This window comes from Neomonachus schauinslandi, chromosome 8 (genome assembly GCF_002201575.2).
Source record: "Neomonachus schauinslandi chromosome 8, ASM220157v2, whole genome shotgun sequence".
In the NCBI taxonomy this organism is placed as follows: domain Eukaryota; kingdom Metazoa; phylum Chordata; class Mammalia; order Carnivora; family Phocidae; genus Neomonachus; species Neomonachus schauinslandi.
The window spans coordinates 113,433,862-113,504,959 of record NC_058410.1 but is presented as its reverse complement, the minus strand read 5'-3'; the positions used below and the strand labels follow the sequence as shown (position 1 = coordinate 113,504,959).

Here is a 71,098-nt window from a genome sequence, read left to right as displayed (position 1 = left end):
TTGTTTTATCATAATTTTTAGCTACCTCTCTATTCTGTTTTCCACTATTATATAAATGTTTGCAAATGAGCCACATTGCCTCAACTGAAATTACATTTCTTTTTCATGTGAGTTGTCTTTCCTGGATTTAGTAAGTGCCTGTTTTAAAATTTTCATTTTGTATGTACATATTATTAAATTCATCTACAAACTCTTCATCAGTATTTGAAAACCTCCTGTCATATGGTCAAATGCTTCTGGTAATTTATCCATTCCAATTGTTTCCAGGATCCTCCCTCTGTCCTCCAAGTCCAATGGTTGTACTCTAGGGGTGGCGCACAATTCTTCCCAGGATTTCCCTTTACCATAATCCTGGCGTTGCCTTTTGCTTCCTTCTTGTATTGGATCCCATTTTATAGATCCCGTGACTTTTATTTTTCTTGATTATTTTCTCCATCATTTTTGTGGAAAGTGTATTCCAGGTGCTTCCTGAGAAAGGATAAGTGAGAATTTGCACATTTGAAGACGTCTTTATACTATTTCCACACTTGAGTGAAATTTTGGCTAGGCATAGACTTCTATAGGTAACACAATGTTCTCTCAGCATTTGAAAGGGTTATTCTGTTGGCTTCTAGCTTGGTATCATTCTGATCTTAGTCCTTTCTATGAGATCTGTCTCTTTTCTCCAGAAGCTTTTAGAATCCTCCCTTTTTCTAGTGCTGGTGTTCTTGTTTTAGGCTTTTTTGCATTCACTGTACCGGAGCACTGGGGGAGCCTTCATTCTATAAACTCACTACCTTCCTTTCTGAGAAAATTTCTCATTTCTCTTTCTAGAATTACTCTAAAGGAGATATCAGGCTTCCCGAGTTCATCCTCAAATTCTCTTTTCTGATTACTTTTCTTTCTCCTCTCTGAGAGACTTCCTCACCTTCACCTTCCAAATGTCTCTTTATATATTTAAAAATCTTTCATATTCTAATTTCAAGACTTTCCTCTTATTTTCATTTTTGTCTCTCTTTCCCTAATAATATCATGTTCCTGTTTCATGGATGTTACTCTTTGAGGCTAAGATACTCATTTGTTTGTCAAGATTTCTTGGTTCTCTACATTGACTGTTTTCCTTCTTTTCCTTTGTTTTGGGCTCTCAAGAGATTTTTCTCATCTGTCTGTTGGTTCTCGACTGTCTATTCAATTTTAAGAGGTTTAAATAAAAAAGGCTATTTAAAATTGTGTGTGATGGGGTAGGGTGAGACAGTACTTGATATCTGGTGGGCTTCAGTATAAGGCAAAAACGGCAAGCTGGATTTTTTTTTATTAGAGATGTTCCTCCATCACTATTCATTAATGGGTCTTTTCTCTACTTTCAGAGAGGAATCCTGGAATTCTCTAATATCCTTCTGAAACTTTAATATGCATGTGAATCACCTGGGGGAATCCTGTTAAAATGCAGGTTTTGGTTTGTTAGGTCTGGGGTGGGGCCTGAGACTGTGCATTTCTAACCAGCTCCCAGGGGATGCCAATACTACTGGTTCTTGGAGAACAATCTGAGCATCTATCATGGCTCTCATATAAACTTGGCTTCCAGTGTTCTCAAATATGAGCTGGGGAAAGGGCAGGGCCACTAAGGATTTTGATCTCATGAAAACATTTTTTTTTTACAATTCCCCACTGAAAAAATGGGCTGGCTAAAAATATTTTCATGGGATTTTTTTTCTCAGCCCCCTTCTGGACCACAAGTCCCAGCAATTTGTGCCAGCTTCCCCCTTCCTCTTTAGCAGCCCTGAGAAGGGCAATGAGGTGGGGAAGGGGTTGTCTCATCGTCATTATGTAGAGCTTCATTATTTTCAAAATGGTATTTCGTCCCTACCATCTTTGGTAACTGTTAAACTACATCCCCAAGTCCAGATCTCTTTATTTCAGTTTCTTGAGATAGTAAATGTCCAAGGAGTAGTAGGGAGATCTGGCAGCCTCTAACTGCCCTTTTAACAGATTTTTCAGCCAATTCTACCTTCAGGTCTATTCTCCCAGTTACCACCCCCACCCCTTCTTCAGAGATTATTTGCAGTCTCATACTTCTAAGCCTTTATAGTGGTCTAATATGAACCAGGTTTTTACTGGCTCTTTTTGTGGACTTGTTTTAGCTTTTTCTGATTTGTTCATCCATCTACTTCCAGTCTCCAAAATTTTATTGATATTCTCATCTGCTATTCCCCCAATCTCTTTGTTCTTGTGGACTTTTTTTTTTTTTTAAAGATTTTATTTATTTATTTGAGAGAGAGAGAATGAGAGAGAGTACATGAGAGTGGGGAGGGTCAGAGGGAGAAGCAGACTCCCTGCCGAGCAGGGAGCCCGATGCGGGACTCGATCCCGGGACTCCAGGATCATGACCTGAGCTGAAGGCAGTTGCTTAACCAACTGAGCCACCCAGGCGCCCCTTTTTTTATCCTTTTCTATTAATGAAGTTTGGGGGATACATGCATGTGTTTAATCCACACATTCTAACCATCCATCATTAAACTTTTCCAGAAATGTCTCCCTCTCATGATAGAGTACCACAGTGTAGAAGGTAGACTGAGTTTAAATCTGCCTTCATTTCATTGCTTATTTGTATGTTCCTTTTCCTTGTTTTCTTTGTGGTTGGTTATTTTATTATTCCTTTTTTCCTCTTTACTAGCTTGTGAGTTATGTCCTTTTTTTTCATTCTCTTAATGGTTAGTCTAAAAATTACAACAGGGGTATTCTTTTTCAACTCAATTGTGGTACAATTTACATAAAATAAACTACAACTATTCAGTAGTGCGAAGACTTCTGACAAATGTTTCTCCATCACCACAATCAACTTACAGATTGTTTCCATCACTTCCAAAAGTTCCCTCATGCCCCTTTATAGTCAGTCCTCTTTTCCACCTGTGGGCAGCTAGCTACAGTCTTTCTGTCACTATAGATTTTGCGTTTTTAAGGATTTCATGTAATGGAATCATACTTTATGTTACAGCAGGTATTCTTGATTAATCAAAGAGTAATATTAATCTTTGAACTTTTCCCAGACAATTCAAGGACTTTAAAACACTTTAATCCTGGAATTCTCTAATATGCTCTAATCCACTGCTTAACTTTGATTGTATTAGTCCAGGTTATCCAGAGAAATAGTATGTTTGTATGTGTGTGTATACATATATATGCATATATGTGTATATACATATACAGAGATGGGGATATTACAGGAATTGGTTTAAGCAACTATGGAAGTCCAGAAATCTCATAATCTGTCATCTGCAAGCTGGAGAAACAGGAATGCCAGTGGTATAATTCAGTCCAAGTCCAAAGGCCCAGTAACCAGGAGCACCAAGTCCAAGGACAGGAGAAGATGATGTCCCAGCTCAAGCAGAGAGTAAATTTAACCTTCCTCTACCTTTTTGTCCTGTCAGGTCCTCAACAGATTGGATAATGCCCATCCACATTGGTGAAGGTGATCCTGTTAAAATGCATCAAATTATTGATCCATCTTCTGATTTCTTTTTTTTTAAGATTCTACTTATTTGAGAGAGAAAGGGAGAGAGAGAGAGAGAGAAAGCATGAGCAAGGGAAGGGGAGGGGCAGAGGGAGAAACAGACTCCCTGCTGTGCAGGGAGCCCGATGCAGGGCTTGATCCCAGGACCCTGGGATCATGACCTGAGCCGAAGGCAGATGCTTAACCAACTGAGCCACCCAGCCGCCCCTGTCTTCTGATTTCTGATTTGAAGTTTCCTTTCCCTCCTCTTTCTCTATCATCCTATCTATCATTCTGGTTAATGCCCTTTTATTGTCTTAATACCTAATTACTTATACTAAATTCTTCCTGGTTTACCTAATACTGTTCCTAGTTCTAATTTATCCTATATACAATGGGGATAATAATAATAATAATAATAATAAAATAATAATAATTTGAGTTAATAAATTGATAAATGAGAAATAGGTCCATATATACTGGACCTATTTTGTATATGTGCCCACTGTACCATTGGAGAAATGCCTCCTGCCCATGTTCTCTGGTTCTAGTAGTGGACAATGGTCAGACTTCATCAGAGTATCATGTCTTTCTGGTCACAGCTATCAGTTCAGGTTGGCTGAGAGACTGCTAGAGACAGTATCCTGATGACATAATTTGAGTCTCTTGGCTTTGCCTAAAGCCAGATATACTTCTGGACTTTCTGGTTATATGAGTCAGTAGATTTCCTTTATTAAACTAATTTTTGTTTTCTAAGTGCAACAAAGATTTTTGATAATACAGTATGTAAAGCACTAAGCATACTACCTTCCACGTAAGTGTTAGGTATTATTTTTATTATCCTTATACCCTTGTCATATTCCATATCCAATTCAACCTTTTCTTTTCTTAACATCTGCCCATATAGACCAGCTAGAATAATTTCCTTATTATTTCCTGCATATTGTTCCTTTGCCTGGGCTGCCCTGCCACCAACCTAATAACATCATTCTACATTCTTTTCACCAATTCACATCCATCATTATTTAGAATCTGGCTAAAAAAAGCCTCCCATCTTCCATTTGAATAACGGCAGCTCCACACTCTTCACTGCCTTATCTAATTTCTCCTGCATGTTATTTCTAGCTTGCTTCTTGATTGTACATTACTCAAAGCAAGGAAAAATATGATCAGTGGGACCTTTTTAGGTTGAGATTTTGTCATTATTTTCCAAAGCAACTTGTACAGGGTTGGCCACACAGTAAGTGTTCAGTAAGTGTCTGCTAGAGGAATAAATGAATGGAATTAAATTTAGAAGGTGTGGTATTCAGTTTAAAGCCTGTTGTTAGCCTAAACTTTTTCCTTTCTCTAAGCAAATATTATATTCTTAAACCATTTCATTATGGTATAAAAATATCACAATGATTCCAAACTCAAACATTCTTCCCATTTATGGTTTCATACTTCTTTTGGCCAAGGTCTAAGGAAGGAATATTCTATTAAAAATAATGTAACAATCAATCAAAACCTATCTTCTCTCATCGTACATATTTTATTAATCCAGTGGTATTGCTTCTGACCCTTCAGAGGTTTCTTGCCTCGGTAAACTAATGATAATAGGAAAGCATTGACAAAGATATCCTGAGATGCTGAAAAAAAAAAATTGAGGGGGGAAATTTTTATATTCACGTTTCCTCTTTTAGATCTAAATGGTAAAACATGCTCCCACTCCAAATAAGTTAGTTTCTACTCAAAAATGCAAAATTTTGAAAAACAACTATTTGTAAACAAAGGTCTGTGCCTGTGTTTGTTGAACTTAATTGCTATATGGGTTAATGGAAGGGCTGAGGGCTAGTGAATTTAAGCTCTTTAAAATAGCTAAAGATTAAAGTTAATTAAATTTAGTGCCTCTGGGATTTTTGATACATGTTCCAAATCTGTTTTTAATGACATAATTGTCCCATGTTACATTTAAGATTACATCATTGTGAACTGGTTATGTGTGGAGTTACACTAACAGAAACCAATCCCAAATGTCAAAAATAAGTAAATAAATGTCAAAAATGAATGTCAAAAAATAAAAGTTGAGGACGACTGTAATGTTACCATTAAGAAAGTGGAAGTTGAAAATAGAAGAGAAACACTCCGTTGCATAAGGTCTTACTATGAAAACTCTGAATAGAAAGACCTGGAAATCAAATGTATTAACTTCATGCTTTTTCAAGAGCATTTAAATCATTATTTTATACTTAACTGTTGCAAGTGAAAACCAATGCATTTTCCCAAGGTATCTATTCATTAACTTTAGTGGAAAAAGATAGCTCCCAATCACACAAATAGGAACTGTGCTAAATAAATTTTGTGAACATTTACCAAGAAATAAAAGTTACTGGTCATATGTATAAATGGATATAGTTCATATTTTAAAAGAAGAAGAAATGAAATTCAGTATTCTTGTTTTAGTCTTCAGGGTTTTTTTTCCCCCTTAACTAAAAGTAATTGTAATATTCTCTTGCCTCTGGGGCTTTCCCTTTCACAATTAATTATCTTTTATCTACACCTTCCCTCCAAATGATTATTCCCCCTAGCCTTAGAACACTTGACATTAATTCATACTCCTTCATCATCACAGTTTTCAAAACATTGCCCTGCCCTTGCTTAGCTCCACAAGACACTCCCTTTTCTTTCAGAAAACTGGTTAACAGAATTTTGCTATCACTTTATCACTTTTACAAGGTGCTACCATGTAATCAGAAAAAATCTTTGTAATACAATTAGCTTCCTTAGTTTCATCAAATTTTCAAATTCAAAACATAATTTTTTAAATTCCTTAGGATAATGAACATCTATACTTCAGAAGTAGCAATATGCTCCGTTTAAACATTTGGGAGACTTGCATCCTAAGACTATCTTTCATCCTCTGACTTTAGAATCGGCGTCCTTGATCATCAGAACCAGGCAAGAAATTGTGTAAAGTCTCACCAAGCTACACCACCAGCGCGGGCAGAGGAAACGCTTTCAAAATATGTCATTCATCTTCACATTTAAATGCAGTCTATCCATACATCTTTTATACACATCATTAAATATTGGTACTTAAGACTTCAGTCATATGAGGTAAGCTTTCTGATTTATAGGCGAAGTGGGGGGGATGGCAAAGAAGTCGTCTCCTCTTCTTAAATTTACTTATCGAAACAAAAGCCAGTGTGATTACATCTAAAAGTCTGAAGTTGCCATTTGTCAAGAGTCTTTTAGAAAGCCGCTTAGTGCATTAAATTAACCGATTCCTAGCCAAACCAGGTTTAAGGAGAGAGTGTTTCCCGTGTCTACAGTGACAAACGAGTTACCAGACGTCCTTAAGTAGACTGTCAAACTTTTATGTTTACTCCTTTTAAACACATAAGGGAGAGAATAGCACATAACGAAAAGTCAGGTTTGTTTCTTAAGAAGGATGTCCTATGGGGAACAAGACGCTCACCTGTACACAACAGAGGGTCTTTTCCGGCTGTCCTCACTGGGGGAGGGGATGGACATCGCTAGACCTTTGTCCTCCGGACCAGAGCACGGCCGGGAAGGGAGGGCGACTTTCTGGGAGTAGTGCAGGTACCTCCACCCCAAGAAACTACAGACCGGTTTTGACTCCGATAACTGCCCTAGCTTAACCTCTGGAGGGGCCCTCTAGTCGGGGAGGGGGTTTGTTGCCCCAAACCGTAGTCACCTCTCCCACAGGGCTGGGGGAGGGAACGACTGACCACTCTACAGTTAGGGAATCCCCGTCTTTCCCAACCAGACCCCAACGTCCCCCGCTCCCTTGTGGGGCTCGCCCCGCGGCGGGCTGGGCCAGGGCGAGCCTTGGCCACGGCGGGTGCAGACCCCGTCTCTGCTCGGCGCCCCTGCCGCGTCCGCACCGCCACCGTGAGGCCGAGCCGGGGACGGTGCCCCGTGGCGGCGGCGGCTCAGCGCTCCTCTCCGCGCCGCCCCGGCCGCCGCCGCGCCGGGCACAGGCGGGGGGATTTTCTTCCCGTTCCCCCCTCTTCCGCGCTCTCGCTCCTGTTCAGCGGGAGAGCCCGCGGAGCCAGGGAGGGAGCGAGGGAAGGGGTGGAGGTGGCGGGGGGGAGGCCGGAGGGGCGGATCCTGCCTGGGGGCTGATCCCTCCCTCCCCTCGGCCGGGCTCCGTGGCGGCAGCGGCGGCGGCAGCGGCTTCATTCCCCCTCCTCCCCCGGGAGCGGCGGCGGCGGCCGGGCCGGGGCCCCAGCGCGGGCCAGGAGGGGGCACGGCGGTGGCCGCGGAGGCCAGCGCGGGAGGAGGCCGCGCTCCGCTCCCCGGGCCGCGCCGACCTGCTCGACGGCCGGCCCGCCCGCGCCCAGGGGCCCCGAACGGTGGGGCCGGGCCAGCGGCTGAGGTAATGGGGGTGGCAGCGGGGCCGGACAGAGCGAGGGCGGGGGCAGCGGGGCCTACGGGGACCAGGGACTGCGCGGGGGGGGGGGGGGGGGGGGGGGAGGGGGGGGGGCTTCCCGAGCGGGGCGGGGGCGGCGCGAAAGCGCTCTCCTGGAGCGAGGGCGGTGGCGGGGAAGGAGAAGGCGGGTGAGGGGGGAGCTGAAAAGCGAGGACCCCCTCCCGCAGCCGCCATCTTGTTTCCCTCCCCCCTAGCCCTGGCTGGCGAGCCGCCGAACCCCGCCCCCGCCATGTTCTCCAATTGGTCAGACCAGAGGAGGGTTCCACCCCCTGGTCGTCCCTTGGCCCCCCTGTTTCTCCTGACGGGCAAGTGAGGCGACCAATGGGCGCTCGCCTCTCTGCCCCGCCGGTTCGCTGGCGCTAGCTTTCTCTGTCTGAGGGTCGGACTCCCGTCAGTCTGTCTCTGGCGCGCTCGCCCCCTCCCCTCAGGGGAGGTGATGTTATTTCCCTCCTTTCTCCTCCGAAGGGTCAAGATTCTTCTGGAAGAGGTGCCCCATTAAAGGGGCAGGGGCCTTGGCTGGGGTTGTCCCCTGTCTCATGAGTCTCTCGTGGGGTACAGGGGATACAGTGTAATTGCAGAAACTCCTTGTTCTTCGGGGACGTGGGTGGGGTGGGCGAGTGGGGGCTTAGGGGGTGCTGAGGAGACCTGGGGGTGTTGGGGGTATTTGGAGGTGTGTTTGTGAGAAGGGCTGTGTGGGTTGAGAAACTCCCGCCAAAAAATTGGACTGTAAGCTCCTTGTGGGCGAAACTCATTTCCTCAGCAGCAGCCCTTCCCTCTCCAGAATTTGCCCTCCCAGTGCCAAGAGGCTCCAGTAGGTCCCAAGAGGTTTTCCATAGATACTTGCTGCTTGGGTGAGGGCTAACCAAAGCTGCCAAGGCGGTAGCAGGTAGGGAGGAAGAATATACGGCGCTTTAACAAAGGAGGCTCCACACGCTCTGTCTAAACTATTTCAGGTTAGTATTGAGGTAGATTTCCACACCTTTGCAAGGATCTCCCTGCCCATGAGGGCGTGGGGGCAGTGAAGCAGGTCTGTTGGCCTGGGCTACCCCCCAGGGAGTTGGCATTTGTCAGGCATGTAGTGGCCAAGGGCCTCTGGAACCTGGACAGAATTGCTGTGACGATTCTGTTGCCTTTTGTCCCAAATGGGTTGTGTGCCTGCCTGGCACGGTTGCTCAGCCAAGTTGTTTGTTTGTTTGTTTGTTTCAGTCACACTTGGGGATCGGAAAGCCTTTTAAATAAGGATGTTAATAATACCTTATTAACGTAGAGCAGCCCTGAAGAGGTAGATTTTATTTTCATTCTACTGGTGGAGTCTGGAGGCACAGAGAGATTAAGTGACTTTCTCCAGGTCACACAGAGCCAAGATTAGGACCTAGACAGTGCCCCAGAGCCTCGTTTTGTACCAGACCATGGCATCTCTGTGGCGTTCTTCCCAGTGAGAGGAGTTCAACACATCATCCGAGTTTGAGTTGTAGCTTTATCACTTAACTGCCTTTGGGTTGAGTGACACCTTTCTCAGCTTGTTTCTTCATCTGTAAAATGGAGATGATAATATCTATTCTACCTCCCAAACTAGTTGAGAGAAATTTTAAAAGTAAAAGGGATTGGGCCACCTGGCTGACTCAGTTGGTGGAGCATGCGACTCTTGATCTCAGAGTTGTGAGTTTGAGCCCCATGTTGGGGGTAGAGACTCATTAAAAATTTTTTTAAAAAGTAAAGAGGATTTATAGTTCGCAAAAGTGTGCTAAATTATCATCATCATCATCTCTGCTTTATAGATAAAGATGGTAGATCCTGCAACCAAGGTGACAAACTCTTTTCTCTTTGAAATCCTCTCACTGTTTGTACTTTTCCAAGTCTCTGCCCACACCTTGGGGCACCAGATCCCCTAATGTCTTTCCTGGTAGTAACTGCTACCACAGCTCTTTATGAGCTTGTCATGATGTGGGAAACTTTAGGGCTTTCTCCTTGCTGCACAAGGATAGACTAGATGTAAGTATTTGGGGAGAGAGGAACTTTTGAGGTAACAGAATGCATTGAGAGTTTACGTCAGATATTGCCCCAGTCACCTTGGCCGTAGGTCCAATGAGGGTCCCAGATAGGCCACTTAAAACTTAAGTGCCACTTGGGGGCCACTCCCAGAGCTTCCAGTGTTTCTGCCTAGAGATGTACTAGCCAGTGGATCCTGAATGCTGCCTTTTCCAGAGAAAACCCTGCATACTGTAGTTTGAAGTCTGTAGACTGTACATAGTAGACATTTCAGGTGCCTTCGCCTCTTCACTCCTGGGTGTGGTCAGGGGATACGGGTTTTGGTTATTGTAAGATGGGATGGGAGAGGCTCTAGACCTGTGAGCTTTTGATCCTATGGTGGGGCCACTGGTCATGTACAGAGCTTGAAAGTGGTTGCTATTCTTGTTTTCTTTTTTTCAGAACCCTTGACCTCCCCCCTCCTTTTGCATAGTTAGCTATCCCACAGCCTTATGTACATCATTAGAACTTTAGATGTCTCCCCATGTTGTATTGTAATGATCTTTTTACTTTTCTGTGTCTTCAATTAGATGGAGCACCTGGAGGGCAGGGATCATGCATGTTGGATTTCTCCTTTCATGCAAGTAATACTTATTGAGTGCTTATTTAGGAGCCAGGCACCATTCCAGGTGCTGGGGATAGAGCAGTGAATAAGATAGACAAAAATATTTCCTCTCATGGAGCTTACATTTTAGTAGAAGGAAACAAATACTCATGATAAATAGGCAAATTAGATAGCATAATAAAAAATGGTGAGTGTTAATAGTGAAAAATAAAGTAGAATGAAAGATTGCTGGTGGCAGAAAGAGGTTTGCAGTTTTAGATAAGAGTGGTCAGAGAGTGGCTCTCATTGAGAAGCAGTGCTCGTGAAAAAACTTGAAGGAGCAAGCTGTGTGGATGTCTGAGGGGCAGGATGTTCAGACAGAGGGAAGAGACAGTCTTCCTGGTGGCCGCTTGATCAGATGGATGGGTGAATGAGTGCATGCCTGAACCTTCAGCTCAGTCTCCTGGTTTCTCCTTAGGCCTGTCCCCTTGGTTCCCAGGTGCCATGAGGAAGCCTCGCCGGAAGTCGCGGCAGAATGCCGAGGGCCGGCGCTCCCCATCCCCCTACAGTCTGAAGTGCTCACCTACTCGGGAGACCTTGACATATGCCCAGGCCCAGCGGATCGTCGAGGTGGACATTGATGGACGCCTGCACCGAATCAGCATCTATGACCCACTCAAGATCATCACAGAGGATGAGCTGACCGCCCAGGATATCACCGAATGCAATAGCAACAAGGAAAACAGTGAGCAGCCGCAGTTCCCTGGCAAGTCCAAAAAACCCTCCTCCAAGGGCAAGAAGAAGGAGTCCTGTTCCAAGCATGCGTCCGGCACTTCCTTCCACCTCCCGCAACCCAGCTTTCGCATGGTGGACTCAGGCAGCCAGCCAGAAGCACCCCCGCTGCCTGCTGCCTACTACCGCTACATCGAGAAGCCACCTGAAGACCTGGATGCAGAGGTAGAGTATGACATGGATGAGGAGGACCTTGCCTGGCTGGACATGGTGAATGAGAAGCGGCGTGTAGATGGGCACAGTTTGGTGTCAGCAGACACCTTTGAGCTGCTGGTAGACCGGCTTGAGAAGGAGTCGTACTTGGAGAGTCGCAGCAGTGGCGCCCAGCAGTCACTTATTGACGAAGACGCCTTTTGCTGTGTGTGCCTGGACGACGAATGCCACAACAGCAACGTCATTCTCTTCTGTGACATCTGCAACCTGGCTGTACACCAGGAGTGCTACGGTGTCCCCTACATCCCTGAGGGCCAGTGGCTATGCCGCTGCTGCCTGCAGTCTCCCTCCCGGCCCGTGGATTGCGTCCTCTGCCCCAATAAGGGCGGTGCCTTCAAACAGACCAGCGATGGGCACTGGGCGCATGTGGTGTGTGCCATCTGGATCCCTGAAGTCTGCTTCGCTAACACCGTGTTCCTGGAGCCCATTGAGGGCATTGACAACATCCCACCTGCCCGCTGGAAACTAACCTGCTATATCTGCAAGCAGAAGGGGCTGGGGGCAGCCATCCAGTGCCATAAGGTGAACTGCTACACAGCCTTCCATGTGACATGTGCACAGCGGGCTGGGCTCTTCATGAAGATTGAGCCCATGCGTGAGACCAGCCTCAACGGTACCATCTTCACAGTACGCAAGACCGCCTACTGTGAGGCCCACTCACCGCCAGGTGCTGCCACTGCTAGGAGGAAGGGTGACTCCCCTGGGAACCTCAGTGAGGCTGGGGAGGAGGAAGGGCTGAAGGAGGGCTGTGGAGAGGAAGAAGAGAAGGAAGACATAGAAGAGGAGGAGGAAGATGAAGGCCAAGGCGGGGTAGGTGGCCCCCTTAAGGGGGTGCCCAAGAAGAACAAGATGACTTTGAAGCAGAAGATCAAGAAGGAGCCGGAGGAAGTGGGCCGAGATACGCCCTCCACTGTCCCCATGGTCACTGTCCCACAGATACCCTCTTACAGGTAAGCCTGCCCAGGAGTGCTCCCCATGGACTGATGGTTTCTTCTTGGCCTGGTGTTGGCCCTGAGCCAGGACCTCCTTCCCCAAGCATGGTTGGTGAACGTTTGTTCTCTTCTGTGCCCTCAAATTTAGACTTCTCCTTTGGACCCTTGTCTGGTTTGTGGTTTCGATGGTGCCCTGAGAGCAATGTGTTTCCTTTGCTTCAAGGTGAGACAAACAGTTAAGGTGCTTAGAAACCCAGGTGAAGGGTGTCTAAGGCAGCATTTTTCAACAGGTGTACAAGTGGCATTTGGGACAGGATAATTCTTCATTATTAGAAGAATGTCCCATACAAATTTCAGTGTTTAGCATCCCTGATCTTTGTAACTGCCATTTGCATCCCCTCCCTCATTGCATGGTCTTTGTGACAAACTCAGACACTCCCCACATATGTTACCAAAAACCCCCGTGGGGAGAGAACTGAGAACCGCTGTTTCAGGGGGTCAGTATGGGTGTCTGCTATCCAGAAAGCTCTGTTCTGGGAATGATGGGGGCTTTGTGTGAGGGGGTGGTGGTGTGGGGAAGATGTGCTATTTCAAGAAGCTTTTAGATTTAGGGGAAAGAGGATCACTCGGTTCAGCTGTATAACTAAGCCACCTCGGTCCCTACTGAGTCTATAGAGGGACCATTGTACCTATTTTTAACCATCAGAGAAGTAGCTGTTGGAGGGCAGAAAAGCAAAAGACCAGAAAGATTTTCCAGTGGAAGCTCATCTCAAGGGTGATACTCCTTAGAAAGTAAACAGTGTTAGAGCAGGAAGGAATCTTGGAGATTATTGATCTAATGTAGTCCTTGCACCTTCTCCCACACCCCCAGATGAAGAAACGCAGCCACAGGAGGTAAAGTTGTTTGCTCCTTTGTTCACTCAATGAGGTGTTTATTGAGCACTTACTATATGCCAAGTCCTGTTCAAAGGGCTGGAACCAGATGGGAAGCATAGAACCACAAGCTGGGGCTCATGATGCCTCCAGGCTCTGTTCCTGTTGTCTGTTTCTCTTGTTGAAAAGGATAGGGAGAAAAGAGTGCTAGAGGGTAGCAGGGAATGAGTTGTTGTAAGGGGAACAGACAACCAGACTTACCAGTCGGGGAGGGAGACACAAGAGTGGAGGAGAACAGGAGGGAGAGGCTTTTGTGGCGAGCCATGGCTGGAGTTAGAATTCAGTCAACTGGAAATGTCTTCTAGGCACAGAGCTGTTGTAGGCTACCCTCCTCCCTGCTGTTGAGTTGCTCCATGATTAGTAACATCTGTAGGGTGGCTGTGCCCTGGGACTAGACTTTTTGGTTGTCATGTCTGCTTTGATAGGTGTGTCTTGCGGGGGCCAGCATAGCATGCTGGCTAAGAAAAAATCAGACAGACCTGCTTTTGAATCCTGCTCCTGTCACTACCTGTGTGACCTTTGGCAGATTACTTCTTTAAGCCTTATTTTTCTTGTAAATGAGCCTCATAGGGTTGTTGTGAGAAGTAAATGAGATGATAGAAGTAAAGCATTTAGCACAGTACCTGGTAAATAGTAAGCGCTCAATAAACGGTGGCTACTGCTGCTGCTGCTATTTTATTATTCTTTTCCCTACCTGCACAGATGCTGTGGGAGCCCACCATGGCCAAGAGGTTGTAGAGGGAGGGGCTGCCTGCAGCTGGGCAGGTGTGCTTGGCATGGGCATTGGTGGGGGATCTGTTCTTTGGGGAAGGGCCTAGGCCTTGATTTTATAAGCTTGGCTTTGGGGCAGGAACGTCTGTGGAAAGGCGCAGGGCCTGGGTGAGCAACGCCCAGCCCACCATGCCCATCCTTAGCTTCTGCTTTCTTGTTTAGCTACATTTATCTTCCTTTCAGTGGAGTGAGATGAAGAGAAAAAGTGGAGGAAACACAACAGGGGCACGGAGGCCTTGCTTACTCTGTGGAGAACCAACTTTGGGACACAGGATGGTATAGCAGAGAGATCATCGATTCACATCCTGCCCAGCTCCACCATCTTTCTACCTGTATTAGTGACTTTGGCAGTTCATCCAGCCTCTGTTCCTAAGCTGCCTTTCCATCTTTTGTAACCATGAGACTAATGTTACCCACCTTGCAACAGGGCTGTTAGGATAAAGATTATAGGCTCTCATTAATTCCTACCCCTTTCACTCCCACCCTCTCCCAACCCCCACATATTATTGTCTTAAATCCTGACCTTAAGAGTTCTCTGTTGGGTTAGTTTAGCCAGCTAAGTTTTCAGATTCTCCATCCTCTTACCCAGTTTTTTTTTTTTCCCCATTTGGTTTAAAATTAGACGTTTTTAGGCTGCTGAAATCTTTTTAAAGATTTATTTATTTATTTATTTGAGAGAGAGAGAATGAGAGAGAGCATATGAGAGGGGTTAGGGTCAGAGGGAGAAGCAGACTCCCTGCCGAGCAGGGAGCCCAATGTGGGACTCGATCCAGGGACTCCAGGATCATGACCTGAGCTGAAGGCAGTCGCTTAACGAACTGAGCCACCCAGGCGCCGTAGGCTGCTGAAATCTTTAATGAAAAGCCAGAGGTCAGACAGCTCCAAGGTGTTGCATGTGAGCTCAGAAAACAGTAGCCTGGTGTACTTTTACTAGTTTCCCTTCCAGCTTGCCTATGGACTATTCCCTGGTCTGGGAGGGACCCGCCCAGCCACAGGGCAGAGGAGGTAGTGACCACATTGCCCACGGTTTACTCAAGTTCCTGCTCTGTTTTGCTGCCCTTATCAAGAGTTCAGGGCACAGGCCTGTTTTTCAGGAGTCCAGGACCGCAGGAAACAGGGTTCCTGGGAGAGGGTTCTTTTGGAGAATCAGGACTGTAAGGTAGGATGTGGAAAATCAAGTGATGTATCTATCTCATGCTGAATCTGAGCTGCTTAACTTTGTTGTCTTTTTTTTTTTTAAGCCTTTCTCTGAGGTCAGGCATTTGGCCACTTTATTCCATCTTCCTTTATATATAAGGTTTGGAAATGAACCCAGGGTCTGAAGAGGAGGCTGTAATCAGGGCTGCCCACTGACCTTGTCTTTCACTTCCCTGTGCCTCTGCTCAAGGTTGAACAAGATCTGTAGTGGTCTCTCCTTTCAGAGGAAAAACCAGTTCATACAGCGGCTTCACAACTACTGGCTCTTAAAGCGGCAGGCACGGAATGGCGTCCCCCTCATCCGGCGCCTGCACTCCCACCTGCAGTCCCAAAGAAACGCCGAGCAGGTAGGTGAAGTGATTGAAGGTGATGGAGGACGTGGAGTGTGAAGGAGAAGGAGGGATGGTTGGGACACCCTCCCTGAGCCCTCTGCAGAGCCTTTGCCTATAGGTGGTCACCCCTCCAGGTGACATCTCCCAGGAATGACCTCCAGCACGTAGAGCTCTTGGGACCAGACAGCAGCTCCTTCTGGATGGGAGAGGCTTGACTTTGAAGCAAATTCTAGGGGAGAGTGAAGAGCAAGCCCAGCTTTCCATATATGTGGGGAAAACCTTATAGACATGGCAGAAAGGAAGAAGTGGGTTGAATGAGGGCCAGGCGGCCGCGTTGCATGAATTAGGACAAGGAGCACTTTCCTTAAGACACTATACTGACATCTGCCAAAAAATGTTTCATAGAAAACACACAAATGTGCCATCTAAGTTGTAGCACAGAGCCTGGCCAGTTGTGGTGGCCTTTTAGCCACAGAGAGCTGCTTCATGTTTAGTGTTTTCTGAATTGGTTGGAGGCCTCCTGAATTTTTTTATTTTTTTACTTTCTTTTTTTTACCCTCTTTAGTTCTTTTTCCCTCTTCACTTGTTCCATTACTTCTGCCTTTTAATATTTCCACAGGGCCACCCCGGAGATGAAGCAATCTTTTACATGACTCTGATGCCCTCTGAGTTCTGATTTCACTTTTGCCTTTTGTAACTAAAGTCCTGAAGTGCAAGTCTGTGTCTGGTCCCTCCTTGTAGTGGTCTGCCTGCTCCCCTGTAAGCTCCCCTAGAACATCAGCCACCTCCTCCCAGCCAAGCGAGCCTTACCTCACATTCTCACCATATTGGCCATTAGGCTGCATTTGACACCGTGGATCATCTTGTCTTAAGAGCTTCTCTGTGACCGCATTTCCCTCCTCCTCTATGACCCCATTTCCCTCCTCCTCTATCCGGCTGACTGCACCTTGTGCTGACCCAACGTTTTACTCCTCAGTAGTAACAGTCCCAGGGGCTCCACTGCCTGCCCATTTGCTGGGAGAGCTTGTGCGCTCTTATAGTTGTAAATAAGTGTGGCAATAGCTCCACGTTTCTTGTCTTGTCCTCATCCCTTTTTTCTGCCCTCAGTCCTTCTGGGGCAGGGGAACCGCAGATGTCCATGTAGATGTTGTTTCCTAGAATTCAGATATTGGAGACAATTCATTATCTTCCTTCCTCTCGGTAAACATATTTTTCTTTTTTTTTTTTTTTTTTTAAGATTTATTTATTTGAGAGAGAGAGGGAGCAAGGGGAGGGGCAGAGGATAAGAATCCTCAAGCAGACTCCCTGCTGAGCGCAGAGCCCAACATGGGGCTCCATCCCACGAGACCACGACCTGAGCCGAAATCAAGAGCTGGACGCTTAACCGACTGGGCCACCCAGGTGCCCCTCCCCATTATTGACATGGAACCTTCTCCCTCCTGACCTCAGACATTCCCACTCTTGGAGTTACTTTTGATTCTTCTCTCCATAACAAGCCACAGTCAATCATCCCTTATTGCTATTTTGCGGGGAGTGTATCAGTATATGGTCTTTTTTTTTTTTTTAAAGATTTTATTATTTTTCATTTATTTATTTGAGACAGAGAGAATGAGAGACAGAGAGCATGAGAGGGAGGAGGGTCAGAGGGAGAAGCAGACTCCCCGCTGAGCAGGGAGCCCGATGCGGGACTCGATCCCGGGACTCCAGGATCATGACCTGAGCCGAAGGCAGTTGCTCAACCAACTGAGCCACCCAGGCGCCCAGTATATGGTCTTTTGTCTCTATTCTACAGCTCCCTTGCTCACCCATGCTCCAGTTTCAGCAATAGCTTTCTGTTTCTTCCATCTCTAATTCTTTCTTTGCTGTGCAACTGATACTGTCTTACTCACACACCATTTTCCAGAATATATTCCTTTTCCAGAACATATTCCTCCTCTCCAGGCAGGCCACATCTGGGTTCCTTTGCCTGGATTTGAGGCTTCTTATCAGCTAATCCTGGATATTCCTTGGCTTTTGTGGTTCTCCAGCTTATCTGCTCTGGCCAGGCCATTTTTTTCACCAAGCAAAGAATCATTAATTCTGCCTTCACACTTCTTCCCTGTGGTCTCTTTGGTTCCAGCAGAGGCCTTGCTTACTGTTTTGTTCACCTATGTCCATCACCATGTGAAACCCTAGTAAGATTGCTTCTGTGGGAAGCCTTCCCTGACCCAACCCCAACCCACTCAGATCCTCTCTATTTTATATCCTCTCAATAGTTTATCTGTTGAGTTTTTATTATATTTGTGCTACTGTGCCCTTGTGTGTCAAAACTGGGCCTCTTCCCCCAACTCTACTGTAACCTCTTCTAGGACAGGAATCACGTTTTTTGGTGCTGGTGGTATTTTAAAGTATGTTCAGGTCAGCTAGTACAAGCTTGTAGTAAGAACTTCACTTTGTTTTCTAGCCAAGTGGCAGCTCTAGGGTGAAATTCTTTCCACCTCAAGGTGTATGTTAGTTTCCTTCTGAAATTCTTTCCAGCCCTGAGGGGCACAGCTGCACCCTGGTGTCCTCGGGGCTGGGGGAGGGGGAGCAGTCCCAGCTCTCACTCCAGCCGTGGTTATCACAGGGCAGTTAAGAAATGTTGCTGCAAGGCTGGGGAAGCGCAGGAGGAAGGCATGGGGTGGAGAGGAGGCAGAAGGGCTCTCAGGAACGTGGGTCAGCCAGGGTGCAGGGCCCTTACCTGCTGAGACCCTGTGAGTCTGGAACAGGGAGAGAACTCTGGGCAGGAGACAGGCCTCCAGCTCCTCCTTCCTTTCCCTTTCTTCCTGCAGCGGGAGCAGGATGAGAAGACAAGTGCAGTGAAGGAAGAGCTAAAATACTGGCAGAAGCTCCGGCACGACTTGGAGCGGGCGAGGCTGCTGATTGAGCTGATTCGGAAAAGAGAGAAGCTCAAGCGGGAACAGGTGGGGAAGAGCCGCCAGCCCCAGGGCTCTTGTTCAAGGTCTTTTTCTCCCACTGTCAGTGTGGCATCAGGAGAGCCAGGAGCCTCTGCCTGGTGTCCATTTCTTCCCCTTCCTGCCCAACACTGGGGGCTCCAAGGCCTGCTAGTCTGTATTGAGTATGATGCTGCACATGGCTTCTAACTGTGGGGATTTAGCATCTGGTGGCCTCATGCGGAGGCTTATCATCATATGCCTGGGCTCATCCCTGGAGTTTGCTGACTCAGAAAATCTCAGAGTCTGGTCTTGAGTATTTTGAAAAGCTTCTCAGAACATTCTGATGGGCATCACTGCTGGCCTGGGAGCTTCTGAGGGTTTTCACTTGGCCCTTAAAACACTTACGGTCTTGACTCATTCAAATTTTCCAATCTAGCCAAGGAGGGTCTAAGCCTCTAAGCATGGGGAATGTTGAGGCAGGTTGTGTAATGCAGGGGTTAGGAATATGAGCTGTGGCACCAGACTACCTGGGTTTAAGTCCTGGTTCTGTCACTTAGTGCTCGTGTGACATTGGTAAGTTGCTTAATCTCTTTATACCTCAGTTTCCTTGACTGTAAAATGGGGGTATTAATAGAACCCACATCATAAGGTTGTGAAGAGGAGATGTCTTAGTATATATAAGGAGCTTAGAACAGTGCCTGGCACATAGTAGGGGCTATAGAAGTGTCAGCTGCTGTCGTTCTCATCATTATTGATAGTCTTTGCCTCCCTGAAGTGTCTGCTGGTGCACTCTGCACGTGGCAGAGAGTAAATACTATTAATGGAATAAATGACAAGCCAAAACTGTTCTCTCTAGTCTAGGAATAGCAGCTGTTACTTGTATGCCTCAGAGGCCTGGGTTAAAGATGTTCCTTTCTTTCTCCAAACCCTCCTTCACTGTTCAGCCCCAGCACAAGTCCTTCTTGCAGAGGCCTGTAGGCCTCCATTTCCACCTCTGAGACTGGGCAGCTTTTGCCGTACCTAGTGTGTGTGGGTGGCATGGAGGGCATCTCAGGACCTTCTCCATGGATTCAAACTGTGCCATCCCAGGCCTGGTCCCACAGCTGAGCTTTGCTTCTTGCCTCTCTTCAGAGAAATAAAAGGGAAAAGGAAGCAGGCAGGCCTATTTTGATGTCACCAGGAGGAAGGAACATTTCATAGCCTAATCCATGGCTTCCCAACCTTGTAACATTAGGGCATACATAGAGAATCACATTTGTGCAACATACTATTGTAAATGCACAAGGCTGCTGCTGCCCGAGGAAGTGAGCTCCAGGCCCTGGGCCAACCCAGATGCCCTAAGGGCCAATGGGATCAATATCTCAGCATACTAAGTGAGAATTCTGGCCCAAATCACATTTTAAATCATCAGTGTGCTCTTTGAACGAAGTCAGACCTGGGTTCAAATCCTGTCTTGGGTTAGTGACTCCTCATACTCTTTCCAAACCTCAGATTCCATATTTGTAAAATGGGGAGAATAGCCATTTCTCCCTCAGGGTTACTGTGATGATTAACTGAGGTAATCTAAGTAGAGAGGCAATGTGGCAGAGTGGTCAAGAGCACACACCGGAATCAGACTATCTGGAACTGAATCCCTATTCTGCCCATTATTGGCTGTGTAGCCTCAGGCCAGTTACCTTGTCTCTCTGTGCTGCCGGTGCCTCTTTGTAAAATACCTCATCTGTACCTACCTCATATACTTGTTATATTACATAAAATGTTTAGAATGTCACTTGGCATTTAGAAAGGACCATGAAGGTGTTAACTTAGTATTGTAAGTTTTTGGTATGGTGCTTGATACATAGGAAACAGTCACAGAGTGGTAGTTGTTGGTCATTATTTCTAGGCTGAGGGCTGGGTGATTGCTCCTCATATACTGGTCAGCTTAATATCCTGTGAAAATTTGTTGAACATGATTGGTGATAGTCATCAAGAAGAAGTCGGGTGCCTCTTTGCAGGGGGTGTTCTGATCTCTTTCCACCTCCACAGGTCAAGGTCCAGCAGGCTGCCATGGAGCTGGAGCTGATGCCCTTCAACGTTCTGCTGAGGACCACACTGGACTTGCTGCAGGAGAAGGATCCGGCACATATCTTTGCCGAACCTGTCAACCTGAGTGAGGCAAGTTCCCTCACCACTTCCTGAGCAGTGAGCCCCTCCTGAGCTAGAAACAGGGTCTGAGTAGGCCAGGAAGGGGTTGGGCCGCAGGGTGGACAAAACCTGGGGGTTTCTGGCAAAGCTAGTAGACTTGCCCGTGGTGAGGGATCAGCAGGCCAAGAGGAGGCCAGGGCCCTGGGGCTCTGCCTGAGCCAGCATGCCAAACCAGAAAACGGGGTGGCAAGAGTGCCGGTGAAGGGTGCACCTGTTTGGCTAGTAAATGGTTGTTGTAATTGTACAGGTTTTATATGTTTAGGTTCCAGATTACCTGGAATTCATATCCAAGCCAATGGATTTTTCTACTATGAGGCGGAAGCTGGAGTCTCACCTGTACCGCACCTTGGAGGAGTTTGAGGAGGACTTTAACCTTATAGTTACCAACTGCATGAAGTATAATGCTAAAGACACAATTTTCCACCGAGCAGCTGTCCGCCTGCGGGACCTGGGAGGGGCCATCCTGCGGCATGCCCGGCGGCAGGCAGAGAACATCGGCTATGACCCCGAGAGGGGCACCCACTTGCCTGAGTCACCCAAATTGGAGGACTTTTACCGCTTCTCCTGGGAAGACGGTGAGAAGCCTGGATGGGTGGGGAGAAGAGGGACCAGGAGGAGGCACAGGGACAGAGTTCAGACAGCCAGGGATCGGGGTGGGCCTTGGAGCTATATAGGGTAGACACGAGGAGGAGAGCTGAGGGTAGGCACAAGCTGGGATATACCTGCTTGTGGCTGCAATAGTTCCAAGAGTTAAAGTTGAACTAATTCGCCGAGTATTTCTTGAGTGGCAGGACAGGGAATCAGGTACTAGCTGTCTGTTTGAAAAAGCTAAATCCTTACCAGGGGTCTTCCTCTTCTGGACGCCCTCTCTGTGGCATTGGAGCATGAGGCAGGGAGAGTGCAATGCTCGTGTATGTCTGGCTCTTTGAGAAGAGTGCAGGTAGAGGAGCAGAAAAACGGAATTGCCTCTGAGCCCCGCACTCTGCCTGCCCTTGCTGTCTGCTTCTCAATGGCAGTAGCCAGTCACTCAGGCCGGGGGATTGCCAAGCTGCCTCGTGCCTGCTCCACGGAGCCTGTAATTATGACTGTGAACTGCTTCCTGCAGATGTTTCCCAGATTCTGACCTTGTGCCTGTGGCTGCCCTCCGGGCAGTGGTGTTACCAGGGCCAAGGCCCCACAGTGACGCTCCTGGAAGCCACTGGCCCAGGTATTCCAGGAGAATATTTTGCATCCGAAGGATTTGGTCCCTTCCCCTTGCCTTGGGCTGGGCAGGTCCTTCAGCCCCTTCTGTCCTCCCTTCTCCCTGGCAGTGGACAACATCCTCATCCCAGAGAACCGGGCCCATTTGTCCCCGGAGGTGCAGCTGAAGGAGCTGCTGGAGAAATTGGACCTGGTGAGCGCCATGCGGTCCAGTGGGGCCCGGACCCGCCGCGTCCGCCTACTGCGCAGGGAGATCAATGCCCTTCGGCAGAAGCTGGCGCAGCCATCCCCACCACCACAGCCACCATCACTGAACAAGACTGTGTCTAATGGGGAGCTGCCAGCAGGGCCCCAGGGGGATGCTGCTGTGCTGGAGCAGGCCCCACAGGGGGAGCCAGAAGACGATGGGGACAGAGGTGAGAGACGGGCAGTCGGGGGGTTGGAGGCCAAGGTAACAGAGTGAGGGTTAAGCTGAAATCCCATAGTGGAAGCATCCTTCCCTGAGTTTAGGTCTGACCCTTGTGGGCAAGCAAAAACCCTTGGAGGGGTCACACTTCCATGTATATCCAGGGATGATATCCAAAATATTTAATAATCTGTAGAGACCAAAATTCAGCAGAGTAGATGTTGGCTGTGGTATTGGAGTGTGCTCCTGGGAACCACTGACATGGATGTTTAGTTGCTAGATTGTGGACAGGTTTGGGGAGTTTTAGAGGCTGGGGCCCAGCGGGTCTTTACTAACCAGTAAAGAAGTATTTATAGTATCTTGTACGTGATGTGGTTGTATTGCACATACTAGTTAAATATTAGCTCACCTTAGACCATCGTGTAGATAGGCCCTTAGGGCAGATTAGGTTGTGGGGTAGGAGAATAGAAAAGGAAGAAAGATCCTAAAGATGGTCTGGCTTCTTGAGCTACCTCATGGCTTTGACCCCAGCTGGCCAAGTCTACAGCCCCATCCCAAGCAGAAAGGCCAGATTGCAAAAGACATCCAGAGGTGATTCTCAGAGACCCAGCCTTAAAGCTGAGCTGCTTTCCATTCTTCCCCTTCACTGGGGACAGAATTGTATTCCTCGTACAGGTCCTGGGAGCTGAGCCTATAGCTTGGGGATGGTCTGTCATCCACACAGCCTAGAAGGGTTTGGAGTTATCTCCAGAGGGTAAGGGGCCAAATTGCAAGGAATGGCCCATTTTATTTTAGGTTGACTGAGAATAAGGACATGGCTGGGAGGTCCCATTTGGCAGTCACTCTTCCTGACTCCCTATGTGGCAGTCAGCATGCCACTTGTATCCCACTCTCGGGCGGTGGCAGTGCAGAGTCCTGCCCAGCGACTGGCTGCAACAGCTCCTCCCAGAGGGTTTCAAAACAAAATTCCCAAGCAAATCTGGGCTGTGGCTTGGAAGTTTTAATTTTTAAAAGTTTCACAGTGGCAAACGAACAGACATGTTTGGGAACCACTGAGGTAACTTACTTGCTCTCATTTTCCCACATCTGTAAACTTACTCTTTGTGTTTGTCCTGCTTGCTTCACTTGGGTGATAGGAGACAAAATACATTGACAGAGGGAAAACACTTGAGTCGAATGAGAGTTGTGCACCTCTGATCTATAAAGCTGAACTTGCCTGAGTATTGATGAAGCCAGGTGGCTTTCAGTTTTCTCAGGTGTGGAGTAATGGTTTGTAACACTCATTTCATCAGACTCACGTGGTAAAGCTTTTTTAAAAAATACCCATCGTTAGAGATTTAGTTTCATTTGGTCTGGGGTAAGACCTTGACACTGGAATTTTTAAGAAACTTCCTAGGTGATTCTAATACACATGGTTTAGAATTACTAATGTTGATAAAACTTAATCCTACATTCTCTTTGCCTTAGACAGGAGACCTGGGATATGCCTCAAGGTTTATAATAGCCCATGCCTTTGGTTCTTGGTTAGCAGTGTCAGTATCTGGTTTGTAGGGGCAGACTTTTTCTAAAATGTTCAAGCAGGTTCTCTTTTTCTCTAACAGATGACTCCAAACTGCCTCCCCCACCAACCCTGGAGCCCACTGGGCCTGCACCTTCCCTGTCTGAGCAAGACTCCCCTCCGGATCCCCCTACTCTGAAACCCATTAATGATAGCAAACCTCCAAGCCGATTCCTAAAGCCCAGAAAGGTGGAAGAAGATGAGCTCTTGGAAAAATCACCTCTGCAGATTGGGAGTGAGCCCTTGCAACGCCTGCTCAGTGACAATGGCATCAACAGAGTATCTCTCATGGCCCCTGATGCCCCTGCTGGTGCCCCACTCAGTGGCGTGGGCCGCCGTACCTCAGTCCTCTTCAAGAAGGCCAAGAATGGGGTTAAGCTCCAGAGGAGCCCTGACAGGGCCCTGGAGAATGGCGAGGACCACGGTGCAGTGGGCTCTCCTGCCTCTCCAGCCAGCATCGAGGATGAACGGCACCCCCAGAAACGGCCAAGGAGCAGGAGCTGTAGTGAGAGCGAAGGGGAGAGGTCCCCCCGGCAGGAGGAGGAGACAGGTGACCACGCCTGTGACTTCTCTACTTCTCATCTGCTTTCCTGCTTTGCCTTGCCAGCCAGCACCTCCCCTAGTTGGCTGCCTCCCCAGTGGTCCCTTTGGACACCCATAGAAGCATTGAGGGCTCCGTAGCTTACAGTTGGGCCTGGCACATGAGTAGGGGCCTGGAGGAAAAGGCTTTGAGAAAGTAATTCGAGACGGCCATATTGTGTCTGGGGCCCTCTTTGGCCCTGAGGGGATGCAAAGCTATATGCCATAAAGTGGTTCCTACCTTCACTTTAGTTCATTCATTCATCAGATATTTCTTTCAGGCATTGTCATAGGCACTGGGGCAGGGGGGGGAATCAATGAACAAAAGGCAAAAATCTCCCTTGTAGGGAAGAAAGACTAAAAACAAATGAGTGGATTGTATCTTGTATTAGAAGCTGTGGAGAAAAATCTAGCAGGGAAGGGGAATAGGGGATACTGGGGTGGTGGTAGAGAGGGTGGCCAGGGGAGGCCTGAGGAGGGGACATTTGAGTAAAGATCTGAAGGAGTTGAAGGTGTGAGCTATTTGGGTATCTAGGGGAAGAACACTTCAAAAAGGTAGGCTAGCAAGTGCACAGGCCCTGGAACTGGAAACGCCTGCATGCCTGGGCAACAGTGAGGAAACCAGCACGGCTGCGCAGAGTTGGCCAGGGTATGGGTGGAGACGAGGCTCCAGAGGTAGGTAACGGGGGCTCCATCACTTAAGAGTCCTTACTACACGTCCAGCACAAGCTGGTCACAGGGGGTCATACAGTAAGTCAGACTGAGTTCCAGCTCTGAAACAGTCCACAGTCCGGGGGGAGACCAGATGTGTCCTGAGGTGCAGAGATGGTAGAGCGCCAGACCGTACGTGGTTATGTGTTAGGTGACAGCACTGCTGGGGGCGTTCAGGGACTAGGAGCTGGAGGAATTGGGAAGGCTCCACGAGGAGGCGGGGCGTGAGCTGGTCCTGTGGGAGGAGGCAGAATAGCAGGGAGTAGATGGAGCCAAGGGCTCAGGCCTGCGTGTATGGGAACAAGGACAGAGTGCCTGTGAGGGACAGTTTGGAGAGGGGCTTCTTGGCGTGTCAGGAGCCACTGCTGGATCGGTGAGGTGGGCCTGGAGGTGTACACAGTGTCGTTTAGTCTTAGTGGGATGGGGGAGGGCAGCTTGCTTGGTGGCAGAGGCCTGCTCTTGGCTTTTGCTTTTCGTGTTGCTCTTTTGTCCTTTTATGTGGTGGCTTTGGGCTGTGTGGCTAGCACATGCTTTTTGTCTTCCCACCTAACACTTTGTTTCTAGCAATACCTTCCCTTCCCCGTCTGGCCCAAGCCTCCGTGTATTAAGGCAGTAGATTAGTATATAGAATCGAGAGTCTGAGGCCTGGAGTTAGGCAGACCAGGGTTCACGACCCATGTTCTGACCAGCTGTGTAGCCTTGGGCAAATTAATTAACCTTTCAAGCTTGTTTCTTATTTCTAGTAGGAGGCAGGTGATACCTCCCTTGCGGGGCTCTAAGAATTGGAAATAGCCTGTATGAAGTACTTGGTTGGCAGCACTCGATGGTAGCAATTACCTTGGTCATCTCCACTCTGTGAGGAGCAGCCAGACAGCACTGAGAAGGCTGTGCTCTAAAAATGAAAAATCCCGCTATTAGAAAATAGGTCTGGATGTCAGGCTCATCCAACCTGAGAGGGCCTACTGCTTGGGGAACCTGCTAGACTCTCTTCATCTGCCACCATTCCAGAGGCCTGGCACCCAGCAATATTTCTGTACGACCTTAGTGGAGTGTCACAAAAACAGGTGTTGATCTTTGGCAGCCGAGGCAGCTGAGATGCAGCTGGCTTCATGATTTAAACAGAAGCCATAATGTTACAGGCAGAGCCAGGTTAGAGTCCAAATAGCTTGGCTCAGGCACCTGCTCTTACAGGTGTAACTTGCCCCACAGTTCTCTGGCGAAGGTATCTGTGACTGAGAGTTTTAAGCTCTTGGCTCAGCTACCAGAGTTGTAGGACTCTGGATTATGATTAGGAATCAGGTAATAGAGAGGAGAGTTGAAGCCTCTGCAGCTCATGAGCATCATGTCCCTGGGATGACCAGACAGCCTTCATTTGCCTCCAAAGGGCTCCCTTCTGTAAACAGACCTTCTCTTATTTATACGTAATACTGTCCTCTGTAAGAAGGTATTATCTTTGCAAACGGAGAAGTGGAAGTTAAAGAGGAAAAGGGACCTGTATTTCAGATCCCCATCTAGAGCCCCGGGAACTCTGACTCCTCATGCCAGCCAGGTCAGGTCTGCTTTAGATCTGTTGAAGTCCCCCATCCTCAGCTCTGACTAGCTTTGCTAGATATCTTGGGGTGGGACTGACACAGCCATTACCCTGCCCCAACCTCCCCTGACACCATCCCAAAAGAATGAAGCTAGCTGTTGCCAGCTGTGTGATGGATAGGGTGTGTGAGTGTTTATCTGAAGAGGCAAGGCGGGTGGGCTCCCCAAGAGGCAGAGGAGACTCCCTGATAATTGAGGCTTGAAATAAGAAGCAGATCCAGGGACTTAGGAACCAGCTGGAGTAGGGAAGTCTTGGTATTTCCTTTTGTAGCCAAATGACAGTAACTGGTGTGAGCTGTGTGCTGTGTTTTCCTTAAAATTAAACCAGTGGGATGGGAAGGAAAATGCAGTGTCTGCTCATTGCTCTAGGCAACATTTCCCCCAAATCTTCACGAGGTTCTTTCCGCCACCCAAGCCCCATTTCCCACGTGGGAAGGAAGAGCCACCCTTTCCACCCCTCCTCACTGAGCCCTCCCGAGGCAGCTGCTTCACACGACAGTGTGGGTCAGGGGAAGGGGATTTCCGCACCAAGGCTTACTCTGTGTGTCCTTGGCAGGTGTGACCAATGGCTTTGGAAAACACACCGAAAGCGGGTCTGACTCCGAATGTAGTTTGGGTCTCAGTGGTGGACTGGCATTTGAAGCTTGCAGGTAAGAACAGTTGTTCCCAAAGCTTTGTTGGCAGCTCTGCCACCTCCCCCTTAATTCTCTGTTCAGCTCCAGATGAAACCTCCTCCTGCTTATCTAAGTTCTTTCTTCCCCCGCCCCTGCTATTTCCTGAGGCCTCTGGTCTGTAACTCTGGTAGCTCCTAGGAAACGGGGTGACCCTTGCCTCTCAGGCCTGATCTGATTGGGAGGGGAGGAGTGGTGCTGATGCTTTACAGGGTTTGTAGAGCTGAGTTTGGCTCCAGAGGGCAGGGATAGCCAGATCTCTATTGCCCAGTGAAGTTAACATATGAGCCAATCCCCCACCTACCCCGCTGGGCCACTCTGATAACCCAGTTACAGACATGGTTTTGCCCTTTGCCTTTTGGGGCATTGTAGCAAAGGCGAGTCTTCAGAGGTGTGTACAAATAAGACATGAGCAGATAGGAAGTTTGGAATAGCCATTTATTCAAAGGCCCTAGATCTTTTGCCATCCTTGAGTTGGGAAAGGGTGGGTTTCTTTTTCCATTCTTTTACCGAAAGGGAGGATTTCTGAGACCAGAACATTAAAGTTTCTTTCAAGTCCAAGAGTTTATTGAATCCCTACTCTGTTATGGGTGCTCTGCAAGACACCAGGGAGTGTGGGATTCTTGGAAATGGGAGACCCTCAGTGCCACAGAGGAGAAACAGGTTGTCCTGAAGGCTAACTCTTGGTCTCCCAACATGGCTACTGAATGGACCCTGGGTTCAGAGTAGGGGAGGAAAGGTCCCAGGGCAGCACCAAAAGACTCTGCGTCTAGGTTTGAAGTGCTTCCAAGGCAGGTTGAGTGTGTGTGTTGTTAGATACTCACTCTACCCTGGCTACTGGGCTCCTGAGAGCGGTGGGGAGGGTGGGGGGTGTGTGGCTACAGGAGGACCCCTGCCGTGGCGTGTGGTTCCTTTGAGATTTTTCCTCCCACCAAGCCTCAGAATCACCTTAGCTTTCTTCCTCAATAGTCTCTAGAGATATAGAAGCAGTGGATGGGAGAAAACACAGTTATTAGGCATAGAGGAAGCAGAGCCTTCAAAATCTTACAAGATGTTTTCACCCCGGTCCTGGGTTGGAATTCCTAACTCCCTTCAAAGATAACGATGCCTGGAAACCCAGTTCATCGGGGTGGGGTAGGAGTGGGATTATCAAACTATCCCCTCCTAGCCTTTGACTTTAGTCAAGTGGAAGGTGTGTTTGGCCCTTCGCTCCATGAAGGGCTCTCGTCCCAGCCATGAACCACAGGAAGGAAGCCAGGGCAGCCTCTGGTTAGCCTGTGGTCAGGCCATGTGTTTGCCTTTGTGCAGAACTCCAGTCCATGCCACCGATTTCTCTAGAGCCTTGCTCAGTGTGGGAACAATGCCCTTGGAAGGCATTTCCTCTTTAACTCAGTGGATCTCAATGGAATTTCAGGGTTTAAAACAGGAGGTTCGGGACTCCAACTGCAAGATTTTTTTTTCTTTTTCTTTCCCTTTTCTCCCCCTACACTTTGGTGGTAAGTACATATAGGAAGATTTTACTTACTAATTTTTTTTTTTTAAGATTTATTTATTTATTTGAGAGAGAGTGAGTGCACGCATGGGGGGCGGGGAAGGGCAGAGGGAGAGGGAGAAAGAAACTTTAGCAGACTCTGCTGTTTGCGGAGCCTGATGTGGGACTTGATCCCGGGACCCTGAGATCATGACCTGAGCAGAAACCAAGAGTCAACTGCTCAACCTACTGAGCCACCCAGGCGCCCCTTTACTTACTAATTAGACTGGAATCATATAATCCCAGAATTAGAAAGAACCTTGAAAGAACCTGTGTTCACTAATCCCATCCCCCTCCCCACCTGTCCCAGGTTTTATCTTTCCTGATGATTTTCTGAGCAGACTGGGGCTGTGCTCTCTTTCTATGGGTCACTTACTCAATTATTAATAATTGAGCACCTATTTCAAGCCAGGCATTGTTCTAAGTACTGATAAGGTGTATTTTCATGGAGCTTATCTTCTAGAAGGGAGAGATGAATGTTAAACCAGTAAATAAAATAATTACAGATTGGGCTGGCTGCTTAGATCTGCGTAACTTGGAAAGAGGGCTGAAATGCAGGCCAGGTTGAGTCACTTGTGCTTTTTTTATGAAACAGGAGTACATGGACCTAGTTGTGGTGTTGCATCTTATTTTATTGAGCTCCTCCTCCTCAGAGCTCATCATTTGATAGTACAATATTAGTAGTTTATAATATTTAAAGTGAGACATTAAAATTTACTGCCATTCATATAATAGTATTTGTTGTATAACTACCATCTGCCATTTGTTGAGTACTGGGTATGCGCTGTACTGGGTGCTTTCTGTGTATTAACGTACTAAATCCTCACAGCAGCACCTGGGGACACCAGCCTCGGAGAGGGTGGGTAACTTGCTCAAGGTCACAGAACTCATGAATAGAAGAGCCAGGTTCTGAACCCAGGTAGTCTGGCTCCAGAGTTTCTCTTAACCACTTTGTTGTGCCCTCTTTTGTCATATTTGAAGATGTCTCCCCAGATCCATGATAGGAACTCTGAGAGGCCTCTGAGTCTCTAAGCGCAGTGGCAGATTTTTATAGCTTGAGTGGGAACTGAAACCGAAATGTAAAGCAGGTGTTAATTTTTTTTTTTTTTCCCAAACAGGTCCTAATTTTGACTAGCAGGAAAAAACTACCAACCTGCCAGTTACTGAAGGATTAGGATTCATTGGGTTTTGGTTGTGCAAGGTTTTCTGAATAAGACTATAATAAAGTCAGCTATGATTCAGTAAAACGGGAGTATCCTACTCTCCAGCCAGTCCTGACGCCAGCCTCCTTTTATCCCACCAGGGGTGTCCTAAGCATTTCTACTCTTCCTCAGATTGTTGCCCCATCTTTTAAGCATTCTTTTTCATTGAAAAAATTACATAGGAGTGATATTTTTCAAAGTTTGGCTGGGAACAAGCCCTAGGCACATCATTCTTGCCCAGAGGCTCGCAACTATGGTCGTACGTTAGAATTGCATTGAGAACTGTTTGAAAATACAGATGCTTGGGTGGGTTCCAGTTATACCATTACTCTGGTATTATCATTCTCATTTTTGCTTTATTACCTTCTAGTTTTTGTCTTAATACATATATATATATTTTTTTTTTTTTTTTTACGTCTCTGCAGTAACCATATGGGGAAAAAAAGGTCTGTTTGTTTAAAAAAAAAATCCGTCTCTAAGAAAAACTTCACACACAAAGTGGAAGTGAGAAGTAGATTTTTTTTTTTCAATTAAAAAATGTCTTTTCTAATTAAGGAAGTAAGACATGTCCTTTATAGAAAATTTGGGAAAGAGACACATTTTTGTACCTCAAAAATAAATTGGTTTCTAAAGAAGCAGCGTGAACCACAGAGTAAAAGAATTCTGGACAGATGTGAGACTGGCCCTCCTCATGAATAGGCTGCTTAGACCCTGGAAGGATTGACAAGTGCCTGGAGTGACCTTTCCTCTGGATGAAGGCCAAAAGTCCCTGGGCAGGGAAGCAGGCATCTCTTTCCAGAGTCCTTCCACGTGGATGAAGTGGTCCCTCAGAGCCTCATGGGAACTTTGTGGTCAGAAGTGTATCATGGGTTAGTGCAAGTTGTTAGGGGAAGGTGAGAAACCATTCTTGTTGAAGGATTTTTGTAGCTCCGCTCCTCTCAGAGATAGGAGAGCAGCAGTGGGTGTGTTAGTCATTGAAATTGCTCATTTCGCCCCCTCTGCCTTCTTGCTCTATATGCAGTGGTCTGACGCCCCCCAAACGCAGCCGTGGGAAGCCAGCCCTATCTCGCGTCCCCTTCCTGGAAGGTGTAAATGGAGATTCTGACTACAGCAGCTCAGGTGAGGAGTGGTGTATGGTGGATCTGGGGGGGCCCAGGCCTTCCAAAGAACCAGTTCTGTGAGCTGCAGCCAGACCCATGGCTCCTCCAAACTCTCGGGCACTGGACATGCAGATGGCACCCCCTCCCAGGTCATTCATACTTTTTTTTTTTTTTTAAGTTCATCTTAAATTTGAATAGTAATACATGCCTATGATAACAAAAATCAAAAAGATACAAAAGGGTGCATAATGAAAAGCCAGGAGTCCCCTCCTTAGAACAACCACTGCTAGCAGTTTCTTTTGTGTCTCTCTAGATGAAGTTTATACATACATAAGCCAAAACTTGTGTGTATGTTTAAGAGAGTGAGTAGAGAAGCTAATATACACATGTTCCTCTAAACCCTGCCTTTTTTCAATTAATGATGCATCTTGGAGATCCTTCTGTGCTTTTTATTGGCTGCCTGATGTCCCATTATCTAGGAGTGCCAGCCCTCCACAGATGGACATTTAGGTTGTTTTCACTCCTTTGTTATAATCAGTGTTGCAATGAGCAACCTTGTACATAGATCATTTTGTATCGCTGGCGAGCACACACTTGCATAGAGAAGTGGAGTTGCTGTACTTGAGAGAAGTGTGTATTTGTAGCTTCCAGAGACATTGCCAGTCTGCCCTCACTGGAGTGATCAGTGATAGCCTGGATTGCTGAATATCACACATTGCCCTGGGATTTCGTGGGATCCAGTGCTTTCAGCCCTGTCCTCATGAGACATTCTACTCCGGCTGGTCCAAACAGTGAAGTACATGGACCAAGGGATTCAAGAACAGACAAGGCAGAGCCAAAGGAGAGGGCTGGTTGGTGCTCAGGTGGAGTTGGGGACAGGGCGGGCTGTTCTCCAAGTGCAGCTCTCTGCAGCCCTCCTGTGGGGGGTGGGGGGTGGGGGGTGCTCTGGCTTCCCTGTCTGTGATGCTTCCGTATAACACACAGGCGTCAGGGCTTCTCTTCTTTCCTTTTCCCAAGTGCTTTACTTTCCTTTAGCATCAGTTTTCTTTCTCATATGTGTGTTGAGGAATGCATGCCTGCGTGTTTCACTGTTGTCTGACTGTCAGCGCCCAGAAAGCAGGGCTCATATCTAGGTGCATTGGAACAGCATCTAGCGCAAAACTGGTAGTGGATTGGCACATTCATTGTGATTCTGGTAGTGACATTTTATTCTTATTTTTAAAAGCACATACTTATAAAATGATGCCAAAGGAAATTTAAAAATTTCGACCCTCTACTGTCCCATCATCACCTTAACACAGTTGTCTTCATTTCTCTGTGTGGCCTTCTGTTTATTTCAGGCACATTTTTAACAAAATGTTAATCCAGAACATTGCATTCTCTGCATTTTTCAACGTTCTCTCACACTTTTTTCATGTTGACACAATATTTATTTATCTCATATGATTGGAACAATATATCTTCCAATCAGTGCATTATAATTTGCTTAACTCTTTTATTGTTAGACAGTTGGTTATTTCCAACTTTTAACGTTATATATAATGTAGTAAATGTGTATTTTTTGTTCAAAATCCTTTTATTCATTTTTAAAGTTATTTTTCTTTGAATAAATTCCCATGGAAGGAATGTACTGAAGCAGATGATTCATACATTTTTTTTTTAATGGCTCTTGAGACATACCGCCAAATTAAATATTTTTTTTAAGATTTATTTATTTTTAGAGAGAGGGAGAGAGAGTGTACTTGCAAGCGGGGGGAGGGGCAGAGGGGGAGGGAGAGAATCTCAAGCAGGCTCCCTGCTCAGCATGGAGCCTGGCTCGGGGCCCAGTCTCTGGACCCTGAGATCATGACCAGAGCAGAAATCAAGAGTCAGATGCTTAACCGACTGAGCCATGCACATGCCCCCCACCAAATTATATTCTTAAGGATTAGACTGGTCTGCAGTTTCTTCAACAGTGTGTAATTGCACCAATTTCCCCACAGCCTTCCTCTTTAGTATTGGATTTTATCTTTTTGTTGTTATTGCTACTGACCAAATGCAAAAAAAACAATACCTCGGGGTGCCTGAGTGGTTCAGTCGGTTAAGCGGTTGCCTTTGGCCCAGGTTATGATCCCGGGGTTCTGGGATCGAGCCCTGTGTCCAGCTCCTTGCTCAGCGGGGAGTGTGCTTCTCCCTTTCTCTCTGCACACCCCACCCCCCTGCTCATGTGCTCTCTTTCCCTACCCCCCCCCAAATAAATAAATAAAATCTTTAAAAAAGAAACAATACCTCATTATTAGTAGTACATTTTTTTTAAATTATAAATGAGGGTGGTAATAGTTCCTTAGGAACATAATTTCCACTTTTCAGGGTTTGGGCTTTTTTCCTTGGTTGAGCTTTGTCACCTTGAGTTCTCAGTTTATAGCCGTGGGGAGGGGAAGGGAGTTCCTCTTTCTGTTCAGGAGTGTTTGTGAAGTCCATCCATGTGTGCTAGTGCATCGGGTGCAGAACAGAGTAAGCTGGAGAGATGTGGTGCCTGCCCCAGGCGGGACACGCAGTGTAAGGTTCTGAGAAAAGCATGCCCATGAAGGACCTGCAGACCTGCTTGGCTCTGCTGAGTGCTGTGTATCCAGGTGACCTGGATGGCCAGGCGTGGCCCTGTCAGGAAAGAACTCACTTAGCAAGTGGTTTTACTGGGATGTCTGTCCCAGGCATCTTTTTCCATGAAGCCTCTATCATGAGGCCCACCACACAGGGAGGCCCAGAGAGCAGTTTGTGGTTTTGTCAAGCTGGGTTGTTCTTTCTCTTCCTAGGGTCATGGTGATGAAGCAGTCCTGTTTTTCCAAGGAATACCATCCTAGGGTTCTAGTCCAGAGGTCAGCAAACTAACATAGTACCTGTTTTTTGTAGGGCCTGAAGGCTAAGAATGGTTTTTACATTTTTAAATGATTGAAAAGAAAATCAGAAGAAGAATGATATTTTGTAACACATGAAAATTACATGAAATTCAAATTTCAGTGTCTAAAAATAAAATTTTATGGGGACACAGCCATACTCATTCCTTTGCAGAATATCTATGGCTGTTTTCATGCTGCAACAATAAAGTTGAGTAGTTGCGACAGAGACCATGTGGACTACAAAACCTAAAATATTTACTGTTTGGCCCTTTACAGAACAAGTTTGCCGACCCCTGGTCTAGTCTAAGAATTAAGGAAAGGGCAGGGAAGAGGAAGGGTGGAGGGGATGTGACTGACTCATTCCTGGGTTGCCCCAGTGAAATGGAGGCCACAGGCAGGCCTCCTGGGCGCCATTCCAAGTCCCCTTTGGGTGCTGTCTCCTCCCCTCCCCCACCCCCAGGCAGAAGCCTCCTGATGCCCTTTGAAGACCGCGGAGACCTGGAGCCCCTGGAGCTGGTGTGGGCCAAGTGCCGAGGCTATCCCTCCTACCCTGCCTTGGTGAGTCTGCCCCAGACACCACCCTCCTCCCTCCCCTGGGCTGTTCTGGCCCCTGTCTTGCCTTGGGGGCTTATCTGATTGGATCAAGCCAGCAGAGTATGGTGGGAGTCCAGGGGTACCTTTAGCTGCAGAAGAGAGGGAGGTTTTACCCCAGCCTGGGTGGGTCAAACCATCAAGGTCCCCAGCTTGGCACACTCAAAATAGGGTAAAAGTGTGAAGATAGAGACTAGGGCTCGTAAGGATTTAATAGCATTTATTTATTTGCTTATGCATAACAGTAATATATGCTTGTCGTAGAGAATTTATTAAACTTTTGTCATGCTAAATTCTTGAAATACTGAGGAAGATATGGTTTTTCTCATTTTGTGGGGAAGAAAATTGAGATCTATCTGTTGCCTGTGGTCATGTAGCTATTAAATGGTAGGGTTGGAATTTGAACCCAAAGCTCGACGTGTGTGTTGTCAAAGGCTGTGTTCCGAGCCACTAAGTTCAAAATCACCCATAGTCTCATCTATTCAGAGATTACCTCTTGGTGTATATCCACTCAGCTCTTTTTTTTTTTAAATGCATAAATATGAGACCATACTCTGTTTAACCTCCCTTTCACTTAACGGTGTACCATGAACACGCATGTCTTGTGCCATTAAACATTCTTTATCAACATCCCTTTAATGACTACATTATCCTCAGTTGTATGCATGCACCTTATTTAACCACATTTAGATTGTTTTGAGTTTTTCACTATGATAAATAACTGGCAGTAAACATAGTTTTACTCTGTGCAATCATGATTATTTCTGTACAGTGAATTCTTAGGGGTGCCTTTTTGGGGCAAGGTCTGCAAAATTCTGATACAAATTGCCAAGTTGCCCTTTAGAAAGTTAGTTCTAGTGTCTTCTCCCACTGGTAGTAGCTAAAATTTCTCATTTTTTCCATAGTAGCAATAGCTAAAAATTCCATTTTTACCACTTTGTTATTTCTTAGAACTCTCTCTGTATTGGGAAGGTAATGTCTATCTGGCGCTGGAAGATAGTGATTCTAAACCTTTGGGGCATGCCAGAATCATGGGGGAATTTTTTAAACAATACAGATACTGAGGCCCCATCTCAGAGCAACCCAGTGAGAATAAGGCCAGGCTAAGCAATGAATATTTTTTTTAATTTAAATTTAACTTAATTTTATTTTATTAGAGAGTGAGCAAGCACGAGAGGGGTTGGGGCAGACAGAGAGGGAGAGGAGAGTCTTAGGCAGGCTCCACACTCAGCGTGGAGCCTGACACGGGGCTCGATCTCACGACCCCAAGATCATGTCCTGAGCTGAAATCAAGAGTCAGATGCTTAACCAACTGAGCCACCAGGTGCCCCTAGCTATAAATATTTTTTAAAGCTTCCCAGATGATCTGTAGTCAGGTTGTGAACTACTCTGCCAACTGCTTGCATGTGTTACAAGAGTTCTGGACTTCTCGCAGCTCTTTCAGGCCTAATAGCAGCATCTCAAGGTCAAGAGGGCAGGAACTCTGACCCTTTTGGACTGGAGGAAGCTACAGCTCTAAGAAGTCGTACGACTTGCTGGGGCCACATTGGAATGCCTTTTGCCTACCTCACTTCCCATTTAGCAGTGGCAGCTGGGGGGGTGCACACTGTGATCCAGCTGCTGAGGAGTTTGGGCCTGGGATCTGCCTTCACACGGCTCTGTGCCCTGTTGTCACTGAGACCCCCAACATAGTTGTCGAGGAAGTGCTTAAAGCTGTACAGGTTTGATACTGTTTTTTTAAGTCTCACAGTGCAAAAATAAAAACAACAAAAGTCTAAAACTAGTCTTCTTTTCCCCTTTTTAATTTTAAATCTTCTTAGTCATACATTTTCTTTCATGATTAAATAAATTCAGCCACCACCTGAGAAAACCCACCACCTGAACACAGCCTGTGTTTTTATTTTGGTTTATGCTCTCCCAGTTGTTCTCCTATGCGTACTTAAATATGTAATTGTGTCCATAATGAATATACAGTTTTTAAATTTTTTTTTGGCTCTTTAAAAAAAAAGTTTTTTTTTCCTATAAAATAATGTATCTGTGTTATAGAGGTTTTGGAAAAATAGAGAAAAACAGGAACCCCACCATTCTAGCATGTCAGCTGTAAGCATTTTGCATCATTTCTTGTCTTTGTTTATGTGGTACAGCTGTAAGTGTATATACACATTTATTAGATAATGTGTTAAAGTGTATCACAAGCCATGTTGTTTTACATCTGCATAACATTTGAGCGAATGGTCCATCGTTTGTTATTTTGGGACATATTTGCCTATATCTTCTTTAAAAAGGGAGGAGAGCTCTCCTCAAGGGGCAACTTACCCACCTTGCTTCTGCTGGGGGCTGGCGGGGGGAGACATTTTTCACCATCTGCCCCCCGTTCTAAGGCAGGAACCAGCATGGCTTAATCAAGAGTAGCCCCCGCTATCTTGTTCAACTGAGGAAGCTCAGGAGGGCTTGTGTGGTGGTTCTTATTAGGACCCTTAGTTAGCTTCAGTCCCAGCGGGGACAGACAGGCTGGGAGATAAGAGTTTTGACCAAATTACACAGCTGGGGTCAGGGTAGGGGTGGTTCTTCCTTAGAGCAAACGCTGAACCAGAACACCTGCTTTCAGCTGCTTATCTCGAGAGGGAAGTAGGGAAGCTGGCAGATACCCAAAGGTAAACAGCCAGAGCAGTTTATTATGAGAACAGGCCCCCTGGGACAGGGTATAGAAACTAAGATTGTTCATCTCTGGAGAAAGCTGCTTCCTCAGTACATTTCCAAGCCCCTCTGGCCTTAGCACACAGAGATGATCACCCCACTACTTTGGAAACGGGGGCTATGGAGGGCAGCAGGCAGCAGAGGCTCAAGCCACCGTGGCCACAGCCAGCCATGTCCTCCTGTGCTTGGTGCTTTCCTCTGTCACCTGATAGCTGTAGCAGACTTCTCGGCATCAGCAAGAAGATGAAATGAGATGGCGATGTGTGAATAACTAGGAGCTTTGGTCACTTTGTCAGTGCTTCCTAGAGCTAGAGATCACGGTTGTCAATGCCACCGGGCATTTTGCTGAGCCCCTGCCCTGTAGAGCTTGCAGCCTCGAGCATTAATTCCAGTGGCCCTTCTTTCCAGCCATATCATTCTCCCCTCTCCAGCAACCCTCCGAGTTCAGTCTTACAGCTTCTTTCTGATCTTACATGGAGGTGTCCACAAATATACCTAGTGCACACAGCAGGAAGATTACAGTCAGACAGGAAAGTAGTGTGTAACCAGGGGCTGTGGTAGGTAGAACCAAAGAGATGGGCCCTGCTGCTGATACAGAACCTCCTTCATAGCCATGGTGTCTAGGAAGGCCCCAGAGCCTTTGAAGTGAATTGCAGAGGTTTTAAAGGGAAATTGACAAGGGAAAAAAATGGCCTCCACTCCCTTCCTCTATGGGACGTTGGGAAGAAGGAATTTGCCAATCTGGCCTGGACATCACAGATACCCCCTCAATTCTGACCCCCCCCCATACTGGATTCACATTGCTTCTCTTTCAGCTCTGGGCCCCAAAGGTTCGTGGAGCAAGCTCCCTCATCGGAAGAATTGATTGGGCAGGGCTGGAGGATTAGGCCAATGAACTGGGAAAGGAGAGCCAAGACTTCCATTTTGGGGTCCTCGGGGGGTCACAGAAGAGGTCAGCCCCCTTCATCACTTGGTTGTGGGCCTGGCTAAGGCCCTGCATAGGTTGGTGGGGGGCAGTTCAGCAGGGAGTCCTGGCACAGTATGCTCTGCTCACCCCCTCCACCCGCAGCTAAGTGCTGTCTCCTTTCCTGCCTTCAGATCATCGATCCCAAGATGCCCCGGGAGGGCCTCCTGCACAATGGTGTCCCCATCCCTGTCCCCCCGCTGGATGTGCTGAAGCTGGGAGAGCAGAAACAGGCCGAGGCTGGAGAGAAGCTCTTCCTTGTCCTCTTCTTTGACAACAAGCGCACCTGGTGAGTGGGTGCTACCGCCAGGAGATTGCATCAGGGTGTGGGCTGAGGGGCCTGACTGGGAGGCTGTGCACACACTGCCATGCTGGGGAGGTCCGCAGAGGGGCTGTGGACTCCGTGACCCTGCCTTCACCCAGGTAAGGTGAGGCATTACCAGCAGCTGGCCTGCCCCTGACACTTTAATAGTAACTGAGAAGTGTCTCAGATCGGATTCCCTGGAAAACACCAAGATGGAGATTTCTATCAGGAGGCTTGCTGAGCGATGCAGGGCTGGGCAGAGGGACCTGTTGAACGCGTCACACTTGCTACAGAGGCCTCTGCTAATCCTCAGGGAAGCTCTGGAGCTGGGGGGCTTGTTAGTGATGTCAGGAATTGGGTCTGTGCCTCTGTACCCTCGTGTTAACTAGTCATTGAATGCTGGCTGCCCCCGGGTGGGGGTGGGGGGGTCACCTTGGGCCAGGTAGCTCCCTTGGTGGAAGGTGATTCCTGGAGAGGACTCAGCTGAGAGCCTCCCTGTGGCTGTGGGCATGTGTATCTTAGTCCTCGGGTTGGGGGGATGTGGAGGTGGGGTGGTTCTGGGCAGTGCGGGGTCCATGGCAAAGGACTTACTTGCCCTTCAAAGTTTCTCTTCGCAGCAGGAGACTTCTTTCACCTCTGCTTCTATAGAATGAGGAGGTAGGGCTAACTAGTCCAAATAATAATAGCTACCATTTATTGTCTACTCCGTGCCCTTATGCAAATTGATTTACATACATAATCTCATTTAATCCTCATTAAATCTTCACCAATCCCCTCCAATCCATTTTGCAGCTGAGGAAGCTGAGGCTCGGAAAGCCAAGACCCCATAGCCAGAACTGGGATACAAACCAAGATCTGGCTCCAAAGGCTAGCTTTTAGCCGTATGTTAGATTCACCTGGGGATTTAAAAAATAAAACACACACCAGGTGTGGGCACCACCAAGGAATCATTGATTCCTGGTATCAGCCCCAGTTCCTAGCCATAGCTTCCTGATGCCCCAAGGCAGGGTGAGGGCTAATGCTAACATGGGCCTCTCTTGGCTCCCAGGTCCTGACGGCCCTCTAAGCAGAGTGAGTGCTGTGGGGCTCAGGGAAGGGCATGGCTACAAAACAGGTCCCTTGGGGCCTCCTGCCTGGGGTGTCCCAGTCTGTCTCCTCCTGCTGTATCCCCTCCCCTGGCTTTGCTTGTCCTGGCAAATGGGCCCAGAGGAGCCCCCTCATGCGACCCACCACAGCCCAGGCCTCTTACTGTGCTTGTATTTTAGGCAGTGGCTTCCAAGGGACAAAGTGCTGCCCCTGGGTGTGGAAGACACCGTAGACAAGCTCAAGATGCTGGAAGGCCGCAAGACCAGCATCCGAAAGTCGGTGCAGGTGGCTTACGACCGCGCAATGATCCACTTGAGCCGGGTCCGGGGGCCCCACTCCTTCGTCACCTCCAGCTACCTGTAAGGGCAGGGCCCGGCCTGCGTCCGCCTGCCCTGCCTCTGTCCCATGAGGCACAGAGGCCTCTTCCTGCCCCAGCCAGTCGTATGGCCGGCAGCTTCCCCCTTCCATGGCAGGCCAGGGACTGGGCTGTGTCCTCCCCACGGGCAAGGCCCCAGTTTTTGACCAACTGTGTGGTTCCCCTGGTAGGCCTGCTGTGTGCCAAAAACTCCCACCTGAGCTCGCTCGGGGGCTAGTCCACTGAAGAACCAGTTACAAGTAGAAATAGCTGTGAGGCTTAGGCCCGGCCAAGAAGATGGACCTGAGTCCAGAAGGCAAGAGGTCCTAGGCTCTTTCTCAAAGGTGTGCCTGGCCCCCTCCTCCCCACTCCCAGCTAACTACACCTCAGGGCAAGCGAGGCTCTGACATTGACCCCAGAGGTGCTGTGGATACACGAGGGTCCCGCGGGGAAGCTCACGGAACTCACCCTCTCTCCCCTCCATCACCCATTCTCATATCTCTTCCCTGTCCCATCTTCTGCACCAGTGCCGTCTTTTCTTTTTCCCACGTTCCTTTCCTTTCCTTTTGTGCCAAATGGACAGAAACCATCACCAAACTGGTCTTTTTTTCTTTTTATGTCTCATTCCGTTTGAGGCCAGCTGCTATGCTAGGTGGGTGCCTCCGCCTGACTCCTCAGGGCCCAGGACAGAGGACAGCCTACCATTCGGGTGACCCCTCCACCAGCACATCTCCCCCCACCCCAGATTTGCTGCAGACACACAGCTAAGGGCAGGCTGTGAAAGCTTGCCCCTTGAATGGAGGCAGGGCCCCTCTGGCTCTCTCCCTGTGTGCCAAGTGGCGGGCTGAGGCTTGGCGGGCTCGTGTCAGACCAGGCTGGTTGGGCGAGTGTCCATCCATCCGCTTGGATGTCGAGGGCTATGGGGTGCAGCCATGCTCTTCAGCTGGGTCTGCTGCTCACCCCTCCTATCTTTGTGGGCTTCACTCTTCGCTGCTACGGATGGTGGTGCCCGCAGTCCAGCCGCTCCTGCCTGTGCTCTGCCCTGCCCAGCCTCTGCTGCTCCCGCTCCCAAACTCCAGGGGACAGCACGCTTTTGTTTCACACCCTCTGTCCCCTTCCCTCTCCTCCTTTCAACCCCCTTCCCCACCTTCACCTTCTCAAAAATGGAAGGAAAAAAAAAAAACTGTGAACGGGGAATGCTGACTGACCAACACAACTTTCAGAGGCTTCAATGTCTGTTCTCTGGATGATTCTTTTCACCTCTTAAGCACCAAAGTCGCAGGGCCAGGTCGCAGGCCACTGATCGCCATGTTGATTTTTAACCTGACGTTCTTTTTAATTGTTTTAAATTTTTCATAGGGGAGTTTTGGACAAAACAAAGTCACTGGGGAGATCACTGCCATTTTTACACACTCGACTTTTTAAAAATACAACCAACCAACCACCACAACTTCTTATACATTTGGGATACGAGCCAGAGTTTAAAAGGGAACCAACGAAACTCTCTATAACATAAAGGATGGGGTTTTGGATTTTGTACAATAATAAAAATACAGTACAGCATATGGCTAGGGAAGGACATGGTGTATATAATTGTAAAATACTGTTCTAAATTATTCAGGCCTATAGTTTCCATTACTTGAGTCCTCCGTTGTGTGGCTGAGTATTTTAAATGCACACAGTGTGGTTTATTTAAAGGAGCCAATGCGTCCCCCTCTCCCCAGGTAGTCGGTCAGCTGTGGACTCTGTGACCTTTGTCTCAACCTGTGTTGTAAGATCTCGGGGCTTTCTCTCTCTTTCTCTCTCTGTGTCTATCTCTTTCTTCCCCCCCAACACCTTCTCTTTCTTAGTCTCTTTTTTTTCCAGTCTCCTTGACTCTTTCAGTCTCTCTCTGAGTCTCATTTTTAAAACTGCTCTTTTAGAACGGGAAGCGGCTCAGATCCTGCTGTGGCATGGGGCCTATGTGTCTCAGTCGCGTCTGCTGTGAAGCACACGATGCTCTATTTATTGTAGAAAGTGATTTTATTTGCTTTCTAGAATTGTTTATAACAGATGGTATAAGAGAGGTAATAAACAGAAAAATCTATGCTTGTAAAGAATACAAAAGTTAATTTTACCTACTATAACATGACTGTCTGAAACTTATTTTCTCTCTGAGAAATAAATGTTCTAATGGGCAGCAATTGCTGTGCTATTTGTTGTCATCAGTGGGGGTCCATCTCTCTCTTCCTAATTCCTATAGCCCACCCCCTCCTCAAAAAGCAGGAGCCATTAAGAATGGGTTGTCTAGGGTGCCTGGGTGGCTCAGTTGATTAAGCAACTGCCTTCGGCTCAGGTCATGATCCTGGAGTCCCGGGATCGAGTCCCGCATCGGGCTCCCTGCTCAGCTGGGGGGTCTGCTTCTCCCTCTGACCCTCTTCCCTCTCGTGCTCTCTGTCTCTCATTCTCTCTCAAATAAATAAAATCTTTAAAAAAAAAAAAAAAGAATGGGTTGTCTAGCTGTTGCAGGCTCCCAGCTGGAAAGGGCTCTGTCTCTTGGACCCCTGGGTTGGGTGTGAGGATGGGCTCCGACATTGTTTCCCTCCCAAACAGCACCAGCCTCTCGATTCTGTAGAAGGTCCAGCCTACCTGCCCATGGCTCAGCCTTCCGGTGGCCCTTTTCCTTTGGGAGCATCTGTTCCTCATGTGGCAGGAGAAGTAACCCCATGTCTCTGGCACTTGTTTATCAAGCTTGCCAAATCTGAGACTAGAGGATGCTTATGTCTCCTCTGTCATTGTTGCCGTCCCCATTCTATAGATAGCTGGGACACACAGGCCTAACTTGGGCCTAGCTGGAAGGGATCCTAGCGCCTATCTGGTCTTCATTTTGCAGATGACCAAACAGACCAGCAAGATTAAAAAAGACTTGTCCAGGGGCGCCTGGGTGGCTCAGTTGGTTAAGCGACTGCCTTCGGCTCAGGTCGTGATCCTGGAGTCCCTGGATCGAGTCCCGCATCAGGCTCCCTGCTCGGCAGGGAGTCTGCTTCTCCCTCTGACCCTCCCGACCCTCCCCCCTCTCATGTGCTCTCTCTCTCAGTCTCTCCCTCTCAAATAAATAAATAAAATCTTAAAAAAAAAAAAAAAAAAGAAGACTTGTCCAAGGACAGCCAGCCAAGTAATGGTGGCAGGATCCTGGGACAGGGATATAGCTAAGAGTTTCCTGTGGGCTCCACAGCATCTCAAGGCTGTGCTGGCCTTTTCTGTACCAGCCCCCCTCTCTCACAGGCTATGGCTTCAGCGTTTCTGGAAAGGGACATCTTGAAGAGCAGAGGGAGAGTCCCCAGGGACAAACTGCTCCGTTGCTGGGCCTGGGACAGTTTCTCCCCATCCCGTCCCCTGTCCTATCTCTGCTCCTGCCTGGCTCCTGAGCTTGGCTGGGAGTTAGTGTCACAGTAGTGTGACTGGAGGACAGGGGTCTCCTGATCGCCTCCTCCACAGGGCCTTTGAAATTCTTACTTAAGTCACTAGAGTATAAAAGTGCTTAATTTAATATAACATTGATACAGTACCTCCAGTGTGCTGATAATTCTTGAATTACATGTTGGGGTGCAGAGATACACACCTCTGGCCCACAGGATGCGGGCCCACAGGCTGCTCACAACCGGATTCATGAGACACATGGCAGACAGCTCTGAATGAGGCTGGTGTGAGGCTCCCACAGAGGGGAGGAGTTTGGGAGAGACACCACATTTGGTCGAATAACAAAAGCTTTCAGAAGAATGAAGCGATTAATTCAAGCCTAAAAAAAAAATGGGCTTTAAAAATCCCTCTTTATAAATTTATGTTTTGAATTACAAAGGCATTATTTAGGGCAAGATGGGACGCTCACCCTATAAAACCATTCTGTACAGAAAGGGAAGAGGACCAGAGGCGCAGGGTTTTAGCAGGTGAGGATGAGAGGAGAAGGCATTGTAAAGAGAGGAAGCAACACGGCAAAGGCGGGGCTCAGGGAGCTCTGGCGGGTGCTCCGCTCCAGTGACCAACCACCGCCCCATCTGCCTGGTGGCCACTGAGAAAACAAAAAGGTGTGATGGGGTTAAGAGCCCTGTCGCTCAATGGCTGTGTGACCTCAAGCATGGTACTCGACTTCTCTGAGCCTCCCTGAGGCTGACTTAAGAGAGGACCCTGAAGCCAGAGCGAGGCATGAGTGCAGCATTGGAGGATTTGAACGGGGAAGGGACATGACGAACTTGGCAGCTAATTAGATGTCAGAGTCAAAAAGCAAGAGTGCGGAGACAGGGTTGCTACATGGCTGGAGGCATCAGCAGTGGGTTTGAAGGGGAGGAAGGAGAGCTTAGTTTTGATGAGTTTGTGTCGCCCACAGGACATCTGAGAAACACCCTCAGCAAGCAGATGGGACTGGGCCCCGAGTTCAAGAGGAAGGTAGGAGCACATGACAGAAATGTGGGGGCGCCGGAGCACACCAGGGCAGCTAGGACAGTGGCCAAGGACAGGAGGAAAGGACAGACCTGAGGAAAGCCCCTTATATTTGGAGACTGGGGTTGGGGGTAGAGACAGCCTTCAGAGGGGTCTGGTCGCTGGGGAGGGCCTCCCACAGAGGAAGTCAAGTCCTAGGGATCAACGAGGCCCACCCACTCACTTCACAGAAAGAGGAGGTCACATGTGCTCAACATCACAGAGCAGGAAAAGGCAGTGCCGACCAGAAAGACCCCAGGACCCAGCACTTTCTACTCTCCACGGGCCCATGTATTCAGAGCCCTCAAGGTGAGCAGAAGTGTCCTTAATGAATTTTATCAATACCGTGATTAAAATTCACAGACCAAAGCTTAAAACATCTTGATATTGGAGCATGTGGACTAGAAATACAAATTTTCGTTTTCCTCACAAGTTTAAAAATATAATTAAAGGCATTTGCCAAACTCCGTCAACTTGGCCACTTCCGTTAATGTATTAATTGTCATTAATCCTTGAGCGTGAATTTGCCTTCCAGATGGACTCTCCCAACCTGGCGAGGCTGTGAGCTTTGACTCTGAGAGAAGAGGGATGAGAGGTAAGACTGCCAGGCTCTGGGAGGGGTGCTGAAGAGAGCCAGAGGGTGGGCTGTAGGCCCTCCCACAGCATCGGCAGGACGATGACTGCAAACATCTCGTCCTGCCAGTGAGGGCAGGGGGACTTTGCAGGAGAGAAATGGTTTCTCCCAAAGGTGGGGCCGAGGTTTCTGCCTCACTGTGTGGTGGGCCAGAAGAGCCAGAGATGTGTGTCTGCTAGGCCGGAGCTGGAGGGGTCTCTGACTCAACCTTGGCACTTGGGCGTGCCCTTCTGCTCACCCTTTCCCTTCAAGGGTAGCAGATTGCTCTAGGGATGGAAATAAAGGAGATGTACATACCTATATATCTATATGTATGTATGTATTTTCTACAAGTTTAATATTCTTGAGAGGGCCAGGACTCAGGCTACATGGAGTAGGAAAAGCTAATTGTCCCCAAATCTCAGAAGGGTTGTTGTATTGTTATGTCAAAGAACATTGTGTCCTTTGCTTGGCCCCCGTAAGGCTGGTTGGAAGGAGCTGGTTTCCGTCTCACTGCCCTTGCTCCTGAAGCAGTGTGTAAGTTCCTTCCTCTTCCTTTCAGCTTTGTAGAGGCTCCTCTGGGGGATGAAGAGGTAGTACGGGCAACTCAGCACTGACCCAGGGGACGGTTCCTTCTCCCCTAGCTTCACGGTCCAGAAGGACCCCCAAGGGATTTTATCTGAGCTGGTAATGGAAGATTATAAAATTTGCTGTTTGCTCTCTCATTCGGGATTTGTTTTTTAAAGTGCAAAGGAGAAAATAAGATTATTCAAACTACCCAGAAATAACCATTTCCACCATTTTCATGTAATTCCTTATAGTCTCTTGTTTTTTTTCTGGACAGAGCATGTCCTTCAGTTTCTTGCACTGGGCAGCTGAGTAATCGGCTGCCCCGAGAGGCTGTGGGTTCTGACATCAGGGCAGGAGTTCTTGGCATGACCGGAACACAGGGCCCAACACCTCTCCTGCCTAACTTTGGCTTTTCTTCATTTGCTGAGTGTCATGAACTGGCCCAAGCCAACTGTTCCCTGTTTTTGTTTTTGTTTTTGCTAACACATTGGCAGTCTCCAGCAGTTGCAATTGAATGGGAGTTCTATATCTCTATCCCAGGAACTTTGCTATTGGGTGTGCATTTCCATGGAAATAAGTCTTAGACCAAATTCTGCCCTGTGTTCAAACATCTGTGAAGAAGGACACCCCCAATGGCTATACAGTTTCTTCTCTAGCTGAGAAGTTCCCACTCTGCCCTCAGGGACAGCCACCAGCACCTGGCATGAAAGCTCACTCCAAGGTACACACAGCACTGTTCTGAGGGCAAGACCAACAGCCAGGTAGGCAGGCCAGGGCGCAGGAGCAGTGGAGCTTTAGACCTCGAATTTTATTGTGGTTTTATTTTTTTTAAGATGTATTTATTTATTTGAGAGAGAGAGGGAGCAAGCACATGTGCGAATGGGGGGGGGAGCAGAGGGAGAGAAAGAGAGAGAATGTCAAGCAGACTCCTTGCTGAGCACAGAGCCTCACATGGGACTTGCACTCATGACCCTGAGATCGTGACCTGAGCCGACACCCAGAGTCGGACGCCTAATGGACTGAGCCACCCCCCCAGGTGCCCTTTTATTGTTGTTTTACATACAACTTTACATAGAGTAATTAAGGTACACAAACCTCAAGTTTAATCTCCATGAATTTGTACATGTGTATCCACCCATGAAACCACCACCCAGATTAAAGTCCAGAACATTTCCAGTGCCCCAGAAAGTTCCTCATACTCCTTCCCAATCAATATCCCCCTTCTCTAAGGGTAACTACTGTCCAGACTTCTATGGCCATAGATTAGTGTTGCCTGTTCTTGAACTTCATATAAGGGACTCATACAGTATGTGCTCTTTCGCGTCTGGCTTCTTTCATTCAACGTTATGTCTCTGAACCCCATCACTGTTTTGCGTATAGCTCTAGTTTGCTTTGAAACAGTCTTCTATTGTACAAATACACTGCGGGGTGTTGGTCCGTTCTTCTGTGGGTGGGCGTCGGGTTGTTGCCGGTGTGGGGCTCTCATGCATGAATAACACTGCTGCGAACATTCTTGTTCGTGCCAATTTGTAGACACGGCACCCCTTTCTCTTGAGAATATCCCCAGGAGCGCTAGGGCTCAGGGTTTGGCTTTAAGCATTTAGCTTGAGCATAACGTTTATGTGTTTAGCTTTAGGAGTTTCTACCCATTTTCCATTGGTTGTACAGTTTGCTCTCCCACAGCAGTGTATGGGAGTCCGGCCGCTCCATGTCCTTACCAACACTTAGCACTGTCGGCCCAGGGCTTTGCTCTAGGCAGGCTTGTTGACTGGCCTCCCCTAAGCTCCGTTATACAGTAAGGCTTCTCCCCTGCTATGCAACACTACCTGGCTAAGGTGCTTTTCCATTGGGGAACCCATTTCTCGGTGCCACCCAGATGCCTGCACTGGCTCTTTGCGAAATAAGATGCCTCTTGGTTCAGAGTAACACAACCCTCCCTGGCCCTCTACTCCTTATTCCTGGCGGTTGGGCTGAGGGAGACTGAGGCCAGCTTCAGGGCCACCTCTTATGCAGACCCAAGCTGCCAGCACACCAGTCGGCAAGCAGGGCAGAAGGCACCTCCTGCACACCGTGTCCAAATCCGTCCTTGCTTACTGGCTGATGCCACTGTTTTGTGTCTTTACTTCTCAGGTCAGGGTCCTTGGGGACATGTCTGTGACTTAGAGGTAGCTCAGTGTGCTACCTCTAAATTAAGGATGTGCAAGCAGGTTTCGATGAGGTCCTTAAGGGGAGGAGTTGAGAGGGCTTGAGAGAGCCTGTTTGCTGTTGACTGCCCTTCATGACGCAGAAGCACGTTTCAGAGTCATCGAGGATGAAGGCTCAGAAGACCCTGAAGCGACTTCAAAAGAATTGTTCGAATCTCCGGTGGGGTGAAGGTAAGATAAGAAGGCAGGGTCAGGGAAAGAGACCCAAGGAAGTTTTGTTTGGAAACAAAATATTGCAGAGCCAGAATTGATGTGGGCAACTGTTTGAAGCCGGCCCTGTCCTTAGGGGTGAGACAGTGACCTGGTTCTAGGCCTGAGCTGTAGCATGAGGACACAGGCTCCCCTGGGCTGTCCAGCAGGGTTTCTGGCTCCCCGTGCGACCCTGGGCACACCCAGAAGATTTTGGCACCCAGAGTCCAGCCAGTCCTCCTCCTCCACCCCCTGTCCCTCCTCCTCCTTCCCTCACACCCTCCCTTTTCTTCCCCCCCACCCCCCACCCCCCGTTTCTCTGTCTTAGAACTTTATTATTTTTAAGTTGGTTTATGGGATTCAAAATTTTAAAAATTCAGGGAGATTTCCCTCCTTCTCCCCAGTCTCCCAGTTCCCCTACCAGAGGCAACCAGTTTTGCCAGTTACACACGTAACCTTCCAGAGATCCGTGAATACCGGTGTGTGTGCATGTGATTGTGTGTGTCCCTTTTATACAAGTGGTAGCATACTGTTCACACTGGTCTAGGCCTTATTTTAAAAATTGTTTTTATTAAATATTGAGCAGATACAAAAATAGCACTTATACAATAATATATAAATTTAAAAAAACTCCACAATACAGTAAGCCATCTGGTATCTGCCACCTGTCCCAAAGAAGCAGAGCTTTTAAAAAATCTCTTTTGCCCTCCCTTCCCACCCCCCCCCGCCTCTTTTACCCCAAATACTATTCCGAATGTTATACTTATCATGCACTTTTTTTTTCTTTATAGTCCTGCCATATGTTTAAGTCAGCACACAATAAATATGGTGCGCTGTCTCCTCTTTTTGGATTTTGAAGAGAAGGAAGCATATCACGCATGTGGTCTTATGCAACTTGCTTTTGTCCCACCCATGATTATGATCCTGAGATTCGGTTATGCCGACGTGTGTGGCTGTGCTTGGTTCATTGTCACTCAGTATGGAATTCCATTGTATTAAGAGAACACCATTAATTTTTCATGGCACTATTTAAGGACATTTGGGTTGTTTCCAATTTTTGGCTTCTAGGAACAGTCCTGTTATGAATGTTCTTTATCATTTCTTTCCTGGTGTGTATGTTTAGGGGGGTGGGGGTTGGTGGGAACTTGGGTTCGGATCTCCCTCGGGTATTTGAAGGCTCCTAGGGAATGCACATCATCAGCTTCAGTAGATGATGCCAAACTGTTTTCCAGAGTGCTTGTGACAATTCACACACTTGCCAGCATGCTTGAGAGTTCCCTTTGCCCCACTTCCTTGCCAATACTTGGAATTAACAGTTTTTTTAAATTTCCAGGCGGGTACATGTGAAATCATAACTCATCATACTTTAAAATTTGATTTCCCTGATTATGCACATTGCATTTTTGCTTAAAATATATTTTGGTGATTGTGGCGTATCAGAGCAATGAGGACTTCCTCCTCCTTTCTTGGGCTGGAGAGTGTTTTATCATATGCAAATCTGACTGATTTCACCAGTTCCTTGTTGCTAGACATTGAGTTTGCCCCAGTGTTTCCCAGACAATTCTTCAATGAATAGCTTAGTGTTATCGGTGGTAAAGTGCGTCCCTACGTGGAGGAGTCTATATGCAGTTTTCTTACACAGGAACCTCCTGAAATGTTGAGATGGAAAAGGAAGACCGTTTTTGCTCCCTTCTGGCACTGTGCCTGGCTATTGCCAGCAAATTCCCTTAATTCCCTGAGTTCCCCTAGGTAGGAACCGTATCTGCCCTGTCTTGTGCCATCGCACGGTCTTTTCCCTCAGAGGGTGTTCATCTCCGCCCCCTCCCCTCTGCCCCAACCCAGACCCATCCTGTTGGCCTCTGCACTGCCACCCCCACCTGCACACAGATTCCTCAGGGATGGGCCCTGCCCCCAGCATCTCCTTCTTAGGACCATCCCGGGCTCAGAATTAGCATTCCCTGAGGGGCCAGACTATGCCTGGTCCTAATGGAGGGGAAGAAACTGCGGGCCACCCTTAGAGAGTGTAGCATCTCCAAGGGGGCGGGCAGCATATACACAGAAACAACCAGAAAGGCTAGGATGGATCACAGCTCAGCACCCATCAGGTGGGACACCCTGAGCAAACCCCCATGTCCCTGAACCTCACTTCTTTATAAAACGGAGATGCTAACGTGTCTCTGGGGCTGGGGACAGAGTGGTGCCGAGCACCCAGAGCACCCCACATTCATGCACTTGCAAGTCATAGCTTTCCTCGTTATCGAGGATACTTCTCATTCAAGGACGCCCTGGTGGTACTATGGTAGACGCAAATTCTGGGTCTGAGATGCCAGGAGGAAGGGGAAGGAAGCCCAAATCGGAGGGCCTTCCTGGAGGAGGAGGTATTTTCGTGGCCTCCGTCAAGACGGGCTTTCATTTAGGCAACTGGGGAAATCTCTCTTGAGGAAGGGATCCTCGAAATCAGAAGCATGGAGGGCGAAGGAAAGGTTTGAACGTGCTTGAAGACAGGTGAGTGATTTGGGGAGAGACATGGAGTGTAAAGGGTGTGGGACTGAGCGCCGGTGATGTGGCTGGAGCTCCATCCTCAGCGGGCACGCTAGGTCCTAGGGTGGGCTCAGGAATCTGGCATGCACCAGCTATTCAGATGCATGCTCGTGTTCGAGAATTGCTGTTTTCAACAGTCAGGGCCTGCAGCCCGGCATGAAGGGATGTGGGGCTCAGTGGATCTGAACCCGGTTACCAGAGAGCCCAGCAACCAGTCTGCAGGGGTTTCCTCTGGGAGGAAGAATTGTATTGCACTTGACTCAGGACCCTCCCCTCACCCCCACCCAGCTGACCTGGTACCCTGGAGGCACAGGGACTCCCTTGGGCCGGGTGTCTGGGGCATGGCATGGGAATGGAGAAGAACTGGTAGTCCCTCCAAGAAGTTTGGAAGCTGATCTGGAGAGTAGGAAGTCCTGGCTGGTTAAAGAGCTACAACCACCATTTTCCATCTGAGTGCTTTTGAACTCAGCCTCGGCCTCCCAAGAGTCCAGGTGGGTTTTACCAGGAGCTATTTCCATACTTATTATCATGCTCCTTTCGTGCAGAAACTGAGCCTTAAAGAGATCGAGTGACTTGTGCAAGGTTGCACAGCTGGGAAGTGGTGAAGCTAGGACTTATGCCGCCACCTGATTCTAGAGCCCACACAGTGCTCCTCACCCTCTCTCCCCCTCCTTCCACTAGCCCCCGTAGATACTGTATTTACCTGGCCTCAAAATAAAAAAGTTCAAATGGATGTATAGTGATCTTCCTCTTCCTCCCCTTCCTAGAGACAACTAATGGGAAGAGTTTCTTATAACTAGTTTTAGCATCTTCTGTGCCTATATAAATACATATATTCCATAGAGACTCTCCCCTGCTTTTTTTTTTTTTTAAGATTTTATTTATTTATTTGACAGAGAGACACAGTGAGAGAGGGAACACAAGCAGGGGGAGTGGGAGAGAGAGAAGCAGGCTTCCTGCCGAGCAGGGAGCCCGATGCGGGCCTCGATCCCAGGACCCTGGGATCATGACCTGAGCCGAAGGCAGACGCTTAACGACTGAGCCACCCAGGTGCCACTCCCCTGCTTTTTTGGACAAAAAAATGGTAGCATCCTACATACTGTTTTGCACCTAGTTTTTTTTTTTTTCCTTAGTATTTCTCAGCAGTCTGTCCATGTCAGTTCACTAAGAGAACTTATTTTCCTTATCCTGCTTTATAGCCCATGTATTCAACCAGTGCTCATTTTGGTGGGTGTTCGGGGGGCTTCGGAACTGAGGCTGCTATAAAACATGCTATAGCGAACGGCCTGGAGCTCAGGTCATTTTCCATGAGCAGGGCCCTCTGTTGGATAACGTTCTGGAAGGATAATGCTCTTATCACACTCCACACCATCATTCTGTTCTCCCCAAATCTGCTCATAGACCTAACAATAAAAGCACTCCTTCCTCCTGTAATCTGACCGCCCTCGCACTTTCTCTCAGAGACTCTGGCCATCTGGGTATACACCCTGTCTTTTGGGTACCTCTGGGGAGGGGAGATGCCACAGGCCGGATTCTGCACCTCCGTGCCCAGCACACAGGAGGCGGGCCCACAACACAGTGAGCCACATGCCCTCTTCCAGAGAGTTACCATTTACCCTCGTGGAGCCTTTCCTGGTTTGGTCAAAACAACCTTTTGTGGGCCTAAGTGGGATGATTGGCCCACTTTGCAGGTGGGCAAGGTGAGGCTCAGAGACACCAGCCGTGCCCTTGAGCGCACTTGGCCTGGGCCTCGGAGGCTGAGGAGGAACTAAAACCCAGGGCTCCTCACGCCCAGTGGACTTGCTGCCCCTGGGCCACACTGCCTCCCAGCAGCTTGTAAACTGCAATGAGTGGAGGAAGGACTGACGTCTCAGCTTTACTCTCTAGCTGGTTTTCCACACAGAGCAATAGGAATGGCATGGGGCCTTTCCAAGTCGGTTTTTATTTGCCTGTTTGTTTGCCAACAGGGATGAGAAAGATCAGAATACCTAGCCAACATTTTTTTTAGTCTTCCCGCTCTCCAGGCTACCCTCTGCACCTATTTGCTCATTTACCTCTCAGAGGCCGGAAGGGTAGGTGCTGTTATTACCACCACCCCCGCCCCACGTTGTCCAGGTGGGGTGAAGGGAGGAGTAGTAAGGAGCAGAGCTGAGGTTCAAACCCCGGCAGAGCCCATATTCTTACCTCCTCTACACCAAGGCCTCTCAAACAATGGCTTTTGGTAGATGACACTCATAAATGATCATTAGATTGTTATTTCAAGCTTCTGTGGAAATGGTGGCTATCTCCTTGGTATTTTTTTATTTTTTATTTTTTGTATTATTATTATTATTATTGAGAGAGAGACAGAGAGAGTGCAAGTGCGTGGGGAGAGGGGCAGAGGGAGAAGGAGAGAGAGAATCCCAAGCCGACCCCACGCTGAGTGCAGAGCCCCACAAGGGGCTTGACCTCATGACCCTGAGATCACCACCTGAACTGAAACCAAGAGTCAGACGCTTAACTGGCTCAGTCACCCAGGCTCCCCATCCTTGGTATTTCAGGGGAAGCAAGAAGACCCTTCACCCATGAAAAATGAAATACCTTCCCACCAGCTTCGGGCTGCTTTCAGTTGCACAAGGAGAGCAGCATCTCTTAGGCTGACAGCTTGTATCCTTGAGGAAATGAGATTCTCCCAGGTACTTCCCCACCCTTTAATGCTCAAGCCTGCCTTTTGTGACAGAAACAGCTCCTTCACTTCCTGTAGTTCTTTTTTTTTTTTTTTTTTAAGATTTTTTTTATCTATTAGAGAGAGAGAGACACAGCGAGAGAGGGAACACAAGCAGGGGGAGTGGGAGAGGGAGAAGCAGGCTTCCCATGGAGCAGGGAGCCTGATGCGGGGCTCGATCCCAGGACCCTGGGATCATGACCTGAGCCGAAGGCAGACGCTTAACGACTGAGCCACCCAGGTGCCCCCCCCTTCCTGTAGTTCTTACAAAACAGGAGAGGACTTCCCCAAATGTAACATTAAATTGCACTGTTAAATATGTCTTTACAAGCTCTGCCACTCACCGCTGTCAGTTTTGCAGATTCCCTGAAGGTCTGAGCTCCCCGCTCACTGTCCTCTCCACTCATCCTGCCCACGATGCTCGATGCCCGGTGCTTTTGCCATCCACTGATGTCCTGGCCTTGTGGTTCCCTGATCTCTCCTGCAATGGCTCAGCTACTCAGTCCCAAGATCAAGCCCTGGACCCTCCAAAGATCCCACGTTCAAACTTCTTCCTAGCTCATTCCTTCAAGCCTTCAGCCCCACGGGCCCCACGGGCCCCACGGGCCCCAAGGTCACTGGCCTCATCACCTTTTCACGGTACCCTTCAAGCCCCGCCTCCCCTCCTGTCCCACCCTCAACTCCACGGTTAGTTCTTAGAGCTCCTTTCTTGTCTACACCTTTTGCACCTCAAGCTTGCTAGATCCTCATCACTGCAAAACCCTCACCCAGTTAAATCCAACTCTCTGCTAACTCCACGTGCTCTACTATGGATCCTACTTGTTTACTTTGCATGCTCCTGGTTGCCCTGCTAGAATGTTGGCCCCACAGGCAGGGGCTGTGTCTTCTGTCTGCCCTATCCCACCCCCCAAGCAGAGTGCTCCCCTGTGCACAGAGGGTACCCATTGGGTGAATGTGCATGTTTGTTGAATGAATTTCTTTCAGAGTGTGAAGGATCTGGGAGCTTGTTTATGATGGTATCTGGAGAAAAAAGGTGGAGGATGGAAGTCACGTTGTGTCCAAGGGAGGCTAGAGGGACTCCTCAAGTTTGCCAGAGGAGAAGACTGCTATTCCTCCTTCCTATCTGCGCTTCTTGGTCTGGGAGATCTTGAAAGTTCTTCAATCTCAAACCCAAATTACAGGATTCTGAACCTTCACTAAGCTGTAGATTCCTGCCAGTCTTTGTTATTTAAGGCTTCTAGGAAGACTTTTGGATGGCCGTGATTAGCACGGATGGCTAAGGCCAGGAATGACCTGATGGGTCACCTCTTCCAACCCCCACATTTTATGAGCCAGGAATTGAGGCCCAGAGGAAGAAGGAGACATGGGCGCTGGTGGCAGAGCCAGAACTTGAACCCAGGTCTCCTGCCCTGCACTCCTGAGTTCTCTGTGACTGTCTGCTATTCCACTGCACTCTGCTGCCCGTGCAGCCACTTGCCCAATTGTCCTGACCCCTAAAAGAAGCAGAGAAAATGTTTTATCACACCCACACTCAACGCCAAGACGAGAAATGTCGTGGAAGAGACTGAAGGGTCCGACAAGCTCACAGCGACCGTGAACGCTGTGCTTCCCGTGGGGACAGACACACAGTCCTCAGCTCTCGGCCCGTGTTCGCTCATCTCACCCCCACAACAAGCCCCCGAGGGAGGCACTGTCATCACCCCCATTGTGCAGAGAGGGAAACTGAGACACAAGGAGGTTACACCAGGACACATAGAGTGAGGAAGTATCAGGGCCAAAATCCAAACAGCCATGTGATTCAAGAGCCTATGCCTATAACCTTCTCTCTCCAGGGTTGGAAATGTCACACCCAAATGACTTGTCAATTTAAGCAAACTTTTCCCCCAGCAGGTTTGAGTCCTGCTGGCAAAAGGAACTTGACCCTCCTGAGATAGGGTGTGGTGTGGGCAAGGCAGGCCCTGCTTGTTAGGCGGGCTGCTGGCTGCACTTCGGCTCTAAGTCCAGAGGGGAAGTAGCAGAGGACCGGGGAGAGGGGCTTGACCTCTCCCATGTGCCCTTTTGTGCCAGGGGCTCTCTGCACCTCAGCCCCGCTTGATTCTCACAGTGCGCTCCCACAGCGAGTCGGTGGCAGAAGTGGGATTTGAACCAGACACGTTTACTGAGAGGCTTCCCAAGGCTGTGCTGTTACACAGGACACGCTGAAACACCACCACAAGTAAGGCATTTCTGGGCCCTGAGCTTGGAGTCTGAAGTGATCTCAGTCCCAGCTGAAGCTCTAACCATTCGTTCTTTCCTTTCTCTTAGCACTGGAGAACCGGAAAGTATTGTACAGACTGGAGTTTCCCCCTGAGATGAGGAAAGGAGCTTGAGCCGACTCATCACCAAGTTTTGACTCCAAAAAGGGAAACAATTTGTTCTAATTTGCCAAACCTTAAGTCAAATGCTTTGTTTTGAAAACTGAGTTGTCTATGGGATCCCAAGTTTGGCATTTTGTCTTTTTAAAGATCAGTGAATCTGTGAGATTTTTTAAAAATTAACATATAATGGGGCGCCTGGGTGGCTCAGTCGTTAGGCGTCTGCCTTCGGCTCAGGTCATGATCCCCGGGTCCTGGGATCGAGTCCCGCATCGGGCTCCCTGCTCGGCAGGAGGCCTGCTTCTCCCTCTCCCACTCCCCCTGCTTGTGTTCCTGCTCTCGCTGTCTCTCTGTCAAATAAATAAAATCTTTAAAAAAAAAAAAAAATTAACATATAATGTATTATTGTTTCAGGGGTACACGTCTGTGATTCATTAGTCTTACACAATTCACAGCGCTCACCATAGCACATACCGTCCCCAGTGTCCATCACCCAGCCACCCTATCCTTCCCACCCCCCTCTACTCCAGCAACCCTCAGTTTGTTTCCTGAGATTAAGAGTCTCTTATGGTTTGTCTCCCTCTCTGGTTTCATCTTGTTTCATTTTTTTCCTGAGATATCTTTTTTTTTAAAGATTTATTTATTTGAGAGAGATGGGGGGAGGTGCAGAGGGAGAGAGGGAGACAGAGAATCTCAAGCAGACTCCCCACTGAGCGCAGAGTCCTACATGGAGCTCGATCTCAGGACCCTGAGATCATGACATGAGCCACAATCAAGAGTCAACCACTTAACTGATGAGCCACCCAGGCATCCCGAATCTGTGAGATTTCTTTTTTTTTTTTTTTTTAAGATTTTATTTATTTATTTGACAGAGACACAGCGAGAGAGGGAACACAAGCAGGGGGAGTGGGAGAGGGAGAAGCAGGCCTCCCGTGGAGCAGGGAGCCCGATGCGGGGCTCGATCCCAGGACCTGGGATCATGACCTGAGCCGAAGGCAGATGCTTAACAACTGAGCCACCCAGGTGCCCCATCTGTGAGATTTCTAACTAGAGCAGCCCATTGGGAAAGAAAGAACCATGGCCTGGGAGTCAGGACTTGGACTTGCTGTGTGACCTTGAGCAAGTTACCTCCCATCTCTGGGCCTTGGCACCATGAAAATAAAGGGCTTCGTTCTAATGAGCTCTCCATTCCCCTCTAGACCTGAAGTTCTAGGATAAGAACATGGGCTCTGGACTCAGACACTGGAGTTCAAGCCCTCTTTCATCATTTACGAGCTGGTAAGTGAGCAGGTTGGACAGGTTGCTTAACTACTGTGGGATTCAATTTCTTCATATGTAAAACAGAGATTGATAATCACTTTGTCATAAGGTGGCAAAGCCTAAGTTAGAAAATTCATATAACTTGTTTGGCATAGGGGGCCAGCATGAACAGAAGATGCACTCAAATTGGTTCAGCACAACAATGATGAAGTTTCTTTCTATGTCATTAGAAATCCATAAGGAACCAGATCATAAGGAGTGCCTGGGTGGCTCAGCCGGCTAAGCATCTGCCTTCAGCTCAGGTCATGATCCTGGGATCCTGGGATGGAGCCCCTTGTCTGTCTTCCTGCTCATCAGGGAGCCTGCTTCTCCCTCTCCTTCTGCGCCTCCCCCCTCCACTCTTGTTCTCTCCCGCTGGCTCTGCTCTCTCTCAAATAAATTAAAAATCTTAAAAAAAAAAAAAAGAACCAGATCATAAAAATCTGAACTTCCACAAATAAATATTTATCGAGCATATATTTTGCATTTGTGGAGAGCACTTTCGGTTGGTTATACCCAAAATGGCTATACCCATTCCCAGCCCCTTGTTTGCCATGTCCAACCACAGAGACTGGAAATGCAGATACTCTCTCAGCCTCACTCGAAGCTTGGGTGGCCTTGTGATCCATGTTTTGCTGTGACACAGAAGCTACTGGTGGCTTCTAGGAGAACTTTCGTTCTCTGTGATAAAGGAGTCACCAAAGGGGAGCCCCCTGACATTGTCCTTTTGATTTTTTTCTCACCTTACATATGAATACATTATGCGGGGCAGTGGCTGCCGTCTTGTAACCATGAGGCACAACCACAAGGAGAAAAAGCCAACAAGCCAAGCATATCATAGCTTACAGCTGGAAAGAGCTTGGGTCCAGAGAAACCAACCACAGCAGCTGCTGGCTGTTAGACTCATCACCATTTGACAATACAAGCTCTGTTTGTTTAGGCGGCTACCAGCTAGGCTTCCTGTTCTTTATAACTGAGCCCATCCTATCTCATGTATCATTCAACAAACATTTATTAAGTTTCTACCGGTGCTAGGCCCCATTCTAGGTATTAGGTTTACAGGGAGGGAGAAGACATCTTTAAGGCTTTACGGCCTATGCAAGCAGAGAGTCAATTCTTTTCTTTAAGATTTATTTATTTATTCCAGACACAGAGAGAGAGCACGAGAGTGTGAGTGGGGCAAGGGGCAGAGGGAGAGGGAGACAAGCCAACTCCCCACTGAGTGTGGAGCCCAACACAGGGCTGGATCCCGCTGGATCCCAGGACCCTGAGATCATGACCTGAGCCGAAACCAAGAGCTGGCTGCTCAACCAATGGAGCCACCCAGGCGTCTCTTTTTGTTTTTAATGCAATGAAAATGTAAGAGGTGGTACAGGTGATGTCCTTATATGTTAGCATGAGGGCGTAAAGGAAGGACTTTCTTCCTTTCTAGACTGTAAATGCTTTCAGAACAGATACTTGTTTTTCTTATCAATACACCTCCAGCGCCTTGCTTAGCATATAGTCAATGCTCAATAAATATTTGTTGAATCTGGTAACTGTGAGTGCGCTTACCCTGCACAAAGGATGATCTCACTTTTATGCCCTTTTGAAGTTAGGTGTGGTTGTGTGACTTGCTTTAGCCAATAAAATACAAACAGACTTGATATATGTTGATGGTAGGCGGAAGCAGGTGAGAGTTGGTACAGATCTCTATTCTCTATCTGCTCCCTGCTGCCATGGCCATTGAAAATTAACCTGATTCAGCAATGGATGAATCACTAAATGAATGAATGAATGAATGAATGAATGAATGAATGAATGAATAATGGCAGTGTTGGAAATGGATTAAAAGAGTGGGGAGACCCAGACAGGGACTTTGAGGCAGACACTATTGCGTCCCTATTCCTATGCTGAAGGTAGAAATGGCCCCTTCAGCCTTCTCTCCTTTGCACTAGCAGAGCCTGAATCCCAATATGGAGATTGAAAATGCCAAATGATGGCCTTCCCAGCCTCCCCTGCAGCTAAGGCATGTATGTGTGAGCCAATGCTGGCCAGTGAACCCTGAGGGAGAGTCTTCTGGAAGGCTTTCTGGAAAGGAGTTTTTTCCCCAAATAAAAAGAACAGACTTTCCTCATTATTGAAACCACTCTGCTTAAACTTACTGAGTTTTCTGTTTCTTGCAGCCAAGAGCAAGCTAACTGATACAGCGCTGAGAGCTAAAATATTGCAGGAGTCCACGGGAGAGAAAAGGAGGTCCTGAATGCAGGCCTTGGTTGAAGGAATAAAAAGAAAGCTGAGGGAAGCTAAGAAGTAGAATCAATAGGGCTTGATGATTGGGTGCAGGGGTTGAGCTGTGGGCTGTGCAAAATAAAAGGAGTCTGAAAACCCAGTCGCTGATATCAAGGATCCCAGTGGAAGAGACACGTGCTGTGTGTTGAGGGGGTTCTGAGGAACACAGAGGACCAAGCCATCAGGATGGCTGGGCTTTGGTTGCGATGGAGAGAGCAGGTGATCATAGTCTGGGAAGGGTCTTCCTAATATATCTTAGACCAAATTTTATAGCTAGTACCTTACCAATAATCCTTGCCTTACAACTTAGACAATTTATCAAACAGCTAAATAAAGTAACCATTAAATAGCCAAGTAAATAATCCAACATTATGATTTTTTTTAAAACCTCTTAGATTTAAATAATACTTAAGTTTCTTAAGAAATAAATATTCTGTTCTTTTCTCACTAACCCTGAATTATTGTCAATCACAGCTTAATACCATCCTCGTCTTGATCCTTTAATTGATTAGAATGGGCCATTCCAACCAGAATAGAGTTTAAAAGTCCTTGTTAGGCTGGTGTTAAGGACCCATCTGGCTTTCTAGATTTGGAATGTGTTATCCCAGCTCTTCAGCCTTGGGCTCTGAATCACTCGGGGGCTTGAGACCCCTCTGAGCCCTGGCTAAGCAGACAGGAGGGGCTACCTGTGTGAACTGGATTGTCATATATTTCCTCCTGAGGGACAGACAGCCCTGGGCATTGAGAGAGGAACACAATCCTAGCAGAGCTGGAAAGGATGTTCAAAGGGGTGGCAGGGACTGACTTCCTAGTTTGGTTAGACATCAAATGTCTGCATCATCAAAAACCATGACAGCATCCCAACAATGAATTGGCCACTTTTTTACCTACTATAGGACTAGAGAAACTTAATATAATAAATGTCACTTTATTACTCTGAACCTCATTTTCTCTTCTGTAAACAGGGGTTAAAAAAACTTTTAACTCAGTATTACTGTGAAAGCCAAATGAGATGATTATCTGAAGGTCTCTGAAAACAAATTAAGAAATTAACTAAGGGGAGTGCCAAGGAGGCTCAGTCGGTTAAAGGCCTGACTCTTGATTTCCTCTCAGGTCATGATCTCAGGGTTGGGATCAAGCCCCAAAACGGGCTCCACACTCAGCTGGGAGTCTGCTTGAGATTTCTCTCCCTCTCGCTCTTCCCCTCCCCTGCTTGCACTCTCTCTCTCTCTCATATAAATAAATCTTAAAAAAATTAAGTTCGTGTTTTGTTTTCACTCATAATACAGCTAACATCTACCCTGCAACGTATAGTCTACAGCAGTTCTTCTCAGACTCCAATGTGTGTATGAATCCTCTGGGAGTCTTGTTTAAATGCACTTAGATTCAGAGGGTCTGGGGTACGAGGTGGCTGCTGCTGGCTCATGTACCACACTTCGAGTAACAAGGGTTTGCAGCAATTTGCAAGCATGACATTTTCTAATAGTAGATTCCAGGCAGACTTCAAAATCATCAGTTTGGACAGTTGGTATGCATTCCACATTGTCGTATGATCAAAACAACCTGTGGCCTTTACTATCCTACAGGTGATATAATCGAATGGCACAGATTTAAAAGGTATAAACTGGAGTCTACACAGGACTTTCCTAAGTGTGCTCAACATTTCCTTAGATACTAGCTAAAAAAAGATGGGTCACATGCATTTGGTAAACCTTGGGTTAAACAAAATTAAGCCAAGTTCTTTATTGTAGTGTTATAACTTAATAATGCTTGCTTTCTCATGTAAGTCACATAAAACCCAAATGGAAATTGCTTAGGTAAGCACTTTTTTTTTTCCCCCTAATACAAGAATTCTGGCCACAGGGAAGTTTCTAGGCTGGCTAATCCAGTGGCTGACTGATATCATTAAGGACCCAGGGCCTGTCCATCTTCTTGCTCTGCCATTTACAGCATGTGGGCCCCATGCTTGGACTAGCTATCCTCATGACCAGAAGATGATGGTGTCAAAAGAAGCATCACATCTTGATGCTGACCAAAGGTAAAAAATGGGCTGTTTCTTCTTTTAGTCTTTTTCTTCCAGGTATTTTTCAGTTCTAGAATTTCCATTATGGCCTTTCTGCAATTTCTGTTCTCTGCTGAGATTCCCTATCTTTTCATTCGTTTCAAGTCCTTTCCTTTTCCATATCTTCCTTAATGTTCTTTTTTTTTTTTAAGATTTTATTTATTTATTTGAGAGAGAGAATGAGAGAGAGAGAGCACATGAGAGGAGGGAGGGTCAGAGGGAGAAGCAGACTCCCTGCTGAGCAGGGAGCCCGATGCAGGACTCGATCCCGGGACTCCAGGATCATGACCTGAGCCGAAGGCAGTCACTTTACCAACTGAGCCACCCAGGCGCCCCTTCCTTAATGTTCTTGAACATAGTTACCATTGCTGCTTTAAAATCCGTGTCTGGGGCGCCTGGGTGGCTCAGTCGTTAAGCGTCTGCCTTCAGCTCAGGTCATGATCCAAGGGTCCTGGGATCAAGCCCCACATCGGGTTCCCTGCTCTGCGGGAAGCCTGCTTCTCCCTCTCCCACTCCCCCTGTTTGTGTTCCCTCTCTCGATGTGTCTCTCTGTCAAATAAATAAAATCTTTAAAAATAAATAAATAAATAAATAAATAAATAAATAATAAAATAAAATCCGTGTCTGCAGGACGCCTGGGTGGCTCAGTCGGTTAAACATCTGCCTTCGGCTCAGGTCATGGTCTCCAGGTCCTGGCATGGAGCCCCATGTCGGGCTCCTTGCTCAGCAGGGAGCCCGCTTCTCCCTCTACCTGCCGCTCCCCCTTGCTTGTGCTCTCTCTCTGTCTCTCTGACAAATAAATAAAATCTTAAAAAAATAAAATAAAATAAAATCCGTGTCTGCCAATTCTCCCATCTTGGTCATCTTGAGTTTGGTCTCCACTGATTGAGCTTTCTTGGTTGGATGGGCCACATTTTCCTGTTTATTCTAATGTCGAGTACCTTTGGATGGTATCCTGAGCATTGCAAGCGATATGCTGTAGAGACTCTGGCTTCCTGTTTTTCTTCTAAAGAGGGTTGCTTTCTGTATTTATTTGTTTCAGCAGGCAGTTGGCTGGGCTGAACTCCCAAAGTGCAAACTCTGTCTCCTCACTGGCAGATGCTGCGAGTGGACATCTCAGTGTAAATCTTTTTAGTCTTCACTGTGCTGCTTGCAGTCTGCCCTGCGCAAGCCGGCTTCAGAGACTCGTGCAGTCTACACACAGAGTTTGGGGCTCTCCTTTCGTGGCTCCTTCCCCTTCCCAGGATTCTGTTCCTCACTTTCCAGCCATGTTTTTACCAGAACTCTGTCCTCAGCTGTTTCTTTTTTTTTTTTTTCTCTAAGATTTTATTTATTTGAGAGAGAGAGAGATCACGAGTAGGGTGAGGGGAAGAGGAAAAAGCAGGCTCCCCGCTGAGCAGGGAACCTGACATAGGCCTCAATCCCAGGACCCTGGGATCATGACCTGAGCTTAAGGCAGCCACTTAACGAATGAGCCACCCAGGTGTCCCTCATTGAATTAATCTTAATAGTATTTCTTAAACTTGATTATTTGATTAAGAAATCCTCTACCCACAGAGCATATGTCAGAACTGAGTCCTGCAGGGTACAGGACACTGGTCTCAACTGGAAGCAGCAAGCTTCCTAGCCAACTTTTGGTTACAACACTCAAGTGTGCCTCACCGGACACTGGGTTGTTTTAAATTTTATTTATTTATTTATTTATTTATTTATTTGAGAGAGAGAGAGCATGATCAGGGGGAGGAGCAGAGGAGAGGGGAGAGGGAACCTCAAGCTGAGTCTGCGTTGAGTGTGGATCTGGAGCCTGACTCGGAGCTCGATCTCACAACCCCGAGCACCCCCCAGGCACCAGATGTTATCACTGTTTTCAACTCAACAAATGTTTTTGAACCATGGCAATGGTTTGGACCAAAACTTGAGGTCTGAACCAATTGCTGAAATGAACATCCATAAGTGGCCAAGTAAGTGTTGTCTCAGTTTTTGACGAACTCTTCCCGGAAGGTGGGTATCTCTGGAAAAATCCTAGGAAAATGAGTCTTTCCTTGTAACCACAGCTAAATTTAGGGCCCAGGGCTTTGCTCTGATTATTATATAATATAAACTAAACTGAGGACATGGTGACTTTCCTGGGCTTACTGCTTTGCAGGTTATCTAGACCCTGGTGCTGGGGAACGCTGCCTCCCTCTAAAAACCACTGATTGTCCTAAAAACAGTTTAAAATATGTTTTTTTAAAACTATTGAAAAGATGATATAAAAGGCTTGGTAAGGCCCATTTTAAAGTAGAAAGATCCCCGAAATCCCACCACACAATGGTTTTCGTTGCTATCCCTTTCCACGTGCCACATTTTTATGTACTGCTTTTCCTTGATTCTAAAACACCATCAATTTTAAGATGCAGCATCAATTTACTAAAAGCTTTTTAGGGAGAAAAAGAAACCACCGCAAGAACGTATTAAGAATGCCCATTGATTGTAAGATACATTCTGATATCAGAAACTTTAAAGTGTAGGGGGCAAAACCCATGCCTTAGAATTGAGGAATATAGTAGGAAAAAAATATATTGATCTATTTTACTTTGGTATGTATCAGCAAGTGTTTCATTTTACTTTTCTCTCTCTCTCTCTCTCTTTTTTTTTGAAGTAAGCTCTATGCCCAACATGGGGCTCAAATTCATGACCCTGAGATCAAGAGTCACATGCTCTGCTGAAAAGAAAAACTTTTCTTTTTTCCTTTTCTTCTCCTCTCAAATGTTTTAAATTATTTGATTTTTGAATTGGAAACACTCTCACATGGTTCAACATTCAGAAGGTACAAAAGGATTATCAGTGACTTGTCAGTCACTGCTCACCTCTGTCCCCTCCCCACAGGCCTCCAGTGTTTTCAGTCTCCTGGGTGTTATTCAGAGGTATGTTATGCTTATAACTGCGAGTGAAACCTTATATTCCCTGTCCCCCCTTTTAAAAAGGTTTTATTTATTTATTCGACAGAGACACAGCGAGAGATGGAACACAAGCAGGGGGAGTGAGAGGGGGAGAAACAGGCTTCCCGCTGAGCAGGGAGCCCAATGCAGGGCTTGATCCCAACACCCTGGTATCAGGACCTGAGTCGAAGGCAGATGCTTAAAGACTGAGCCACCCAGGCACCCCTTCTCTGCCCCCTTTTTAACACAGATGGTAGCTTATTATATTCCCTTCTCTGAGCATTGCTTTTTCACTTAACAAAATATCAAGATATATCAACATCATGTCCAGCCCATTTTGACTTCTTTTGTTTTTCTAAGACTACATCACAAGCATATCTCTATTTTTCTATATAATTGCGATAATTGTCCTTTTCAATGACTGTTTGGCTTTGTGGGTTGACTGGACCACATTTAGTAACAACTCCCCGTTGTTGAGCATTTAGATCGTTTGCAGTGTTGCTATGACAGAGCACACGCTATGGCCATGTACTCATTCAACAAGTATTTATATGACAACCATCAATTGCGCTCCTCCTATGTACCAAAGTGCTCTCCCCTAAGGGGCTGACGGGCAAGCCGCTGGAGCGGCCATGGACATAAATAAGAGCCCAGAAGTGTTCCCATTCCCCCAAGGAGCCTCTGAGTACAGTCTGCGCTCCCACATGCTGAGCGCAGAGAAGGGTGATGATGCACCCACCCAGTGTGCTGGCCTGTGTAAACCAACACGTTGGGTTACAGCTAGTTGATGGGGGCTCATGAGCGTGGTTAATGCGCATGTGCCGCGGACCCAGATTCCCGCCTCCAGGTGCTGATCCCGCACCGCCAGGGTCTCGGCTGCGGTGACATTTACAAAGGTGGTAAATGAAGACAGAATTAACCGTGGTTACCGCTTCAGAAGCATTTACCGTATGCCAAGAGAACCCCCTGCGGGGTTAACTATTATGTCCCCATTTTCATGATAAGAAAACTAAGGCACAGAGATGGTGTAACTTGCCAGCGGTGCAGTGACGCGGCTGTGATTTCAGTCCCCGCAGCCCGGGCCCTGAGAGCAGCCGCTGGATTAAACCCTGGCAGCACTTTCTTTGACCCTCCCGCGCAATGCCTTTCCCTTCTTAAATCTCAAGGAGGGTAAACTCAAGTGCCTTTAATTCTCACTTGGAGGATGAGCGATTTCCTACTTTGCGCCTGGCTTTTCTTCCTCTCCCGAGGATTGCCTGCCGGCAGCTTGGAGGTGGGGGCTCTCCTCGCCTGGGGACGAGGACGCAGAGCCTCTTCTTACCCCGCAGCCAGACAGCGCCAAGGAGACTCGGAGCCTGCGCGGGCGCAGACCTGGGGGACTCAGTCAGCTGGTCTTGGGACCGCAGGGCCCTGGGCGGCTCCTCTTGGCTCAGACCTGCCCCCACCTTCCATTGTCTTTCCTCCGCCCCCTCCTCTCCCTCCCGTTCCACAGACAGGTCCCCATCCCCCACCTCTCTCAGGTCCCCCCTCCCTTGTTCCGCAGACAGCTCCCCAGTCCCCCAGACAATGGCGAGTCTGAATCGTATCGCCCGGGCGGGCGTGCTGCAGGGAGCGCGGCCCTTCTGACCCAGCTACAGAACACAGGTAATGAAACTGGCCCGCTGATGCCCCGTCTCATGCCCCACTTCTAATCATTCCATTCCTTCTCAGCTATGGCAACGAAAGGCCCTCTTCACCTCAGAATATTTCAAATGCCAAAACAAATAGCAACTTATGGCAAAGCGGGACCGGCCCCAGCGAATCTTCTTTGTTTACAGTCAAGGAAATAACAGTGAAAGCAGCACACAAGAAGGGCAGTGAACACTAGGTTTCCTTCCCCCCCCCCCCCCAAACCCCCCCCCCCCCTCCGCCCCAACCCTCCCTGGTCCCCCTCCTCAGGAGTAACCCACCGTCAGTAGTTTTCGTTCTGGAATTTTAGCAGCGCACACAGAGAGAATCTCTCTTTTTTCCCCACCTTTTCAACATAAATAAGAGCATACTGTTTGGATCCTTGGTTTTTTTTTATTTTCATTTTTCCTACTTACCAATATATCTTGGAGAACTCTCCAGATGAGCACATCCGGATCTCCCTTATTCTTTACTATGGCTAAGGAGAATTACATTATATGACCATGCCATAATTCATTTAACTAGCTTTCCACTGATAGATATTTAGGTTACTTCTGGATTTTTGCTATTACAATTGTTGCTGGATTGAACAATCCTGTGCATATATTTCTGGGGACTCCTGTGAGTATGTCTGTAGGATAAATTTCTACAAGTATTTATTTTAAAATAAATGGTGCCAAACTGCCCACCAGACTGTAGTTTTTCAAGGGAGACAGAACTGATAGCTTAGGCTTGATGGTTAAACCATTTAAAATAACCCAGACTCTATTTCATATGGGAGAGCATTTTTATGACTTCAAGCCACAAAAACACAAATCATAAAGGAAAAAGAATGATACATTTTAAACTTCTGTACCATAGAGACATCATAAAAAAGTTCAAAGACATTCCACAAACAGGGAGGGGATATTTGCTACGCATTTAATATCAGCTCGTATTAGTACCAACATCTACACATTTTTTAAAAAAGATTTTATTTACTTATTTGACAGAGAGAGACACACAGCGAGAGAAGGAACACAAGCAGGGGGAGTGGGAGAGGGAGAAGCAGACTTCCTGCCGAGCAGGGAGCCCGATGCGGGACTCGATCCCAGGACCATGGCATCATGACCTGAGCCAAAGGCAGACGCTTAACCAACTGAGCCACCCAGTGCCCCTCTACACATTCTTGACAAAAGACAAACACTGCTCCCACCCCAAAGGGAAAAGGCTAAGAACAAGCAATTGAGAGAAGAGGAAACTGGATTGACCAACGGATGGGAGAAATGATGCACAGCCTCACGAATAACCTGGAAAATATCCACTGAACAACGAGATAGCATTTCATATCACTCAGATTGGCAACATGTTCCATTCTGGTAATACCAAGAGAAGCAAAGCAATTAGACCTCTTACAAACTCTCAGTGGGCGCATAACTTGGCATGACCACTATAGGCAGCAATAGTCAAATTGAAGAAATGCCCTTTGCATTAACTATATTTTCTTACTTTGTATATTCTGGATGCTCTGGCCTGTGTGGCTTGCCTCACCCGGGAGAGACTGCCTGCCCATCCCACCCCTCACCCTAGGGCTAGCCAGTTCTTAGAGCAAAGAGCTGGGAGCACACCTTTCCTATGCAAACAAGCAATCTGGAGCCCAGACTCTGACCCACTTCCTCTATCAGCTGGTGACATTCCAGGAGGTGACATTCCTCTGGCCTCATCACCCAGGGCCAGTTACGAGACAGCTAGAGACCACCCCTGTAGTTCACAGCCCTGGCAAGGCATGCCCCCTGGTCTCTGGAAATGTAAGTGCGGAAGTCCCCCCTTAACCAGCGGCTCGCTTTCCGTGGTTTCAATTACCAGTGGTCAACCACAGACAGGAAGCAGATGATCCTCCTTCTGATGTCATGTCAGAAAGTCGGTAGTAACCCCATGCTGTGTCCCATGCCTGCGCCTTTCACCTCCCGTCCTCTCATCATGGGGGCATCTTTTCACCTCACATCAGCACGGGAAGGGTGAGCACAGTACAGTAAGATATTTTGAGAGAGTGACCACATTCACACAACTTTTATTACAGAATTTTGTTATAATTGGGTTATTATTCATTATGGTTGCTAATCTCTTATTTACTGTGCCTAATTTATAAATTAGACTTTATCATAGGTATGTACGTATAGGACAAAACATCGTATATATAGGGCTCAGTACTATCCATGGTTTCGGGGATCTGCTGGGGGTCTTGGAGCATGTTCCCAGCAGATAGGGGGGACCGCTGTAATAGAAATCTTCTTTTTGTTGTTGTTGTTAAAGATTTTATTTATTTATTTGACAGAGAGAGACAGCAATAGAGGGAACACAAGCAGGGGAAGGGTCAGAGGGGGAAGCAGGCTCCCCACTGAGCAGGGAGCCCAATGCAGGAGTTGATCCCAGGACCCTGGGATCAATACCTGAACTGAAGGCAGACGCTTAACAACTGAGCCTTCCAGGCGCCCCAAAATCTTCTTTCAATCGCATTAGCCTCTCCCATCATCACTCAGTCTCCTCCGAACATTCAGATTTTGTGGCTGCAATTGATACACCCACACTGTGACCTGAAAAATTCCCATGCCCTACAAAGGGAGATGTATATAAGAGTGCTCACTGCAGCATTGTTGGTTATAGTGAAACACTGGAAACAACCAGAATGTCCATCAGTAGAATGATGTTGTCCCATGGTCCCATAATGGGCTACCCAAAAGCAGCAAAATGGAAAAGACGAGAGCCTTGTGTATCACAACACTGAATGAAAATGGCAAATCGCAGAATAAATCAATGTGTTTGCTTACGTGAAATTTAGAAATATGTATAAAACAATACTACACATTGTTTGTAAATCATATTCTTGTAATAAAAGTGTAAAAACATGGAGGAGACAGATTCTGTCCAAACTGGGAACCTGGTTTCCCATGGGAAGGAGAGTGTGAGGTAAGATTAGGAAACGGTTCAAAGGAGGTTTCACCTCCATCTGTGGTGTTTCACTCCTTTAAGGCCAAATATTTGACCGAGATGTGGTGAAATGTTAAGGTTGTTCAATATGTCTGGATGTTTGCTGTTCTATTTTGGTACTTTACTGTATGTGGGAGCTATTTCATAATGAGAAGATATGATTTAGGCTGCATTAATTTTCTCAAGGTCGTATAAAGGACAACATGACAGGATGCCGGCAAGCTCTGTCCCCACCTCCGTCGTGTCAGATTTCCTCCTCTCTCCCTGAGCCTCATTTTTAAAAATTGCTGACTTTTTAGAAAAAGGTGTAAATACTTGCACCACATGGAGAATACCCCGATAGTCAATCAAGTATTCATTTGCTATCCTCGGTGCGGTAGCCAGCCTCCAAATCGACCCTTAACAATTCCTACCTTCTGGTATTCACACCCCTCCTACATTTTACCCGGGTTGGCCTGTGTGGCCAATGGAATATGGCAGAAGGGATGGTATTGCTTTTGAGATGAGGTTATAAAAAGACTACAATTTCCATATTGGGTTCACGCTATTTCTTGTTCTCTCTCTCTTTCTCTCTCTTCCTCTCTCTCACTTTCTTGCATCTCACTCTGGGGAAAGCACACTGTCCTCTTCTGAGCAGCCCCTTGGAGAGGTCGGTGTAGTGAGGCATCAGAGCTTTCTATCAATAGCCAATCTTTGACACAGCAATAGGTAACTAATACACTCCATGTGTCCGCCATGTTTCCCCCGTGGGTACAAGATGACTGGCACAGCTCCAAACATCGAGTTCTCACAGGGCGTCAGCTCAGGCAGGAAGAACAGTGGATGGAGTCAAAGGGGCTCTCCCTATGTATTTTCTCCTTTTACCAAAGAGGAAAGTATTCCTTAGAAGCCACCAGCAGATTTCCCCTTGCTTCTCACTGACCACAACTGGATCTTATGATTGCTCCTAGATGCAGGGGGGCTGGAAAATCAAGTATCAGGTCTTTCAGCTACTGTATAGGGATGTGGGCAGAGAACAAGTGGACGGGGAATGGCTACCGTGTAACAACCACAGGAGCTGCCAGCCCTTCCCACAGTTTCACTTTGTCTGGTTATTTCCACCCGGCATTCTTCACTTTTTCCTCCATACTCTGTATTCACTGTGAACTGGAAAGTAAGCCTTAATTAGATTCAGGTTAAACATTATTGGCAAGATTATTCATGGGCGATGCCGTGACCTTCATACTCACTCACCTCAAGAAACAACCAGTTTCTTCACTAAATAAACATTTTACAAGATTTGAGCAGAGGGTGGTATGCCATCATTGAAAAGCTAACCCAGAATCCAGATGCTGTCTTTCTCCCTGACAGCTGTGTCCTGGGCAGCTTCACATATTTTATACGTGTGGGAACTCTGGGTTCCTCTGTAAATTCGTTGTGGGTTGTCTTGTTGGGATCGTGCATGGTGAGCGGTCTCTGTTTCTTGCCCGTGACTGCCTTGGTAGCTGATGAGTCACCTGGGCAGTGCTAACTTAGTTCAAAACCCCTGACAGGATTATGAGCCGACTTAAAAAATCAAATGCAGAAATGCTGGAATGAGATCCTTTCCTGATGGCCTCCACTTGAAGCTCTTAGGGCTTTCAGTATAACACCAGAAACGAGGGGAAATGAGATGAACCCTCTTAGTTGTTCAACTCTGAGGCCCAGGACAGGTGAGGCCTGCGGCCCACTGGCCCTCGTCAGATGTGCTCTACGGAGACTGCGGCCTAATCCAACAGCCAGGCCTGGGAAGCGGGGATGCCTGAGGCCGCGTCGGGACAAGGCACCATCCTTGAAAGGATGGTGGGCCCCAGCCTTCTTGAGCTCCGGCAGCCTGTGTAGAGCAAGGTGGTCTTGCTTCCTATTTCCTATATCCCCAGAGAACTGGGGATAGCGAGGTGAACCTAGAAGGAGAGTACTTGTCCAAGGTTGTCTTTCTTCAACATAGCCCCATGCCAGCCTCCTCTGAGTTCTCACCCTTCTCGGCTGCCTCAATGGCAGGGCTCTCTGCCCCCTCTCTGGAGCCTTCCCACCCCCCTGTCTCCAGCTCCAACGTCTTCTTGCCTTCTCAGACACGTCTCAAAGTTAACTCG

General features: G+C 47.6%; 1 protein-coding gene across 1 annotated transcript; it reads left to right on the top strand.

Moving 5' to 3' along the window:
* Positions 1-10,980: 10,980 nt before the first annotated feature.
* On the top strand, positions 10,981-42,353 carry BRPF3 (bromodomain and PHD finger containing 3). The gene is made up of 12 exons (XM_021684678.2): positions 10,981-12,431; positions 15,505-15,661; positions 18,457-18,588; positions 20,590-20,718; positions 21,011-21,323; positions 22,059-22,364; positions 23,956-24,462; positions 27,349-27,442; positions 31,218-31,315; positions 34,633-34,730; positions 38,559-38,713; positions 39,994-42,353. Exons 1-12 carry the CDS (start codon positions 10,981-10,983, stop codon positions 40,175-40,177), a joined length of 3,624 nt encoding a protein of 1,207 aa, XP_021540353.1. The 3' UTR covers positions 40,178-42,353.
* The last annotated feature ends 28,745 nt before the right edge of the window (positions 42,354-71,098 follow it).

Bases quoted from the DNA above. Each gene is read 5' to 3' on its own strand.
- BRPF3 (XM_021684678.2), top strand. From the start codon at position 10,981: ATGAGGAAGCCTCGCCGGAAGTCGCGGCAGAATGCCGAGGGCCGGCGC. The intron at 15,662-18,456 runs GTAGGTGAAGTG...TTCTTCCTGCAG, and splicing joins CCCAAAGAAACGCCGAGCAG to CGGGAGCAGGATGAGAAGAC. The intron at 27,443-31,217 runs GTAAGAACAGTT...CTCTATATGCAG, and splicing joins CTGGCATTTGAAGCTTGCAG to TGGTCTGACGCCCCCCAAAC.